This window comes from Lactuca saligna, chromosome 8 (genome assembly GCF_052625555.1).
Source record: "Lactuca saligna cultivar CGN05327 chromosome 8, ASM5262555v1, whole genome shotgun sequence".
NCBI lineage: Eukaryota > Viridiplantae > Streptophyta > Magnoliopsida > Asterales > Asteraceae > Lactuca > Lactuca saligna.
Genome location: NC_136424.1, coordinates 158,087,913 through 158,160,001, shown reverse-complemented (window position 1 = coordinate 158,160,001; position 72,089 = coordinate 158,087,913). Strand labels below are relative to the sequence as shown.

General features: G+C 34.7%; 1 long non-coding RNA gene and 1 pseudogene across 2 annotated transcripts; both read right to left on the bottom strand.

Moving 5' to 3' along the window:
• Positions 1-40,495: 40,495 nt before the first annotated feature.
• Positions 40,496-42,937, bottom strand: LOC145010229 (putative metal-nicotianamine transporter YSL7; annotated as a pseudogene).
• Positions 42,938-51,331: 8,394 nt separating this feature from the next.
• Positions 51,332-57,966, bottom strand: LOC145012933 (uncharacterized). 2 transcript variants are annotated; one of them, XR_013664728.1, is made up of 6 exons: positions 57,716-57,966; positions 56,753-57,046; positions 52,715-52,909; positions 52,544-52,641; positions 52,350-52,413; positions 51,332-51,864 (listed from the first exon to the last, which is right to left on the bottom strand). It is a non-coding gene; the product is annotated as an uncharacterized LOC145012933 (long non-coding RNA). The 2 variants fall into 2 exon arrangements; XR_013664727.1 differs by lacking the exon at positions 51,332-51,864 and adding an exon at positions 51,875-52,266 and having other exon boundaries at positions 57,716-57,959.
• Between the last annotated feature and the right edge of the window lie 14,123 nt (positions 57,967-72,089).

Here is a 72,089-nt window from a genome sequence, read left to right as displayed (position 1 = left end):
CCCAAACCATCAGTCCATGAAAAAGGGACCAAAAGTGAGCCAAATCAACCTATAAAGAAACTAGACACTGACAAGTCAAGGTTTGAACTTGATACCTTAGGAAGCTTGCAATGTGATGGTGGGTTCTAGATCTCAAGTCTCCCACCAAGTTATAAACTTCCCTCTCTTCTAGGTTCTTCAAAGATGGACCAAAACAACACAAATTTCTCTTCAAGGGCTCAAAAATGCAAGAATGGAGGCTAAGGGGATGTTTAGGATTTTCTGGAGGATTAGGGACAAGAAATGAGGCCAACCCCAAAGGTTAATGATGAATATACAGGGTGCAACACCCCACTTTAGGGTTTCTAGAAGTCACACGTACGCCTAACATACATAAGTGTATGTCCATCATACGCACTCGCTGTCCTAATCCAACTATAGTTAGTATACTAAGCATACTAAGTGGTACGCCCGACGTACCAGTTTCAAGGGATAAAATATGCAACTTTAATAAATGAAGGGGAAAAAGTAAGCATACCAAGATCGGGGTGTTACAACCTAGGTCAAAAGAGAATTGATCAAGAGATAGAAACTTGGATCCTTATAAATGGTTCAGAAGATGATAACCAAGATGGTAAGGTGTTGCTTGCTTGATCCTTGCACCAATTCTTCCTCACTTCCTTCCAAAAGAACCAAAACCACCAAAAATGAGCCAAAACCAGCAAGAGAGAAAGGATTAGGGTTTTTCTGAGGTTGAGGGGGATAGACGCTGAAAAATGAACCCTAGAACTGAGTTAGATAGGCTTAAATACGAAGGGAACCCGAAAAGAGTCATGGACTTGGGCCTGATCAGCTGTCACACCGTGTCTATCCTTGACCACGCTATGGTGGTCCAATATATGACACGATGCATTTAACCATTTCCATGTCTTGACCTTCCTTGACCACATCATGGCACAAGTTTTTCTTCAAAACTCTATTATAGGTCCTTGCTACAATTAAGTTTATCCAATCTGGAAACAGATGTTACAACTCTCCCCCACTTAAATTACATTTCATTCTTGAAATCACTCCTTACCACCTTCTAGACGCCCGAAAACCTAGACAATACTTCCACAACCCCGATACGGACTGAAAGTTTGATCCATAAATACAATAAACTTTCAAAACTATAGTCGAAACCATACTTAGCAGGGCTCGCATGCCTTGATGACGAACGGATACTTTCCCCACTAGCATTAATCATTGAACAATAACCCTTACTACTCTGCCTGAAAACCGAAATCCCAAAACCTTGTCTGACTTCTCGACAAAGAGCCATTCATAATCGTTGCCAAAAGCTTTTCACTTGATAACGTGGTGACTCCTAGCACGAGTCTCGAACATGAGTACCATCCCAAACTCACCTTGTCGTACCATAAGTATAATTCTGATGTAACTGAGACCTCCCAGATTTCGTACTTACCTACCAATTAACCGATATGTCCAACTGGTTTTTGAGGCTGATAGCCTCACGTAATTGCACCATGCGACTCCTGAACGTGGGTATATCAAGTACTTATGAGGATCGGGCCAAGGAGAAGGCGTAACTATGCACATCCTGTATTGGGTATTATGTTCCGAGAGATTTTAATGTTTTGATACTCTCTGATTTTATGTTATGATGTGAAACAATGATTTGGGTGACTTATGGTTTATGGAAAATGACTTTTACTTCCTTTAAAAATGAAAAAAAAGTACTATGGTTTTTGGGATGTTACACAAAAGGTCTTCAGAAATTTGAATTAGTATTATAGTGGAAAATCCAAATTCAAATGGGTGGTTATGGTAAGATTGGCAAATCTCATCAATTTTGGAGACCATTGATTATGCTATTAAATTTGTAATTGACCTAAATAATTTTGAAGACATAAACTCTAATTGTCATGTATAAATACGAATCTTCCATTGAGTCATATTACATACATTTCAGCTCTTCTTATTCTCAAAACAAACTCAAAATTCTCGAACAATTTGACTTATGTTTCTGTGACCAGATTCGTGAGTGTCCATTTGGATTATCCTAGATTGGATTTTATGTAACCCATAAAGAGGGTAGAAATATCAGTTTGGAAAGAGAGCTTATGCGATCCATTGGGTATCCGATTCTCCCCCACAACCCTTCTAAACCCTAACATAACATTCAATTCTTTTTTTTTTATGTAGAAGAAAATGGTTTTAGGAGTGAAACAAAGGCTCTTTCTAATAGGGGCGATTTTTCTACAAGAGTTTTTACCATCCACTGGATTTGTAATATAACGAAGTTTATATAATCATTTTATCAAAGAGGTTAATTATAGCGTGTTTATTATTAATATCCCATAAATTTCCATCCTATAATCTCTCTATCTCGCTCTTATCTCTCTATATCGAAGTCCACCGGTAGTGGCGCTGTAACTACTCTACCATCGACATGTTATTGCAAGATTAAACTCAAGAACAAACCTTCCACGTTCGTTAATATCATTTTTATTGCCAATGGTAACATGAATAGTGTGAAAGAACAAGTTCGATCTTTTATGTTTAAATTGAAGAAATCGGAGTTTGATACGCATGCTGATAAATTTAGTGTGCTGAAGAGGGGGAATTATTCAAGTATAATGATTAATCTGATTTGTTGGTTTCGAACTGGTACACATCTGGGAGTTGTGAAATTGTGTTTGGAATCATAGGTGGTTGTGTATGGTGGTTGTTATCCGGGATGTGTGGTAGTGCGAGAGAGCTGGGTTAGGATTGATGATTAGACTTTCAAAAACTTGGTTCAGTTTCATTTTAGTGTTTGTATTGAACACGAGTGTGATTTGTATTCCACTTCAATGGTGAACCTGAGTCTATCCCTTAAGTATTCCATGTGTACAAGAATATTCATCAAGTTGTTTTACCTGCAAGTTCATTTTTAGAAACAAAAGTACAAAACATAATTTGAGATCTGAGTAAGATCCCTATTATTGTAGTCAAGATGTTTGATGAAATAATAATCATGGAGTGTAGGAAGGGATTTAGAGTAAACCGATCTAACTTGTGGAGGAAAAATGATAGATATTTTTTTCAAGATCTTCATGGGACAAAGTCAATGAAGCAGCATTAAAATGGGTAGTTGTTAAAGGACTATTTATAAATCTTCTAAGAGAGAGAGAGAGAGAGAGAGAGAGAGAGAGAGAGAAATGCTAATAGAAAGATATTAATGTTAAGAATAATCTTAGACTCGTTGACAAAATGAATTTGTTAGAGAGGCTTGTTAAGACAAACACATAGGGAATTAACATAATCAAACTCATACATTGTAAATAGATACATCATTAAGATTATATTTAGAATTAATAGAATCATATATTTACACAAGATACTTACATAGGAAAAAAGAATCAGAGATCATTTACAGAAGGAGGAAGAAAGATGTTTAGTGAAGAAGGAAGATTGCAAAGCCTGATGATTAGCCATGATATCTTTCTCTCTTTTCAATATCCTTAATTTAAATGAAGGACATAATTGTCCATTTACTATAAAAATTTGTGGATGGATTAAAAATATCCTTGGAAAAATCATTTCCCTTTTCTAATGTATGCAAACCATGTGTCTTTGAATTGAACTTTTTAGGTTGACCTATTTTCCCTACATGGATTATTTTTCGGGTCAGGACGATACCCCCGGGACCCTGTGTTCTTGATCCATCTTAAGTTATTCGAGTGTGCCCTTCGCATCTCCTGTTTCAAAATATAACCAAAAAGTATTTTGCTTGATCCTGACTACACTAAAATATTGATCACTAACACAGACGACATTGAAGTAATAAACTGTGACCACACATGTTTGCCAATATGACATGAGTTACAAGAAAAAGAACTAGGGTTTTTATTACATGAAATAAGCTTATTTGATAACAAATATTGTAGGATACATTGATCGAGATGTCCAAGACACGGATACCATAAGGAAGGATTGCATAATATAAAAGCAGACCAAGTGAGAGGCTTAAAAAAACAAGATACATGTCACCCGAGCTATCACACCTTTGAAGAACCTAACAAGTTGGAAAATTTGTGAACATAAATAAGATTTTTGTTTGTATCAGGAGCAACAAGGACATTGTGAAGGTGTAAACAATGGTGATTAGTAGAAAAGTTGGTATGTCCAATGTGTGTTATAGATATAGGTGAACCATTTCCACCAAGAACTAAATTAATTTTGCTCTAAATCCAATTGTAAAGTTGAGCTAGTGTCCATGCCCGGAGTTGTTAGGTCTGAAATTGATATCGATATCATGTCATGGGCAATGTTATTGTGGTAGTTGTCGGATCCTCTTGCGTTATCATTTCAGGTTTGAAAGGTTTAATTAGAACCAGTGTATAGCATAGTCAGGGCAAAATCATGGTCGAAATGAGCTACTTGTAGTTGATCGAGTTCATTGTCTTGGTTAAAAATAAACCAACTAACCTAAGTAAATAGGGTAAGTCGGGTCGAATTCATAAGGAGTTCGTGGTTAAACTTTGTTTCAAAGTAATCAATAAAAATAAAAGTATTACTAGCAATTGTCACGAAAAAAGATTAAATAAAAAATCAAACAAAAGCTTGGAAATTTATTAATTAAAATGAAAATCTCAATGAGAAAACTCGAGTACTCCCGGTTCAGTTGTGGACAGTTCAGATTCACATACTTTCTTCCCTAGAATCCTAATTCAATCACTTAGATGCAATTGGGGTTTATTAACTTGTAACACATAGTTTTGGGTACGCTAGACGATCCGTCAACTAGTTGTCTTACTCCTTATGTCTAAATGGATTCGGAACAATTAGTGAACTAGCAATAAAATGTTTTACAACTACCTATTACCGCATTAAGATTCAATATCATAAGTTGGAATAATATATGTTGATTCAATCACTTGTCTTTGTTCCTAAACTAACTGAACTTGGAACAAATGATGAATTGACAATAGGCTATCTTAATTATGACATCAAACAAATTCATACAATGCAATTTCAATTATCATTACCAAATATCATCATATGAAGCATAAAACAACAATTGAAATTAACTAGAATCAAGTAATAATCAAGTGTGTTCATCCAAAAGTCATAAACTTCCTCGGAAGTAACCTGATGATTTAGCCTTACATTGAATTCTTAAAAACACAAACTTTGATGAAATAAATAAAATGCATAATAAAATTCATAAACAAACTTAAAATCATCCAACAATTGTAGCCTGATGGTTATCAAAATATGAAACAAATAAATCTTGGGGAAGGAGTAATCATTTCTGAAAATTACTAGAATTGATGAGAGTCACCAGTTAAATGTTGCTTGATGATGAATTGAATCGAATCTTGTCTTGAATCAGGATTGACATGGAGCGAATTTGTGTTTCCAAGCGTTTAGAAGCCTCAAAAACGCAGGAAAAAGGACTAAAAATCGGAGTTGGGAACCCTAAAAATGAATGTATAGGTCCATATTTATATTATTTGGCAAAAAATATTGAAACAGGGTGAAGTGGGACGTTGGACGTCCTAGGAGACGTATTAGACGTCATGTATAATGCCTAGGCGTTCCTTGTATGTCCTTGCATGCCTTTTGATGTCCTTGAATTACACTAAAAAATGGCAACAAAAACTAGACGTCTTAGGCGACGTCTTAGACGTGTTCTAGGACATCCTTCTTTCATTTCTAAACTTTCCGAAACATGTCGTTCCAACAATGGACGCCCTTAAAATGCCAAGACGTCCTAGGGGACGTCTTAGATTCCATGTAAGATGCCGACGAGGTCCTCCCGTTTTCCTTCTCTGAAAATTTTCCCACATGCTGACCGTTTGACTTGGACATCCTAAGGGGCGCCTTAGATGCCTGGAGGCGTCCTTCACCTTCCGTACAAGTTTTGGTGATCAAAATGATATAACTAGCAGAAATGAAAAACTTGAAAGTTGTAAAATCTTGTGTGTTTCCAGAACTTCTTTACTCATGTTAATCGGAGCTTCAGAACTTGAGGTATGACCAAAACATTGAAGCATGGTCAATTTTCCCATCAACGTTTCTTCATTCTTTTAGCAATTCGTTTTACTTGCAGGTTCCGCCCAATTTTAGTATGATATATTGAACTGCATATGAAGTTCGACAACTCATCAAAGTAGTGTCATTCTTGGACAATTATATATCAATTTAACAGATTTATGACAATTTAGTACATTCATAAAATAGACTTATCAGTATTGTTGAAAATATTTTCTCTTCGAGTAGGATATTTAATCGAGTTTGAATAAAGGTGGGAGAGATTCATGGTGACGAATGATCATGACAATATAATTCAACTTCGACGAAATCTTGTTGATTAGATATAGGACAAGGGTCTTTTTTTGGGTTTTATTCAAAAACTAGTTTCAAAAACACAATATTTAGCAACAATAGACTTGATGATTTGAATAATATAAAACAAGTTTATAGCCCACCAAGGATCTTCTTGCAAAGTTTGGAAAGAAAACAAACACAACCAAAAAAATAAGAAAAACAAATAACAAACTTTCTAGTTCTTTGGATCCTATTGGGAGGCTTGGAAGTTGATGAATAATGATGAACTTTGGAGACACTAACAAGTTGTGAACTTGATTTAAGATGCTAGGCTTGCAAGAAAACTCTTAATCTCTTAAGCTTGAAGTTCATAACCAATATGAACTTCAAGAGAGTATAAGATATGCAAGTAAACTCTTCATAAGATGAACAAATGGAGAGAGTCTCCAATCTCTCTCCATGATACTGCTTTTGACTCTCCCAAAAGCAATAAAGAAAGCCTTCTTTTCAAGCTTAATATTTACCCACAAGGTCTTATCACTTTAAGACAACCCATACCTCTGTATAATATTTAATTTCCACACTTATGAAGCATGTTCCCTACTATATTATATTCAAAAGATATATCTCCTATATCGCTCTCTATTTTCAGCCTATGCTTCCAAAAAAAGAAGATATGTTTAAATTTTATAAACTCTAAGTTTATAAAATATAAACTTTGTCTTTAGATAAAAGACAAAAGGATTCAACTAGTTTAAAAAGTTGTACATGACTTATTAATTCATACCACATGAAATAATTTGCTACTTGCTATTGAAAACTATTATTTCCTAGAAATAAATAATTTCCAATTAACTATAAGAGTTTATTGAATATTTATTAAGATCAATAATAATAAATAATCAATTATATCAAGTTGTTGTTAGTGTAAACCATTAGTGTCATATGTTAATTAGCAATATCACTTTAATATGATTCTTAAGCATACTAGATCTTTCAATCTCCCATTTGCGCAAGATTTATATTAGACTAATATAGACAGCCGTGAACATCTAGCAATATTTTACTGCCCTCATCAACATACGACTTTGTTCCATTCTATCAATGCCCAATTCCCTAAAAGCTCCAGGCTACAATTAGTGTATAATGTAAGTTTATCAGTTATCCCTTTGTCCTAGACATCATGTTGAACATGAGATACAGATCGCAATCAATCTCATTTGGTGTTCAACTTTTGGTAAGGCGCCTTAGATGTCTAACTCTGAGCACATAATAGGAACAAATCCTATCTTGACTACATAATCCTCTTGCATAGTTCACACCATACTTGAAAATTGCTTTTATAACTTCCCGGTCAAGGAGAAACATTTGATTATATCAAAGCATAGTACTCCCTACACTTAAGTCCCAATATGTATCTTAGGTGTTAAGGATACAAGGATAGTACCTTGTAATCAAGTATCATTCACGATAGTGATCCATGACATGATCTTGATGTGGGTCAGTTCAATACTAGTTCTTTGAAAAGTACCTATGAAACTTGGTTACAATCCATTTCCTACCTTCATTTAGTGAAAGTTAACCAATCCAATTTGTATTAGTCTTACTTCCTAATTGCTCCCAAAATTATAACCGACTATGAACTTGTAAAATAATAAGATTAATCATGGATTAAACATGTTAATATACAACACAACAAATATTGATGTTATGATCATATCTCAGTATATCAAAACATTATATAATAATTGTTGTCATAATGTTACAATATCCTAATACTAAATCCAAAGCAAAATCCCATTTCTAGAATAATAACGTATTATTGCTGATGTGTGACCATTCAAACTTAATTTAGAAGAAGGACTTTATTAATGGGTTCGACTAATCTTAATTTGTGTGAATTATACGAATACTATCATCTCCATATTTGACTTTACTCTAGGTATAGTTAAATATCTACGAGTATATAATTGGTGTTCTTGTAAGATTAGTGTCTAAGTCCATAACTATAATTGGTATGTACTTGACCCAATTGGCATGGTCCATTTGGGTTGCATGGCATCGGAACAATTTAGATAGACTTTTGTGAGAAAAGGATAATTATGATTTGTTAATATATTATAAGTTCTAATATATTAATATGGAATCATATTATTTAATTAGTATTGATCAAGAATTAAATTTGGAATTAATATTATGATCAAAAGGAGACTAATTAAATATATGGGGATTGATTGTGTAAATCATTCATTCGTATATATATGGGCTTATGATCCATAGTTCTTCATGTTGGGATGAACCCATGGAGTAACCCATGGATACTCCATGGAGGTTTTAACCCATGGAGCATGAAGAATATGGAAAGACATGAGTTACATGGTGTAACCCTAATAGCCACCATATATAAGGACCCCATGGCTCAAGAAATTGGTACTAGTGTGTGTATACATGAGGGCTAGCCGATTTCAGCATACGAACCTTTTCTCTCAAGTTATTCCAAGATGTTGATGATGTTGTGTGAACCATTTGACGTGTCACACATGAGGCACTAGGATCTTAATCTCCATGGAATCAAGCTACAACAAAGAGGTATGCAATTATACTAGAATTTATATTATATGTACTTCATATTATGCTAGTTAGAACAATACCTTTGAAAATTGATATTTGCATGTATAATAGAGAAAACATATATCCAAAGTATTTAGGGTTGCATGTACACCTTAGGAGTGTTAGAATGCTCAAAAACCTTCAGTGGTACCAGAGCGTAGGCTTGTTTTCAATTATACTTGATGCAAATTGCTGAAAATCGAAGTTTTTATTGTTTTGGGCTGGGGACGATTCCATGTGTAAAATCATCCAACACATCAATTTGGTTCATGCACTCGACGAGTTGGACCCCCAGACAACATATATTCGAGGTTTTTGGCTAGAATTGGACTAGGAACATTACCCTAAGTTGTTTTTGAACTTGTAAACCAGTTTTTGATGTGGTAATGTTCATGCTAATCCAATTTCATAGATAATTGTCAATAGATTCATGTTTTGTATTAGTTTAATGGTTAGGCTAATTACATGAAAAGTGTTTGATTTGAATTATATTGTTCTTATGAGTTGATTTAGATTAATAGAAAAGTTATGTGATAATATGTTTTCAATATAGATTAATCTAAAAGTTGTTCATAATATGTGTTTTTGTAACTTGTCCTCAAGTTATATGAAAAGTCACATTTCTGATTATTAAAACTCATAAGATTTCCATAAGTTATGAAAAACGGATAGTCTCATTTTTTAAATGTTTTAAAGTCTTCCATAACTTGTCCTCAAGTTATGGAACTTGAAGAGTTTTTCATTAAAACTATTTTAAGCACATAAGTTATGGAATTGAAAAGTTTTTGAATAGTTCAAAACTAGCCCTCAAGTTTTGGAATTTGTAAAGTTTCCCCTCATGAATACTTTAATTCCAAGTTAAACCCTTAGAATTTTAAAAGTTAAAATTCAACTCTTATACTTTATAGTATTATAAGTTAATAATATATATATATATATATATATATATATATATATATATATATATATATATATATATATATATATATGTATGTATAAGATCAAGTCAGTCATACCGTTAGTAGGCCTCATTCACGAAGCTGATTTATAAGGGGGTGTATAAGGTTACTGCCTATAAAAAGGCTGTTAATAGGTGTCCACTCTCACCCACCGCTTCCTTGACTGGTGGAGGGTCGTTAGCCGAACGGGTAGGACCAGGACTAGAATTCCCCCTTGATTAAAAGTATTAATGATAAATACTAAGTAAGTAAACTTTTATAAATTCCCAATCTTAGTTACTTTAGGAAAATGTGATTTTGGTGCTAACCCATGAAATTACATTTTGCACTTTGCTTAAGTCGGTTAGTGTAGCGCGTGTGGTTAACCGACACACTAGCTTGATTTAACAAGGTAGGCAAAGGGTAACTTAATGTTTATCATAGTATCGGTGGAGCGCGTGTGGTTAACCGCCATATCGATTGAGGGGAAAATTTTAAGGGTACCAAGTATATTTGCATGGTTATTCACACCTTGTTATGTGATCCTCGGCATCCCAGTCACAAAACTTGAGAGGGCACAATCGAGATTGAAACATGTCATTGAAAAGTTCAGTGAATCTCAAAAGATCTAGGAGTTTCAAATCCAATTTATAAAATATTGTGTTGGGTCCTAGCCTTAATATTTCATATTGGGTGTTATATTAAGGACTTTAAATCAACTATCTTGAATACCTCCCAAAAGATGTTTGGTTCAGACAATTATGATCTTCCCAAAAACTCTTGGAACAAGCTTTCCTAATGAAGATGATTTCCCATGATTGGTTCATGGAAATCATACTTCTCTTCCTCAACCTCCTCCAATTATTCTCCCTAACCCACAAGTTCAAGGTCACTCAAGCCTTATTGGCAAGCAAGGTCTATGTGTGCTCACATCTTGGAGATGAAGTCACATATTGACAAGCTGGGAGAGTTGGGTGTCAAAGTCTTGAGAAAATTGGTTGTTCAGTCACTTTCTAAGTCACATAGTGAGTTTCTTTGGGACTGCTATGTAACAGACTATAACATGAACCTTAATGATCTTATCTATTTGCTTGGTGCTGCTGAATCAATAATGATTTGGAGCTTTGGTAAAGCAAATTTGATTAGTATATCAACTTCCCAAACCACAATGGACATTAACAATTAGTAACATTACATATCCAGAAAAGCTTTCTCTTCCCAATGGAAAGGGATCGACCATAGTCAACACGGTTGACCAAATGGTAAAGAGAAAGGCAAGTTTGAGATAGTCCAGTGTACCATTCCCAAAGGGTCCATATGGTTCTATTTCCAAAGGAATGGGCATTGGCTGCGAAGCTGCCCTAACTACCTGAAAGATCTTAGAGAAGGTCTAGTCAAAAAGTTTGACTCTACTTCAGGTAAGTCCACTATCTAACTCAATTAAGTTCCCATTTAGTGATTCTTAATACATTTTGATGTATAGCGGGATCAAGAAAAGGGAAGGAAACTTAAAGAAAGAGTATGTTGAATCTGATCGCGAATATGGATTACAATCACATGGCTCAAAGATTGGACTCTTGAGTTGCTACTTAGGAGTTATGATAGATTGCTAGAAAATATGTAATAGCATAGTTTTCATTTATGTTGCATTGTAAGGAAAAATATTTCCGTAGTTTATAAATAAATAAAAATTTTATTTTATTTTAGTTTATATCTCCTTGCAAAGGCTTTTATTGAAAATTGACATTTGTATGTTTCTAAAAATAATGGAAATATGAATTTGATTCATTCATTTGTGGTAGTGTCTAAATTTACCAAATAAGGAAAGATTCTCATCACCCAAGTTCTCCATTGGACCAAAACTTTGGAAAAATTAAGACTAATTCTTTGTTCACATGTATATGTGAGTCAAGTGAAGGACTAAGGTATCGAGTACATATTCTTGTGCACTGGTCAAGTGCACCACAAAAGATCGATAAGACTACTCGTCATGATTTACTAAAGTTTAGTAAAGATGGTTATACTTAAAACTTTAAGTAGAATTCTGAAACATTGGAAAAGTTTCGATGTATGATCAAATTAGGCAGAAAGATAAAAGTTCCTCAAATCTAAAAAGATGGGAGAGTACTTTAGTATCATGTTTTGTGATCATCTTGATGATTAAGAAACCACAATTGATCCTCTAAGGACATCTTAGTGCATTCTTATGGCTAAGAAGACGAGTCAATAATTTTTAAAAAATGGTTAAATCAAGAAGATGAGTCATACTTCATTCCAAACAATTCTTAGAGTCATACTCCAAGATTGTAACTTGAGTGACATACCTTATAGAAAGGTTTATTAACACTAGTCAAATGTAAGAGTAAAGTGTTCCCTACTCTTGTACATTTTAAATTGGTAAGTTGTGATGTTTTGGATAAAACAAAGACCAACTAAGGCTAATTGTGTGAAGTGTTTGTCTTGATAAAGAATCCACACTATCTCTTGAATATTTGACAAGTGAGTCCTATATGTCAAGAGGACAGTGGGAGTCTTAAAGATCTTGAAAAAGAATTTCAAGATCTAATCAAGAATAAAACTTGTAGTTTATCACTAGCACACGACGTGAGGTTTATGTCACACCCCCAAACCAAGGATGGCGGAAACGTCTGGGGGTGGAGGACTTCATGTACAGTATCACAACAACGTGTATAATAGTGCTCAAAGTAAAAACAACCACCATAAATATAATTGCAAAAGTTACACCAAAGTATATGTTTACATGTTTCAAAAGCAATTACATTATGATGACAAAATAAATTTTTGACGGTTTAGCGTCCCATCCTCAAAGCGATGAAGTTTTCCTGTTTCACTGATTTCCTGAGAATACAAGTAGTTTTAAAGAGTGTCAACACAAAGGTTGGTGAGTTCATAAGAGTTTTGTTTGAAGTAGAAACCGTTTTTTTCCTTGAAAAATCGATTTAGTTTGATTTCCAGAAAATCCAATATTTTCTTAGTTAAGTATGAATAGAAATAATCCTACATGATGCTGTAATGAACCCTAGAGTAATCCGTAGAGTTCCTCTATAATCGTCCAACATATAAAGTTATATAAGGCTTAACTTAGATAAAACGTTGAATATAGTGGGTCTGCCCTAGGTCCACAACCCAACGAGGAACAGGAGATGAGGCGGGCACCACCAATTCTAGGCCAATCAAGACTAAATTCTTATATGACTCAACATATATGCTCAGCGACTATAGTTGAAGTCTAACAATTTTAGAGGATGTGTAGTTTTAATATCATAATAGCTTTGTATAGAGACCCGGCACTTTGTATTTGTACCCCTTTTTGTATAGAGACCCGGTACTTTGTATTTGTACCCCTTTTTGTATAGAGACCCGGTACTTTGTATTTGTACCCCTTTTTGTATAGAGACCCGGTACTTTGTATTTGTACCCCTTTTTTTGTATAGAGACCCGGTACTTTGTATTTGTACCCCTTTTTGTATAGAGACCCGGTACTTTGTATTTGTACCCCTTTTTGTATAGAGACCCGGTACTTTGTATTTGTACCCCTTTTTGTACGAGTGCGTTGAGTGATGTATCATAAACTATACCTATTATAGTTTATCTAAAATGTATGTAATATGTATGAATTCTTTTATGGAAATGTATTAGTATTGTGAATTTATCAAACTATACATTTTATAGTCTAATAATACGTGTTCCAAAATGAATGAATAATATTTAATATTTAATATGAATGTCTTAATTCCAGTTCATAATGATAAACTAACACGGAAACACATTCAAATATTAGAACTTATGATTATACACTTTGCTCAACATAATACAAAGTGTTACGATATTTACATGCTGTTGGTAAAATTTAGCAATTCTGCCCTGTTTTGGAAAAATCCTAGAAAAATCATACAAAGTCGAAAACTAGATCCGTAAATTCTGAGAGTTCACAAAATGTGTCTAGTTTGCTCATAATTTTTATCACAATTTATAATGACCTCTAACTTGGGTGAAAAAGTCCATAATCACAGACTGGTCCGGATTGTTGTTTGAAATGATAGGCAGTTTTGTAAAAATTACATAAATTGTAGAAAAATCGTATGGAGATGTGCAAGTAGTCATTTTAAAGCTAAAAACTTAAACTATTTGCACCTTGTACAGTTTTGAAAACAAAAATGTTTAAGATGCCCAAAACAGTCCGTGAATGGAGTTGAACTTTTCTGATGAAGGCTGTTAGAAAAATCTAGTTATGTTCTTAGTGTTTTAACTTGTATTCCCCCCCTGAAAACTTGAGAAAACATGAAAATGTAGGGGTATGAACTCACCTTGAGTGATTTCAGTAGATGATTGTTGAAGAATGGAAGTGTTTAATTCAAGAACACTTGGAGATGCCTTGAAGGTTTTCGAGAATTAAGTGTGGAAGAACACTTGAATCCAGCCTTGGATCTCGAAAATTTGTGTAGAAGAGTTTGAGAGAAAAAGTGATGTTTGTTACTTAGTGGAATGAGAGAAATGAGAGAAAATGAGGAGTGTGGTTGATTGTTCCAGCTCAAAAACGTGGGAGTGAGTGAAATTTGAGTGTAAGGGAACATTGAAGTGACATAGGTAAGGTGGGGAGGTATGGCTGGTCATAGAGTGGGTGTGGGGTGGTTGCTTGTGACTTTGATTTTTTTTTTTTTTTTTTTTTTTAACTAGCAAGGCACAATGGAATATATTACTCCTATAAAGGAAATTGACTCAATCAAGGACGATTTCACAATTAAAGTTCGGATCATACGTCTTTGGACTCAAAAGTCAAGAACAATGTCTTATAATTGTCTATATCCCATTTTTAGTAATTTATTCTCAAAGAACAATGCTATAATCTGTAATTTATCATCTTTTAGTTTAATTTTCTAAATATATGTGTGGTTGTCTATGTGTGTGTATCTCTTTAAAAATTCTGCAATTTCATCATTTTATGACCCCCATTTGCGAAGTTGAGTATTTATTTCCAAAAATGCGAAACTCCAGGGACAATATTTGAAATCTTCTGTTTTCTTCCCCAATTCGCATTCTACTGTGAAATACTTCGCATCTTCATTCTTACACCCTTCGCATCCCTTCGCATTAAATTCTGCAATTTCATCATTTTATGACCCCCATTTGCGAAGTTGAGTATTTATTTCCAAAAATGCGAAACTCCAGGGACAATATTTGAAATCTTCTGTTTTCTTCCCCAATTCGCATTCTACTGTGAAATACTTCGCATCTTCATTCTTACACCCTTCGCATCCCTTCGCATTAAATTCTGCAATTTCATCATTTTATGACCCCCATTTGCGAAGTTGAGTATTTATTTCCAAAAATGCGAAACTCCAGGGACAATATTTGAAATCTTCTGTTTTCTTCCCCAATTCGCATTCTACTGTGAAATACTTCGCATCTTCATTCTTACACCCTTCGCATCCCTTCGCATTAATCACCTTCGCATTTTAACCTAATTAATCAAATGTGGTTCACAAAATTTTTCATTCCAGATGCGAACACAGTTTAGTTCTTGAACTCTAAACTTGCGAAATCAAAAATTCATATGTTGAACCCATATGCGAATATTAACCCAATTGACTTCAAATTGATTCATAGATGCGAACACTCGATTGTTTTACTTTCGCAAAATGAGCATCAACAACTCCACAATCGAGTTTTTAAATTCTTGCAAACAACAATTTCATAGTCCTTGACTTCGCGTTTTTCTTCACGAATCATCCCTCAATCATCAATCCAATTGCGAATCAAAAACTCATATGTTCTTGCTTTATCGATTCATCGACTACACTCATACAAATGCGAACAATACTCAATTTCAAAATCGATTGAAACTTATAGCAAAGCTAAATCCAACTTCGCATTAATCACCTTCGCATTTTAACCTAATTAATCAAATGCGATTCACAAAATTTTTCATTCCAAATGCGAACACAGTTTAGTTCTTGATTAGTACGAAGGCTTAGGAAATTTTTAACACAAACTTTTCTCCTGTGATGTTTTCCCATTAACATAGCAAGTTATACAATACGAACATAACACTAACCCTAATACACAAGGTTAGTTGAGCTGACCGGTTTGACTCGTTGACTTTATTTGACTTTGAATTGACCAGAATTTGACGGTTGTCATATGGTTTTAGAATTGTCACTAACCTTGTCTTGAGATTATGGTTTTGACAAATTCACATGGAAAGGAACACATACACCATAAAATCTAAGTTTCATAAGGTTTCTCTCCGATTCATGAAAATGATGGTGAGGAAATGCTTTCACTAAGTAGATTTTAGGTAGATAGCAATTGTGATATTTGCATCCTCAAAGTCGTTAGTGGAGCTTGTGTGGTTAACTGGCATACTAACATGGACTTTTGAGGAATGGAAAAGTTCTAAATAATTGAGATTATGATTACGGCATCCCTTTTCATACTTTTGGAAATTGTTTAAACACACATGAGAGCTATCAAAGGAAAGGTGTATGATTTGGATAAAGTTTTATCAAAGCATCTCGTATCAGAAGTCTAAACTTTTGTAAGAAAGTCAATAAAGTATTGAGTTCTAGAAGTCCAACTGATTTCTAAGTACATGTCAAAGCTAGTGGGAGCATAAGTGTGATGATGATAATTCTCATGTTAGTCGGAGCATGATAATTATGATAAGTGTTGCAAGTTAGCAATGTTAATTATAGAAAAACAAAAGTTCAATTAGGAAAAGTTGTTTTGCTAAATTTAAGGGAGAGGAAACTATACTTCATTTCAATTTTAAAAGCATAGATTGAGGTTTTAAACATCTTTAGTCAAGGATATATATATATATATATATATATATATATATATATATATATATATATATATATATATATATATATGTATATATATATGAATTTTATGTTGGAATGGCTCAACATAAGGAAATTCTATATATGGGTCCAATATTTGCGTTCTAAAATTCGATTATGATTACGGCATCCCTTTTCATAATCTGAATTACGAGAACATGGCAAATAGAAATATAAATATTATAGCAAAAAGACAGGTCTAGTACTCCATCCCTCACATGGTTGCCTTAAGGACATTTATTATTGAGGAATCCCCTTAGCAGTAGTGTCCATCCCGATGATGATCCTTAGGCTAGGTCCCTTATGATAGGTGCTTAGGGACGTAATGAGAGGATAACGGGAATGGGTAATCAGGTTATTTTCGATGGATGAAATTAATAAATTATTTTTTATGGGTTGAAAACCCTATATGCTCACCAGGCTCCCAAGCCTGATCCACTCAGTTTCTTGCATTATAGGTAGTGGCGCATGAGAATAGATGTTTGGATGAGAGATAAGGGATTATAGGCCTGTAAATACGAAATAATGTAGTAAGGCTTATGTTGTACCATTTATGCTTTTGATCTGTATCGAACATGACATCCCGAATCTTTTAATGAAATACATTTCTTTGGAAATGCTTTTGATAAATCTTTATCATATTTTGTTTTGGGACAAATTCCGCAACACTTTTACTTAAAATGTTACTCTGATTTTTAAACAAAGCATAAACAAAATTGGTCTTTTCTGGCCATGAAAATGGGGATGTCACAGCATACTTGATGTATGGCATAACTAATGTTTGGAAAAACATAGTCAGCATACTTGGTGTATGGCATGACGTAGCGCCCGTCTCTCGAGGTATTAATTATTTAAATTTTTCTTAAATTATTGTTGGGCCTAATATGGAAGGAAAAGAATATTGTTTTGGGTTTATGCATTTGGGCCAAGTATTGGCCAGCCCATAAGACGTACGATGGGCGTAGCCTGGACGTACACGGGGCGTAATGGACTATAATGGAAGCGGGGACGCGCACACTTACGCGCAGCGTAAGTGAGCAGATAAGAAAACCCTAATTTAAGGGTTTAAGACCTATATAAACCCCATGATAGCCTCCCTTTGGATTCTTACCAGCCTCCTCACCCCCAAAGAAACCCTAATATGTCCTTACCTTCTCTTTTGTGTGATTTTGCTCCTTATGAGGGTTTTAGTGAGAAAGAAGTTGTGAAGAAGGGAAGCAAAGGTGGGAGAAGAAGCTTGAGCTCAGGGATCCAGTCTAGACTCACTCTTTTTCACCAAAAGAAGGTATAAAGTACTGAACTTTCTTTCTCATATGCTAGATCTAGATTTATTGAAGTTTTGTACCTTTTTAGGTCTAAAGGTTGGACCTTGATCATGGAGTTTTATTTTTGAGCTTGGGATTGCCATCCTTTAGGCTCAAAGAACTTCATTATCAATAAAGTTTCGATCTTGGAGGTGTGCATGAGGCCATGCAAGAGATCTAGTCATTTCTTTGGAGTTAGGATATTAATTTTTTAAGTTTGAGCTTTTATGAGTTACCCAAGCCATCAAGTAAGCAACTTTATGGCTTAGGACAGAGAATAAGTCATGGATCTGAATTTGTAGCTTCTGAATCGAATGATTACGCACTTAATAAGAAGGTGGCTTAACCAAGTTGTGTGTTGGGCATACAAGGAGGTACGCACGGCATACAAGCTAGCAGCCAGTACGCCTCGCGTATGTGATCAGTTTGGGCTTCGAGCTTTTGGGCCTCGGTGCGGGCTGTGCTTGGGACTTAGAATCTTTGGGCCTTAGGAGTCATCAGAAGTTAGTGAATATGGGCCTTGTTTAGGTGCTGGGCCTAGAGTAAGGCCCAATAAAGAGATTTGGCCCCACTATAGAAAATAGGTGCCATTAGTGGGCCTTTAGTGGGATATTGGAGGACTTAGAAGGAATTGATGGTTTGGGCCATGTTTGTGACCCACACCATAGCAGGGGTAAAATGGTCATTTTACCCCAAGAATTGTTATCAGTATTTTGCAATTAGATAGTTTCAGATTTAGCGTCTCAGCAGCCAGAGTTACGAGGTGAGTTTTCCTTCCAGTAGGAATGGTTCTACGGCCACAATGCCGACCCATTTAGTTAGTAGTAGTTCCGGACTGTAGTCCGATGTAGTAGTTAGAGTGCTTGATGTCTATGTGATTCAAGCCTGTTCTGTGTTATGTGTTCCGGACTCTGGTCCGATGTAGTATGCAGTATATGTAGTTGATATGTTTATACTATGTTATGTTCGGTCAGTTTCCGAACTTTGGTCCGATGCAGGGGACAAGGTCCAAGTCAGTTCCGGACTTCGGTCCGATGCAATTTTCGGACTTCGTTCCGATGCAGGGGACAAGGTCCCAGTCAGTTCCAGACTTCGGTCCAATGCAGTTTACGGATTTCGGTCCGATGAAGAGGGAAAGGCCCTGGTTAGTTCCAGACTTTGGTCCGATGCAGTGGGCAAGACCCAATAATTGTTTATATGTTATTGTATGATATGTGGTAGTTTGGGGGAGCTCACTAAGCTTCATGCTTACAGTTTCTGTTTGTGGTTTCAGGTATTTCCGCTAGCAAAAAGAAGAGCTTGGGTTAATGGCATTGCACACACCACCGCTTTAGTTTTATCTTGGGAATTTTATTAAGATATTTTGATATGATTGATACGGTATGGTTTTAAGACAATTACTATGAATTTTGAGTTACTTATTTATTATGTATGACATTCGATGATGTGAATTTTAGTAATATTAAAACAAAAAATTTTGGGTCGTATTTTGGGTCATTATAAGTTGGTATCAATGTCTTGGTTTGAGGGATTCGAGCACACTTTCGGGTTTATCTGAACTCAAACTAAGGAAATGGTATGAGATTTTCAAAAGAGAAACATTTTCAAAAAAAAAAAGTTTTTGAAAAAAGAACTTCGAAAGAAAAAAGAATTTTCTTAAAATGAGAAAAGGGTGTGGTGCATTCGATCAGTCGAGCTCAAGTAAATACTCCCAAATTACCCATACAATTTTATGTTATTATTATCAATTTCAGTTTTAGAAGAACATCATGGTAGAATAGGACTAAGGATCTAGGAATGATGCCTTATGTGCATGCTTTATGTGTTTCAGCTTTATGAGAATTGCATGCTAGTATTGAGTAGACAAAAGTAGGATAGCCTGTTTAGGTTATGCCCTGTAGTATGAGCTTAGCATTGTATGCTAGTACATTTTCTCATTATGAGAATAGATTTGCTGAGTAGTCCCTGTGTCCGAATGTTTTTTGCTTTGTACTTTGTGGGAATATGAGTGATGGGAGTTAGCCATTAGGTGAATACGTCACGTCAAATGTGATCAGGGTTGAATAATCTCAGAGTGTTGGGTTTGGCCTTATTGCGCAGCTCTCGTTTGAGTCTAACCATTGTGAGGATGAGTCAATTTCTCGAAGGATTATCTGAGCATTGTCCCATGTGATGGTATTCAGGTGATGACTAATTGGCATTACAAGGAAGCCTTCGGCAGCTGAGGACTGGTTTGGGTCAGAGATTTCCCCTAGGGTAAGCCTAGGATGAGAGTAGCAGAGATCTGTAGTAGTAAAAGTGACTTGGCGAGTCAAGGCAGTTCTTGAGGAAAGTACGGATAGATGTGGAAGGTAGTATAGGCACGTACTACTAAAAGCAGAGGATCCGTACTTGAATCAAGGAAGGCCGAGGGGAGACCAGGAAACTTGTAGTAGTAGCGATACCTTGAGATATATCTGTGTTTCTGACATTTGATGTTATGTGTTTTCAAAATGGAGGTTTTATGCCCTAGACCAGCAGGCAACAGTTCAGGTGCCGGTGAGGGATCAGGATCAGGCTCGGGGGCCGAGCACTTGGATGAGAAGACGAGGGAGTTTCTCTCCTCAGAGATTACTCGTATCATACTTGAGCAGACTCCTGTGATCTTTGGTTCGATCAAGGAGGGTATTTTGGAGTTGATGGATGAGAGGCTGAGCACATTTCAGGCTGAGGTGGAGACCATGATGGGGTCGCGCACACTCACTTTCAGGGAGTTCAGAGCTTGTGGAGTTCCTGACTACCATGGTGCGCGAGATCCTATTGCGAGTACTAGATGGTTGGCAGATGTCGCCAACGCATTCCACACCAGCAGATGTCCCGAGGGGGACAAGGTCATATTAGCATCTTGTCTTCTAAAGGACAGGGCACGCGATTGGTGGGAAGAGATTGGGCATGGAATCTGGGATGACGCATCACTTGATGCAATAACTTGGGCTGATTTTACTACCAGGTTCAGAGTCGAGTTTGCACCGGTTATTGAGGTGCAACAGTTAGCTAGGGAGTTTTAGGATCTTACTCAGACTACAAAGACATTGGCGAAGATTACCGCCAAGTTCAGGTGAGGGCTCTTCTTGTTCCTCAGTACGCAACTGATGAGGAAATGAAGAAGGCCCGTTATCATGAGATGTTGCAGAGTGATATCTGCCAGTTTGTGAGCCGGACCAGCTGTAAAACGTTGGATGACATGAATGCTAGGGCGAGAGAGAGAGAGAGAGAGAGAGAGAGAGAGAGAGATTGATTTAAAGATGGATAAGAAGAGGAAGCAAGAGGCGGCATCTGGTACTGTTAGTTCAGGCAAAAAGCCCAAGGTATCCGATCATAGATCCATAGGACAGCAGAGCCACAGTCGGTGTGGCAAGTGTGGGAGATTGCATGATGAGGCGTGCAAGGCGGGTAGTGTCGGTTGCTACAAGTGCGGCCGGACCGGGCATATGAGTTGAGATTGTACAGCTACTACTACCACCACAACATGTGATCTGATTTGCTTCCATTGCAATCATAGGGGACATAAAAAGTCCCAGTGTCCGAGTTTGACAGCTGCAGGGGAGGTGGTAGCACCCGCCCCTGCAACACTGAGGATTACAGACGGCCGTCAGGGCCGGAGTAAGGCGCCAGTGGCGAAGAGTAGAGCTTTTCAGATGACAGCAGAGGAGGTGCGAGCGACTCCTGATGTGGTGACGGGTATGTATCTTCCTTTCATCTCTTTATTTTTTATGAATTGTTTCTTATGGTTCTATGTTTTATATAGGGTCGTTCTTAGTGAACGACATTTCAACTACAGTCTTGTTTGATTCGAGGGCTACCTGATCATTTGTTTCGCTTGGGCTTAGAAAGAGGTTTAGCAGAGCTTCGGGGGAGCTAGATTGCCCACTTAAGGTTAAGATAGTTGATGACAGGGCCGTCAGGGTCGCAAGAGTGCATAAGGGGTGTTCGCTTCGGTTATTCGATGAGCAGTTTTCGGTAGACCTGGTTCCTATTCCTCTGCGAGGGAACAAGGTTATAGTAGGTATGGATTGGCTGAGCCCCAATGGGCTAGTGATTGATTGTGAACTGCAGTTAGTGAGGGTTCACACTCCCAATAGAAAAAATTTAGTGATTCAGGGCGAGAGGCCACATCGCGGACCGATTCTTTGTTCAACAGCGAGAGCGAGGCGCTACTTTCAGTAGGGTTGCGCGGAGTTCGTCGTGTATGTTTTAGATGCCCGAGAGAAGGGTAAAATGTCATTCGAAGATGTTTCGGTAGTGCGAGACTAACCGTATGTATTCCCGGAGGATTTTCCTGGGATACCTCCAGACAGACAGGTTGAGTTCAGGATTGATCTGGTTCCTAATGCGGCTCCGATAGCCAGGGCACCATATCGGTTGGCTCCTCCAGAGAGGCAGGAGTTGTCTACGCAGCTGCAGGAGCTGCTAAACGAAGATTTTATCAGGCCGAGCAATTCACCTTGGGGAGCCCTGATCCTGTTTGTGAAGAAGAAGGATGGGTCGCACCGTATGTGCACAGACTGCCGGGAGTTGAATAAGGTGACGGTGAAGAATCATTAGACGACCTATTTGATCAGCTTCAGGGAGCGTCTTGGTTCTCAAAGATTGATTTGCGCTCCAGGTATCATCAGATACGAGTAAGAGGTGAAGATGTGCAGAAGACTGCATTTAGGACCCGCAATGGTCATTATGAATTGGTGGTGATGCCGTTTGGGGTCACCAATGCTCCAACCGTGTTCATGAATCTCATGAACCGCGTATGCAGACCAATGTTGGATCGGTCTGTGATAGTGTTTATCAACGGAATCTTAGTCTATTCCAAGACTCATGAGCAGCATGAGGAGCACCTGAGGGAGGTGCTATAGACTTTGAGGAAGGAGAGGCTTTTCGCAAAGTTTTCCAAGTGCGAGTTATGGTTGCGCGAAGTGCATTTCCTTGAGCACCACATCAACCAGAAGGGTATTCTAGTAGATCCGGCCAAGATAGAGGCCGTGATGCAGTGGGAGGTTTCAATCTAAGATTTGGAGCTTCCTAGGTTTAGTAGGGTACTACGGGAGATTCATTCAGGATTTCTCCAAGATAGTAGTTCCGCTCACCCGACTGACTAGGAATTCGGTAGGGTTTTGTTGGGGGCCTGGGCAGCAGGAAATATTTGAGACCTTCAGACAGCGATTGTGTGAGGCCCCTATTCTTACCCTGCCATAGGGAGCGGATGATTTTGTAGTCTATTGTGATGCTTCTATCACAGGAATGGGAGCAGTGTTGATGCAATGGTGGCATGTGATAGTGTATGCCTCCAGACAGTTAAAGCCTCACAAGGCAAACAATCCGATGCACAATCTAGAGTTGCGGGCAGTGGTGTTTGCCCTCAAGATTTGGAGACATTGCCTCTATGGGGTCCGTTTTACCATTTACACAGATCACAAAAGTTTGAGGTACCTCATGGATCAACTGAATTTAAACATGAGGCAGCGTAGATGGTTAGACGTGGTAAAGGATTATGATTGTGAGATCCTCTATCACCCAGGTAAGGCCAATGTGGTGGCCGACGCCCTGAGCCGCAAGGCGGTAGCAGCCCCGATCAGAGATATTTTTTTCAGGATGATAGTGATTACTCCCTTGTTGGAGCGGATTAGAGAGGCACAGTTTAAGGGCCTGAAGGAGGAGAGGCAGAAGTGAGAGAGGATTATGGACCTAGTGGCTTCCTTTGACTATGATAGTTGAGGATTGTTGACCCTTTATAGGAGAGTATGGGTACCGTACTGGGGTGGAGTACGGAAGGTGTTGATGGATGAAGCTCATAAGTCTCGTTTCTCCATCCACCCACGGGCAACGAAGATGTATAGAGATCTTCGACCTGATTATTGGTGGCCCTGCATGAAGCGGGACGTAGCTTGGTATGTGGAGAGATGCCTAACCTGCAGGATGGTCAAGGTGGAGCACCAGAGGCCCCATGGCAAGATGCAGCTGTCAGACATTCCCGTGTGGAAATGGGAGGATATCACTATGGACTTCATCACTAAGCTACCCAGGATCGCGCGTGGAACGGATTTAATTTGGGTTGTAGTGGATCGGCTGACCAAGAGCGCGCATTTCATACCGATCCAGGAGAGTATATCGGCTGAGAAGCTAGTCGATATTTATGTGCGCGAGGTAGTGGCACGACATGGAGTGCCTGTATCAGTAGTATCAGATCGAGACGTCCGGTTCACTTCCAGGTTCTGGAAGTGGTTTCATGACGAGATGGGGACTCGTCTTCATTTTAGCACCGCTTTCCACCCTCATACGTATGGGCAAAGTGAGAGGACGATTCAAACTCTCGAGGACATGCTTCGGGCATGTGTCCTAGATTTTGGTGGCAGTTGGGATACGTATCTTGCATTAGCGAAATTTTCATATAACAACAGCTACCACACTAGCATTGACCGCCCTCCTTTCAAGATGCTCTATGGAAGGATGTGTAGGACCTTGATTTGTTGGGGCGAGGTCGGTCAATGAGTCATCGGGATCACTGAGGTGGTACTCAAGACCACAGAGTTGATCCAACAAGTCCATAGTAGACTGCAGACTACGCGGAGTCAGTAGAAGAGTTACACCCACAGGAGGCGTTCGGACCTGGAATTTCAGGTGGGCGATATGTTCCTCCTTAAGGTATCACCATGGAAGGGTGTCATCAGATTCCGGAAGCGGGGCAAGTTGGCTCTAGATTCATTGGTCTGTTTAGGGTTTTGGCCTGGGTGGGCCGGGTTGCTTACCGTTAGGATCTTCCAGCAAAGCTCAGCCAGATCCATAACACTTTTCATGTTTCTCAGTTGTGAAATTGTTTGGTGGACGAGTCAGCAGGTGTGTCATTGGTGGATATTCAAGTTGATAGTAGCCTGAATTACATCGAGAGACCCATTGCGATTTTGGATCGGAAGATGAAGGCCTTGAGGAACAAGGTGGTTCAGCTAGTGAAGGTGCAGTGGCAGCACCGAAAGGGTTCAGAGTGGACGTGGGAGTCCAAGGAGGAAATGCGGGAGCATTATCCAAAGTTTTTTTTTTCAGATTCAGTAGCAGCAGACTTCGAGGACGAAGTCTGATTCAAGTGGGGGTGAATTGTAGCGCCCATCTCTCCAGGAATTAATTATTTAAATTTTTCTTAAATTATTGTTGGGCCGAATATGGAAGGAAAAGAATATTGTTTTGGGTTTATGCATTTAGGCCAAGTATTGGGCAGCCCATAAGACATATGTTGGGTGTAGCCTGGACGTACGTGGGGCGTAATGGACTATGATGGAAGCGGGGACGCATACACTTACGCGCAGCATACCACTAGGTACGCGAACATAAGTGAGCAGATAAGAAAAACCTAATTTAAGGGTTTAAGACCTATATAAACCCCATGATAGCCTCCCTTTGGATTCTTACCAGCCTCCTCACCTCCAAAGAAACCCTAATACGTCCTTACCTTCTCTTTTGTGTGATTTTTCTCCTTGTGAGAGTTTTAGTGAGAGAGAAGTTGTGAAGAAGGAAAACAAAGGTTGGAGAAGAAGCTTGAGCTTAGGGATCCGGTCTAGACTTATTCTTTGTCACCAAAAGAAGGTATAAAGTACTGAACTTTGTTCCTCATATGCTAGACCTAGAGTTATTGAAGTTTTGGATGTTTTTAGGTCCAAAGGTTGGACCTTGATCATGGAGTTTCGTTTTTGAGCTTGGGATTACCATCCTTTGGGCTCAAATCACCTCATTAGCAATAAATTTTCGATCTTGGTCGTTTGCATGAGGACATGCAAGAGATCTAGACATTTCTTTTAAGTTACGATATTGCTTTTTAAAGTTTGAGCTTTTATAAGTTACCTAAGCCACCAAGTAAGAAACTTTACGGCTTAGGACAGAGAATAAATCATGGATTTGAATTTGTAGCTTCTGAATCGAAGGATTAAGCACTTAATAAGAAGGTGGCTTAACTGGGTTGTACGCTGGGCATACAAGGAGGTACGCACGGCATACAAGCCAGCAGCCAGTTCGCCCAACGTACCTTGGAATACGCCCCGCGTATGCGATCAGTTTGGGATTCGAGCTTTTGGGCCTCGGTGTGGGCTATGCTTTGGATTTAGAATCTTTGGGCCTTAGGAGTCATCAGAAGTCAGTGAATATGGGCCCTGTTTAGGTGTTGGGCCTAGAGTAAGACCCAATAAAGAGATTTGGACCCACTATAGAAAATGGGTGCCATTAGTGGGCCTTTAGTGGGACATTGGATGAATTAGAAGGAATTGAGGGTTTGGGCCATCTTTGTGACCCACACCATAGCAAGGGTAAAATGGTCATTTTACCCCAAGAATTGTTATCAGTATTTGATTTTGTATTTATGGGATTTGTAGCCGAGGAATTTCGGAGCAGCAGTCAGATAGTTTCAGATTTAGCATCTCAGCAACCAGCATTATGAGGTGAGTTTTCCTTCCAGTAGGAACGGGTCTACGGCCACAATGCCGACCCGTTTAGTTAGTAGTAGTTCCGGACTGCGGTCCAATGCAGTAGTTAGAGTGCTTGATGTGATTCAAGCCTATTTTGTGTTATGTGTTCCGGACTCTAGTCTGATGCAGTATGCAGTATATGTGTTCATGCTAGTTTATATGTTTATGCTATGCTATGTTCAGTCAGTTTCCGAACTTCGGTCCGATGCAGGGGACAAGGTCCCAATCAGTTTCGGACTTTGGTCTGATGCAGTTTCCGAACTTCGATCCGATGCAAGGGACAAGGTCCCAGTCAGTTCCGGACTTCAATCCGATGCAGTTTCCAGATTTTGGTCTGATGCAGAGGGCAAGGCCCTGGTTAATTTCGGACTATGGTCTGATGCAGTTTTCGTACTTTGGTCCGATGCAGTGGGCAAGGCCCAATAGTTGTTTATATGTTACTGTATGGTATGTGGTAGTTTGGGAGAGGTCACTAAGCTTCGTGCTTACAGTTTCAGTTTGTGGTTTTAGGTATTTCCGCTAGCAAAGGGAAGAGCTTGGGTTGATGGCATTGCACACACCACCGCTTCAGTTTTATCATGGGAGATTTATTCATATATTTTGATATGATTGATACAATATTGTTTTGACATAGTTACTATGACTTTTGAGTTACTTATTCCATGGTTCTTATTATGTATGACATTCGATGATGTGATTTTTAGTAATATTAAAACAAAAATTTTTTGGGTCATATTTTGGGTCGTTATACATGACTAGTGTTTAGAAAACATAGTGTACATACTCGGAGCATGTGATAGCTATTATTTTAATTCAAGTATAAAGTTGATAGTTTGAAATAGTATGCAATGAATAATGTGTAATCAATATGGTGATAAATAAAAGGTGTTCTAATTATATTCATAAGTTCTGGGACCATATTGGATTTGATTATTCTTATGTTTCACTTTGCATGTTTTAACTTCCAGAATAATTAGGTCGTTCTTCCTGAATGACTAAGTTATTCAAACTATCCACAGTCGGTCATATGTTGAAAGTAGATATGAATCAATATTGTCATGAAGTTGGTTTGCAGATGTCCAAGGTAGTGGACATTGAAAGAGTTGTTGCAACATTCATGAGTGCTCATAAGTTCTGAGTATTGGATTAAACCCATGCTCATTTGACTCACTTCATGGATTTTATCACGAGTGATCATGAGATGATAATATCTTATATTCTTCCAACCTAGAGATATGAGTTGTTGCCTATGAGTTGGTTATACATTGATTGTACGAAAACGCATTGGTAACTCGATGTTATAAAACGTGCCTTTGTGTATGATTCAACAAGTAGTAGAACAAGCATATGAGTCGAAGTTTATCTATTCATTTTACCAAGGGATTGATGTGAATATTTAATGCATTATTTTTTATTTATAAGTCCTAATTTATCGCATCTAAACCACACCTTACAGGCAGTGAACCCGATCAAGTATAGTATATAGCTTTGATAAGCAAGGGAGTCGAACACAAGGGGAACGGTAGTGAATTAATTTAAAATATTTGATTATAGGTTACAAAACATACGAAAGGAATAAATAAATGTTTAATTAAATCTCAAACGAATTACTAAATAGCAAATCTCGATAAACTAGCAGGAAGACAAATCTCTTTAGGTACTTTGGTTTAGACAGATTACACCTTAAAATCATAGACAATTGCACACACAGATTTATTTATTCATGTTCACCGATTTATAAAATGATTAGGTTCATGTTCGTTATTACTAATCCTTTAGCAAACAAGTCAATTCAAGCAGTGCTCAATTGATTAAATTAACATGTTTCATAGTATTCAGTTCGTATCAAGCAAGACTTGTGATAATAGTTAATCGAATTGGTTAATTCAATTAGCTCATATGTGGTTGTTCGTCACATATGCTCACACATTAATTTACTTATTTCCTAGTTAACCCTAGTTTCATGTTCACTATTCCTAGTCATATAATCTTGATGGTCATCAAAATCATATGAGGCAAGCAATCAAGCAGATGTTCATACAACTCGATATACTTAATAATTAAAAGAAAATAATTGTCATTAACACACGAGGATCTTTTAACAAGCTTAAAAAGATAAATTAAACACAAATAAAGCAATCCAATATAGCAATTAATCCACAAATCAAGGTTTTATCTAAACATAAACTCAAAGCAAATGGTTTTGATACCAAAATCAGAAAGTAAAAACATAGTAGTATCACAGTGGAATGCTAAACATGGTCACGATTACAAACCACATGCTTACCGACACGAATCCACTCTCTAATCCTTTAGATCTTCGCTCCTGTCAGCTTAACGGCCTTCCGGCCGCCTTCTAGACCCTCAAAATGGCAACTATGAAGTTTTCTTGTTGCACAAGTCGAAGTGGAATATCATAGATTATGAAAATGGTGGAATGATATGGGGTATTTATAGTTGATGGAGATGGAATTTATATGGAATATTAGATTTGGATTGGAATAAGGAAACTAATGGTGGCTTAGGGATTAAGCAAGTAAAAATAAGATAAGTGATGCTTGGGGAATAAGTAACTTGGAGGGAATTTCCGTCCAACTTTTATGCTTCATCTTCAAGTCCGATTTTGGATAAGATAAGTGTCGAATTAGCCAAAAGTCCCTCTCACATAAGTCGTAGGAAATTTCGTCTAGTTTTCAGAACATTTTGAATCTCGCCACTTGGGCTTATGAGTCATCAGGTATACCCAAAACACTGAAGAGGGGTCAATCTGCTAACAATATCCTTTTTGCATCTTTTCAACTCTATTTTCTTTCTTTTGCATTCTAGCTCCCATTTTAACTGTAATTTAATATTTCAAAGCATATTAAGTATCTTTTAGTTCTAAATAACATAAAAACATGGTATAAGATAATACGAAAACATCATAAATATATGCATAAAATAGACGTTATTAGGGATAAAAGCGATATTTGTGGGCCCCTCGATGATTTAGTGATGACACCCCGAAGTGCTTGACCAAGCCATGACTGATTTGATTTGTTCAATTAGTCGGTCATCAAAAACCAGAAATCGGGAAACAACAAATGGACAGAGGGAATGATTATAATCCACGTCTCGTTCCATATGATATCTAGAATGGAGGAATATATGATCCCTTATCTAATGGACGCGTCATTGATCTGTTCAGAATTCGACATCGGCTTAAAGAGCTACGATTGCTAGTCGGGTTTTGGAGTCATACACAATAATAGTTTTAGACTTATCCAAGCGGGAGAATGTTGGATTAGTTTCTAAGTCCATAACTATAATTGGTATGTACTTGACCCGATTAGCATGGTTCATTTGGGTTGCTTGGCATCGGAACAATTTGGATAGACTTTTGTGAGAAAAGGATAATTATGATTTGTTAATATATTATAAGTTCTAATATATTAATATGGAATCGTATTATTTAATTAGTATTGATCAAGAATTAATTTGGAACTAATATTGTGATCAAAAGGAGACTAATTAAATATATGGGGATTGATTGTGTAAATAATTTATTCTTATATATATGGGCTTATGATCCATAGTTCTTCATGTTGGGCTAAACCCATGGAGTAACCCATGGATACTCCATGGATGTTTTAACCCATGGAGCATGAAGAATATGGAAAGACATGAGTTACATGGTGTAACTCTAATAGCCACCATATATAAGGACCCCATGGCTCAAGAAATTGGCACTAGTGTGTGTACACATGAGGGCTAGCCGATTTCAGCATACGAACCTTTTCTCTCAAGTTCTTCCAAGATGTTGGTGATGTTGTGTGAACCATTTGAGGTGTCACACTTGAGGCACTAGGCTCTTAATCTCCATGTAATCAAGCTACAACAAAGAGGTATGTAATTCTACTAGAACTTATATTATATGTACTTCATATTATGCTAGTTAGAACGATACCTTTGAAAATTGATATTTTCATGTATAATAGAGAAAACATATATCCAATGTATTTAGGGTTACATGTACACCTTAGGAGTGTTAGAATGCTCAAAACCCTTCAGTGGTATCAGAGCCTAGGCTTGTTTTCAATTATACTTGATGCAAATAGTTGAAAATCGAAGTTTTTGTTGTTCTGGGCTAAGTACTCGCCGACTCCACTGATGGACTCGACGATTCCATGTGTAAAGTCATCCAACTCATTGATTTGGTTCATACACTCGACGAGTTGGACCCCCAGACAACATATATTCGAGGTTTTTGAAAAAACATGTGTAATCGGCCTATAACTTGATTATAGAAATCGTGAATATACCCCGGGCATCAAAAGATAACACTAAGCAGTTAGGTATCCTTTACCCCACTAGTACATACAAGAGATGTGCGAGTGCTCTTTAAAAAGGATTGCATAGATTTGAGGTTTGTAAAAAGGGTCTTTTATATGTTTTATAATTGAAGTTTTAAAAACATATGATATCATGGTTATTAGATGCATATAAAAAACCATGGTACCAATTTTTAAAAGAAAATCACCTTTAAAGGTTCTATATAAAAAAACTAGTTTTTATATAATTTGATGTAATTCAATTTTAATAACCGGTATTAAGTTTGAGTGCATTTGAACCTTTTATATCTTTAATAAAACTTCATTTTATTACTTGTATATTTGAAGTTTGTACAAGTTAAAAAAATCACCATTTTAAACTTTTATTTGAGTATTTCAAAATTTGATGTTATTAACGCTTTTATAAAACTCGATTTTTTTTAAAACAATAACTTGTTACATCTTATGTTCACATTATAAATTTTGAAAACCAAACTCCATGTGATGTTTATTATCCAAAAATTATTTTAGCTTGTGAAAAACTAATTTATCAACCACACATAATAATTGCATAAAATAAACAACACAAACATGTATATAATTATATGTGCATAAACATAACCAACTAATTACCTTTTTTTTTTTAGCCAACACAAAAAAATGCCAAGCCCATTCCTAAAGAGACATTTTATGGGACCAAAAAAACTTTTTGTAATATTGTTGTAGAAGCTCTCACTTGATTAAACACCATTTGTTTGCAAAAGATTGGAAAGGCTTCTTGAAAGCAATATTTCAGCAACTGTCACTAAAAGTCCAATAACCTTTGCAAACAACATTAGTGACACTTTTCAAAAACTGTCACTAACTTCCAGCATGTTATTAAACTCGAAAATTGCTCTTTGGTCTTCAAAAAATGCCTCCAACTTTATTTCTTGTTACATTTTTGTACAGATAAATTATTTCTACCAACTAATGTATTACTTACAAAAATAAACCAAGAAAAACTAACCTATTTAATTTATATCATACCATATGAATAAAATAAATTATTACAACCATTTTATAAAACAACCAACACAATGGTCCTTAGCTAGTTTATGCACATCATATATATCAACATACACATTAAACAACCTTTGTTTTTCTAAGACAACTTTAAATGACAAAAGATGCATGAAAACTTTTGTCATATAAAATACCAATTATAAAGTTGTCAAGGAAAATATGTATGAACTTGTTTTTATACAAAACCAAGTTATCCATATTCTCGAAAAACGAAGATTTCCAAAAATCAAAAAATCTAACCAAACTTACAAGGTGGCTCTTGATACCAATTGTATGGTTTTTATTCAAAAACTAGTTTCAAAAACATAATATTTAGCAACAGAATACTTGATGATTTGAATAACATAAAACAAGTTTATAACCCTCCAAGGATCTTCTTGAAATTTTTGGAAAGAAAACAAACACAACCAAAGAAGAAGAAGAACAAATAACAATCTTTGTAGTTCTTTGGATCCTTTTGGGGGATTTGGAAGTTGACAACAAGTTGTCAACTTGATTTAAGATGCTAGTCTTGTAAGAAAACTCTTAATATCTTAAGCTTGAAGTTCATAACCAATATGAACTTCAAGAGAGTATAAGATACGCAAGTAAACTTTTCATAAGATGAACAAATGGAGAGAGCCACCAATCTCTCTCAATGTTATGGTTTTTTACTCTCCCAAAAGCAAGAAAGAAAGCATTCTTTTAAAGCATAATCTTTAATCACAAGGTCTTAACACTTTAAGACAACCCATGCCTCTTTATAATATTTAATTCCCACACTTATGAAGCATGTCCCCAACAATATTATATTCAAAAGACATGTCTCATATATCCATCTTTATTTTCAGCCCATGCTATTAAAAAAGAAGAAGATATGTTTAAATTTTATAAACTCAAAGTTTATAAAATATAAACTTTGTCTTTAGGTAAAAGACAAAAGGATTCAACTAGTTGAAAAGGTTGTACATGATTTGTTAATTCATACCATATGAAATAATATACTACTTGCTACTGAAAATAATTATTTCCTAGAAATAAATAATTTCAAATTAATTATAAGAGTTTATTGAATATTTATTAGAATCAATTTCTAAAAAATAATTAATTATATCAAGTTGTTGTTAGTGTGACCCATTAGTATCATATGTTAGCTAGCATTATCACTTTAATATGATTCTTGAGCATACTAGATCTTTCACTTTTTTGGTATCGTGACCAGATGTTTGCCAATAGGTCCACCTTTACTTTCATTTTCTAGAAATAATTGGTGATTGAACGATCGCCAGTAAACATCGCTCAGATTTCATTATCAATCTCTATTAATCTAACGTCCTTATTATCCCCAAACAAATCTTAAAGCACTTGTACAAGCGGTAGACCCAGTTTAAGTGTCATAGTGAGGTGAGGTTGAGTTAAGGTGTCATATATCCAGAATCTTACAAGCGAATCAAGCGTGGATCACTCTTCATCATTATTCCCGGATGGTGTGATTTTTCGTTCAAGTGTTCCAACACTCCATACCCGGTACAATGAGTCTCGAATAATTCTCCTCATGCATTGTAATTGAGTTTATTCAAATCAAGCGTAAGTAGTAAGAAGGATTTGATGTTGGTTATGGCGTCGGGTTTCCTGTTGGTGGTAGGAGGATTGGCAGCATCACCCCTTGGTGAGGAGAAGAAGGAAGGAAGTCAGGGATGAGAAGGAGAGATGAAGATAGTGGGTTGTGTCAATGAGGCAAAATCCGTTAGTGATGGTAGGTCAAGGAAGGAGTGGATCGGTAGTAGGAGCCCTTTACAACTCTCATATTATATTAGGTTTAGAATATTTTCCAGTCTTTTCAATAACGATTGAATAAATACGTAATATAGATTAGAATGGGTCAAAGCATCAAACTAGGCTATATACAAACAATGTAAGTGGAATACAACATGAATGGGCGTGTTTGTCTGACAACTGTCAATTTTGGTTAACAAACGTCAACCAGGCCAACTCAACTCGTATTAGAATTTTAGGAGAAATGTGATATTCCCTAATGTTTCTAATATTGGCAAGTTGTAATTCAAAGTACCTCTCTTTTTACCAATTATTGAATATAAACCCTAATTAGGGTTAGTAACATAAAAACTCGATAAGTCGATCATATATTACTTGGATATAAATAATATTCATAACACAATGTAGTTGAGTTCATAAACTTTATAATACATAAAAAATTCATAACAAATGTTACATATTCAGATTTTTGGTGAATTCGTCACCAAATGCGACAAATTTTTTACCTGGCTTAAACACTCAAACGTTAACGAAAAAAATTATTAATCATCCTATCTTTCGTGTAATGTGTTATTATTTTTTATAATAATAATTTTTATAATAGGGTTTAGGTCATTTTTGGTCACTTAACTTTTGGTTTTGTGCTCATTTGGTCACTTAACTTTTGGTTTTGTGCTCATTTGGTCACTTAACTCTTTTTAAGTTTTAAAAGGTTATCAAACTTTTGACTTTGTGCTCATTTAGTCACTTAACTTTTGGTTTGGTCACTTAACTTTTAGATTTGTGCTCATTTAATCACTTAACTTTTTAAATTGTGCTCATGTAGTCACTAAACTTTTGAAAAAATTTAAAAGTTTAGTGACTAAATGAGCATAATTTTAAAAGTTAGGTGACTAAATGTGACCAAATCACAAGTTAAGTGACTAAATGAGCAAAAACCAAAAGTTTGATGACCTTTTAAAACTTAAAAAGAGTTAAGTGACCAAATGAGCACAAAACCAAAAGTTAAGTGACCAAAAATGATCTAAACCCTTTATAATAACTTGACCTTATATGATTCAAATTAAGTAATAATACATCATTTTACCACACTTTTTATAAAAATCACCAACTTTATAAAAATTACCCATTTTTTTATAAAAATAAACTAAAGACACATTTTGTCCCATATGATTATTACCTCTTTTTAAAAGTAGTATTATTTAATTAAAATGGTCATGCTTGAATAATAATTTCAAGAACCATTCCCAACTCCCCCCCCCCCCCCCTATCCTATCTTCTTCATTTGTTCATCTTCTTCCTCAAGAACAAGTTTTCTCTCTCAAGATTAATTTCCATAAGTTGGTTCTTGATTTATTGGTAAGTTTTTCCTTACTAATCTAGTGATTCTATACTTATATATACTAGTTTTGTTACAATTACACATATTGATATTTGTTAATATCCATAGGATCTTTCAATATTCAATTGTTCCTCAAGTGTTTTTAACTTGAAATCTTTCATCTCCACCTCTTTATCGACCAAGAAAAACACTCAAGGTGTTTTCATACCCCTCATTTTCATCTTTATCCAAGTTTTAGGGGGGAGAATACAAGTAAACTTGTATAATTGTACAAGTTGTTATACATGCTTACTTTCATGTTGTGTAAAAATGTTATCTACATGAAATAATGTTATTACCTAGTATTATGAACATTTATGTGTGGTGTGTTGTTTAAGATCCAAATCTATGAAAAATGAGTATAAACATGCTATATGTTCTTAAGAAAAAGTCATAAAAACAAAACAATAAAAACTAGGGTTTTTATGAACAAAATATGACTTTTCTAGCAAAAATGGTTATAACCAAGTTATTACACCATTTTTATGGGATATAAATAAAAATATATTATTTTGGACATATGATATGAAACTAGTTATAAATACCAATGATTTGGGTTTACAAAAATAAAACCAAAAAATCTATCATTTTTTGTAAAAATTAGGGTTTTCTAACAAAAATGATAAAAATGGTCATAACCAGGTTATGGTATCATTTTTGTGAGATTTGATCTAAAATATATTGTTTTAAACATATAAGGTTAGCTTGAATTAAACTTCACAAAAACATTAAAAAAAATCACAAAGTTTATATTTCAATATTTAACGTTTGATGATGTAAAAAGTCAAAAATTAGAAAACTGATTTTATCATACTAATAGTTCATATAGTTGTGTTAGATGTATAATATGTGTTATTTATGAAAATATAAACATGTTAACTTATACATATGTGTATATATAGGTACAACGAAATATTTATAATAAACTATAACAGGTGTAGTTTATGAGTCATTAACACTATTGTAACATTTTGGAACAAAAGGAATAATTATATAAAAGTATATAATTATTATACACTATATTAATACTATGGAAAAGTGATATTTACACTTACAAGGGTTTTCATTACGCAAAACGTAAACTTGTTGAAACAATTATGTAGGACAAAATCTTCACCGTACCTACCAGAATACACACTAAAGTCCTGAATTATCATCAGAATCTTTGTAAGGGAGCGTGATACTTGTGTATAGATCTATACGGGACTAACAATCCCGCACCTAAGTTGCTATCTACAGCTAGACCGACAGGTCAGGGTGACAAATGTCTAACATTCCGACGCTTGAAGAATATCAGAGCAAGCCAACTTCGGTTTTAGCATGGTTGTAATAACTCACATGGGAAATCAACGATACATTAAATTTACGGGGTAACATGCATTCAAATGGTTTTATATAAGAATAAAACTACGTGATACTATTTTAAGTATAGAAATACTGACACATTTTTGGTCCTAGGGATTTTAAGACTACAACTCATTTTTAAGAAAATATTGGATTTTCTGGGGCAAACACTATCATTTTACAAGGAAAGAATTACAGATTTTTCTCATACAAAAGTCTTATGAACTCACCAACTTAATTGTTGATACTTTTCAAAACTAATTGTATTCTCAAGAAACCGTTAAACAGATAGTCACAAGGCTTTTGAAGATTGGACGTTACGACGTCGTACTATTCATTTTGTCATCATAATGTAATTGGTTTTGAAACATACAATACTTGGAAACAATGTCACATTCTCAATTATATTTATGATGGTTGTGTTTTGTTTGAATCACTATTGTACATTATGATCAATTATATTTATGATGGTTGTGTATGCTTTGAATCACCATTGTACATTATGTTGTAATATTGTTTATAAAGTCATCCACCCTCCGACGTTTTCGCCATTTTGATTTGGGGGTGTGATAGTTCGCTAAAAGTAACTAAACGCTCCTTTCACCGAATGAAGTTTTTTCTTTTTCGCGAGCTAGTAGCGAGAAGCTCTCAAACACTGCATGTCACGCCCAATATACTTTTATCGCGGATTACCTTGTTATAATATAGAACATAAATATAATTCGGCATTCCAACAAAAAGTTATTTAACTTTTGTTTAAAAATATATATTTTAAAGATCCACGTTATGAGATTTATATTCTTTGTAAAAACATTTACTTCGGCAAGTCATCGGGTACTAAAATGTGTGCTCTTGAATATATAGACCGGCCCGAAAACAATCAAAGAATATTGAAACTTGCGTTTTGGAAAATAAGGACCATGAAAATTTGATTTTAAATATCTACTCACTACAAGAAATATGGGTATTAGCGGCGACAACCGTCGCCGCAAAAGAGTAGGTTTGTCGTCGCTAAAAGTATTAGCGGCGACGCGTCGTCGCAAATACGTCGTCGCTAACGTTTCGTCGCTAATACCCTTCTTGTCGCTGTTAATACTTACTTGTCGCTACTAAAAACCTATCGCTGCTAATACTTATCTGTCGCTGCTAAAAACTCGTCGCTGCTAATACATATATGTCGCTGCTAAAAGCATCGCTACAAAAGACTTTTCATTTTTTTTTTTTTGTTACAATTTTATGGAATATAAATCTACAATTTTATAAAATCAGCTATATTTAACCCATACACAACCAAAAACAATATAACAATTATAAAATATTAATCCACAATCAAAAATATTAGTCCATACAACCTAATTAAAGTATTCTTCTAAACAAACATTTCATAAAATCCTAAAATTCCTACTCCTCGCCGTCACTCTTATCATTTTCTTCATTATTTGGTGATGACAATGAACGAAACCATTCTTCTAATGCCGCAGAACATGCCGGGTCCTTCAGTATCGTTTGCAGCATTTCCATCTATAAAGAAATCAAAATATATTACCAATATATCATAATAGTATTATATTTTTCAAAAACTACCAACATATCATTATAGCATTATAGCATTATACTTTTCAACTTAAACAAACAATTACCTGTGATTGTGGTGGTTCTTGTGTCATCGGTTCTTCTTGATCATACATAGACACAATGGTATGGGGTTTACGCCCAATGCCTCTAATATGTCCGCGTCGAACACCCAATATTTTTTCAAAACATTTTCTTGTATCACTTGGCGTTAGACCGCTTGCTGAAGAAGAAGCTTGGGTTTGATGATTGATCTCCTGAAGTAAAGCATTCTGTATTTTCAAAAAATGATAAACATCATAAAGATATATTATTAAATACCCATGACGATATAAACACGTATATGAAATAAAAATTAACCACTTACGTATTGTTGCTCGACTGCACGACTATAAAACACCCCTTGGCGATTGGAATTAGCCTTACGGAATGCTTCGATTCGAGTGATATCATATTTAACAAAAAAAAAAATAGATTTATTATACTTTACATAAACATTTAAATATATCATAACTTAATTCTTTGAAGCATGCATTACTGTACGAGTTCGACCCCCCTCTGTTTTCAACTAGTTGTTTTGCACGAACTTCTTTGTTTGACGCTGAACGACTTAAAAATTCGGGCGATTGAAAATGTTCGACTGCCTTCGCCCAATTTTCTAGTGACATACCATTGGGGGGTTGTTTAGTGCCATTGGGATATCTGCAGGCCCCCCGATATCCTTAAAATAAGAATGAGCTTTACTTTTTCGGCCTCTGTAAACTTTTGCAAGACTCGAATCAATGCTCCGCAACAACTGTGCACACTCCGGATCCAAGTTAACCTTATCCAAATCAAACTTATTCTACAAATACAAAAAAGTTTGTTAATTAAATAACAATCACAACAAAACTTAAAATATTATTCAAGTTACCTTTAGATGCATAACTGTCGCATTCCTTAATGCGGGGGAAACATTGTCCCAACCAGATACGTTTAAAGGGACGTTGTTCCACAAATACCTCCCAATTTCATGTGTGAACCAATTAGCAGGCTTCCCGACAGGGGAATATGTGATCTCCCTGTCAAAATTCAAATCCACAGTCTTGCCCTTGTTTTCCCTTATCCACTTCCTAGCTCTATATTCTTTGACAAGCCCCTTCTTTTCTTTGGAAGCTCGACTGAAAAAATACAATTAAAAATATTCATGATAACTTATAATAAATTAATTAAAATAGCTATTAAATATATCATAATAAAACTTATCATCATGTTCATGTTGCCCGCGACCAAAGCGTTCTAGAGATGGTGGATCCCCAGCTCCATCACCACCGTGACCAAGGCCCATAATATCGGCCATCACCTCCGTTACAAAACAATTTATGATTATAAATAACTATATTTCTTATAACTATATTTAATATCTAAATTAATAATAGAAAATTTAATTTAATAGTTTTACAAAGCAATTTATGATTATGAATAATTTTAAAACTAAAATACCACATAAATATTAAATTTGATTTGGAAATTACTCTTTTGTAATATACACACTTTGTTTTTCACACATTACATATATAGATACACACACTATACATACAAATACATATAAACATTTTCTTACACATATTCATTATAGCATCATACTTCTTTTTCTATTATAGCAACCTAATTCCAAATAATAATCATACAAAAAACACACAAAAACATAAAAATACCACATAAATATTAAATTTGATTTGAAAATTACTCTTTGTAATATACACACTTTGTTATTCACACATTACATACATAGATACACACACTATACATACAAATACATATAAACATTTTCCTACACATATTCATTATAGAATTATACTTATTTTTCTATTATAGCAAACCTAATTCCAAATAATAACTATACAAAAAACATACAAAAACATACAAATAACACACAAACAGAATTCCGGCGACAATTCATTCCAAATTCCAAATAATAACCATACAAATAACATACAAAAACATACAAATCAAATATATAATTTCAAAATTCATGAAAAGGAACCTGTGGTAGTGTAATTTAGCGATTTTCCGGTAAGCAGTTTTCCGACAACAATTCTGGCAACAGATTCGGCAAAATTAGATTTTCCGACAAGGGTTCAAAAAACATTAAATTAAACACTTAAACCAGTAAAGAAAACTTCAAAACAGAAGTTGAATAGAAAATAGGGAAGAAATCGAACCTTAAATTGAACTTTTTTTGCCGGAAATGAGTGTGGTCGCCGGTAATAATGGAGCTCCACTAGTGGCCGGCGATAATGGTTGCCGGAGACAAGTCCTGTGGCGCAAACGAGGTCGTCGTGGGAGGTGCAGTCGCCGATTATCGTTGGAAAGATGAAAGGAAACAGAACGAACAGGAAAGTGACGCAGTGGGGGGTTATCTGCGACGAGTATTAGCGGCGACGCTAGGGTTTTAGCGGCGACAATAGGGTATTAGCGGCGACACCCCTGGAGGGAAAACAAAGCGTCATTTTTCCTCATTTCCCACCGTTGGATGAAAAGCAGATTGAACGGACATGGTTGATTTGACGCGGATCGACACTCTTGCATCATTAGCGGCGACACCAACTATTAGCGGCGACATGTAACGCGTCATGTAACACATTTCCATATTCAATAACATCGAGATCACGAATCCAAATCGGAAAACATTTAAAGCTAAAAAAAAATAAAAATTAAAAATAAAAATTTAAAAAAATTTAGAAAAAAAAAAAAAAAAAAAACGACACACGACCATTTTCCCAACAGCATTTTTACAATTGTATAACCTAAAATATTTGTAAAAACAATCTACGGATTTAAAAACATATCAACTTTAATGTTACACGATCTCGAAAGAAATTTCATGCAAATAGGAGGATTAACACCTGCCAAAGCAAGAATCGAACTCAGCAGTGTCCAAACTCCAAATCCCATTGCCACAAATCAACCCCCGAAGCCACTGTAGGCCGAACGCCACCTCCTTCGCCTTATTAAACCTCGACCAAATATACAAAATCAAACTCCCAACACACATATCAATCGCCAAATGCCCACGGATATAAAACGGAATCGCCATCGCCATTGGAATCCGTATAAACCTCGCCCAGTTATTCCCGAGGGAATCACAGATTCCGTTAACGAAATCGCCATCGCCATTGGAATCGGTATAAACCTCGCCCAGTTATTCCCAAGGGAATTACGGATTCCGTTAACGAAAATCACAAACGCAAAGAAGATATAACAAAGCATAAGGCACCGAGAGGGTTACGCCGAAAACCCTTCGACTCTCAGGATCGACATGTTTCGGTAAACCAAGGCATACGGAGCAGGGTACTCGGAACCGGGGATTCAAAGGTTGTCAAACGCTTTATAGAAGACCCAAAATACACGCAGGGAAATGACACATTCCATCGCGGTCCCAACCACCTGGGATACGAACATGGACCGGGGTGACGCTAGTGTCATGTACCCGGTCTTGAAATCCTGCATTAAATCCGACGCGGTGACGAAAATATTCATCATGACACCGCAAGCGGCTAACCCTGCTAGAACCCTACCGTTCTTGTTGCCGACCCATGCTCCGATTTCGAAAATCGTGAGCTTTCTGTAGGTTGAAGCTAACGACCAATCGGTGAGGCCGCATCCGTAGGCAATGCAAAAGGTTAATGCGGGAGAGAAAATGTAAATTGTTGCGATGTACTACCATTTGAGGGGGTGGAACATGTGGAGGGGAGTGGCGGCGGAGACGATGGAGCTGGTGAGGTAGCCGGTGATGGCAATCCATACTGGGATTTGGTCTTTGAGGAATAATTGAGCGCATTTATGATAGGGAGAGGAGGTCGGGGAGAGTTGCCGGTTATAGGGGTGTCGCGGTTGAATCTCTGGTCTTTGAATCGGTGGTATAAGCCGAATAGACTTTCATGAAGTTGTAGAGCCCGTCTCCGAGTAACATGGCTATACCTGATGAATACCTGCAATTACGTAATGCAATTACGTAATGCAATTACGTAATGCAATTACGTAATGCAATTACGTAATACAATTACGTAACAGAAGAAACAAGTTATACTGTGTTTGACGTGCATGAAATTGACATTGACACAACAGGACAAAATTGTACTTTTTTAACCTACCAAAAAAAGGTGGGTAGACAAAATAGGGTTAGAAAGCTTTTTTTGATAAATTTTGGACTGGTTGTGTCATGACAAATGCAGTGTAAAATCTTGAAGTTGAGAAGTTTACCCAGTAACTTTACAAGTCGTGGAGACTGCTTGACTTGAGATTTACAGGATACCAATCGCCTTTTTTTCATTTATGAGTGGCCACATTATACCCCATGAAAGGATTGATCTGACTAGTAAAGATACGTTGATCAAATAAGGGCCAATCATGCCTACACCAATGTAAGTTGCTGAAAAGTCGAAAAAAAAAACCTGGTTTTGATAGAAAAAGAAACTTGTTGACAAGAATATTGCACATAATAAAAGCTAATAACTAAGATTATAATAACAACCATTTTCTAGACTTTTAAAAAATAAAAGTGTCATTCAGTTAAAATCATGAATTTTTTTTAAAAAAAGTCACTAAATCGTATGTTTATTTGTAAGTCCAAGCATCAAGAAAGGAACAACAAAAATATGGCCTAATTGCAAGACATAGCATCCTACTTTCTAAAATCTCTTAATTCCAATCTTTTTATTATAAATGCATAATTATACTATTATGTTTTCAATACTTTTCTTATTTAAACATTTTTTAACAATTCACCCTTGCTAACAATGTTATTATAGAAACAAACAAAAAATGGATACTATAATAAACAAATGAATGAAAATACGTTGCGATTTCATGCATTTAACGATAAAAAAACACATACTTATTTTCATATGCTTAAGACCAAATGTTGGGAAGCTTGAAAATCCACATCCATCTCCACCCGTGAAGAACCACTGAAAGAAGCCCCATAAGAAATTAAAGGAAAAGAATTTACCTAAAGCTCTCACTTGTTTCATGTAGTAATTAATTAAAATCATTGGAGTTAAAAAAAAAAATTACACATGTGTAATTTTTGACTCGATTGACTTTCTCAAGCGACAAGGGATTGATTTTCAGATGGATCACCCCCGTGGGATAAACTACTTCAAGGATTGTTTATCGCGCATGTGTATTGTATGTATCGGGACAACTAGAAGAAGCAAAAGAAATGACACGGCGACTTCTGTGACCCAGTTATGTATATTAGCATTTGATTTTTTTTTTTTTTTTGACATAAAATGCCATCTTTTTGCCTTTGTTCTGTCAATTTCTTTTGATATTGAATTAGGAGACAACTATTCACGTAACTGGGGTGATTTTTAGGAAACTTTCATGATGCATCCTGACTGCTCAATAGAATGCTTCAACCAGGTTTCCAAATTTTCTGTCTAAATCTTTTTATTCAAGTTTAGATTTTTTTTTTTTAATTGACAAGTCACTCTACAAAAATCAGATAACCAATCACCAGTCTATTGGATTAAAACCATGAGCCCATGTGAAGAAAGAATCATTTCATGTAGGTTTCCCTAAACCTGACCTAAAATCATTTCATGTAGGTTTCCCTACGAGTACACTTTCTAGAACCCAAACGAAAACGGATTTCATAAATGGTTATGACTGAAGCATACATTTATGTTGTTGTTGTTGCATGCTGCCAACAAATGGAAGTAAGTTGATATTATTAGCCTTTAATTTTGGTTAAATACTACAATTAGCAACTTTGCGTCCTCTTAATTTTAATATCTTCAATATCATTTGCAAATGTCATTATTTCAAGATAGCAGTCGACAGATTGCATCATTAATGCTACATAATTCATTTTTGTTGCTATATATATGCTTGGCTCTGGGAAAGTAAGCATGGAACAACATTAAGGCCTATAACTAACGCTTTGTTGGATTTTGTTTCATTTGACAAAAAAAAAATTTAACATGATCTGGTGGGTGTATTTTTTATTACAAATGCTACAACCATTTGTTGCAGAGGAGTGAAGGTAATCCATATTATTATATTTTAGGTTTAAATGTAGGTTAATTATTATTATATTGCCTAAAAGTAATGTCGAACTCTTTACCCATAACTTCACTCACCTGATTCTGCGTGGAGGCAAAATGCACATTGGAATTCTTTAATTTATTGTGATTTGAAAATTTGCAAATGGGAGAAAGTGAAAAAAAAAAATGTTCAGATTTGAGACAAAATATGTACTTTTTTAAGAAACTTATTAGAGCTAATTATATTTTTCCTTTTCCACTATTTTAACATTTGGATTCATAATAGTGATGGTTTTCTAACTTGTACGTTTTTAATAAAATGATGTATTTTATATATACTTTATTAACAGATTTAGAGTGAAAAAGGCCATTGGAAACTGAAATTCCAAGGCAACCTACTATCGGCTATGGTAAATAGATCTACTTACTTTTTAATATATAAAATTATATATAAAATAAAACTACTTTTTACTTAATTTAGAGTAGAAAAATAATATATTTTTAAATTTTGTAAACAAATATAATTTTACCATGTTATAAAATACTCATATATCTAAAATGAAATTTCCCTTTTCGGTTGGGCATTGTACAGCCAGAAGCCAATGAGAAGCAACAAACAGAGAAGCAAACTTAAAAAGAAAATCACATCCATCTATCTGTATTGGATTATGATATGATATCCTGCCTACAACTCCTAGTAACCACCTCAAGGGCAAGATATGAATCTTTTGATACTGAAAAATTGTTACTTTTCAATTGGTTTATGTTGATTGTAATTGATGATTTGTTGTTTTTGTTATTTTGAGATGGTTCCGAGGCTATGGAAGTTCATGGGCAAATCAGTCACACACAGCATAACAATATACTTTCTTATGAAAAAATGTTAAAAATAAAAATCTATAAACTACAATGCTATATTTTGCATATTTTCTACAGTTTCATTGTTTAATTTAATAATTCTATAAAATATGTAGAAAAAAAAAAGTTAACACGGCAGAAATGTGACTTATTATAAATTAGTTTTTAAGTCGTGGCAAAATAGTCAAATTTGTTGGCAATTTTGTATTTGTGTTTTATACATTTTTATACATTTCTATACGGCTGGTTAACAATGTAAAACAACATAGAGACTATAAAAATCACAATCAATAATCATACATTCACAAAAAGTTATTTTATACATAATTTGATGTTTTGTACGTAAGTCAATCATCGTTATTTTTAATTTATTAGTATTTAAAATGGTTTCAAAATATTAAAATCATGTTCTATTAAGTCAATATCAATGATAAAAATATAATTTTGCACAATAAATATAAATTTCAAGAGAATGAAAGTAAATAAATAACAATGTACTTTGTATTTTTGATTTTTGATTTTTATGTTTCATTGATAATTTTTATGAAAAAAACACAATAAAAGCCAACGATTACCATTGTTATAACTCCTTAAAATTTTTAAGTTAAATACCCTATTAACAAAAATTTTGAAAGCACCATATTGTAATAAAAAAAAAACACAGTGTTCAAGTTAAATAACATAGAATGAACAAATTAAATAAAATGTCATTTTGACTAGAAATTCCTTTACTATATGTTTTGAGTGTTTCCTCAGGGCCGGCCCGTGGGCATGGGCAAGCTGGGCGACCGCCCCGGGCCCCCAAATGCTACAGGACCCCAATTTTTAACTTGTTATTTTGGTTATATATTAACAGCCCATTACTTTTTAGCCTATTGGACTACTTCAAACCCTAATACTCTGATCAGGAACTAATCCAAAAGATGGAGCATGGGAGAGAACGAGACTTACCTAGTGTGCGTCCTAATTGCAAGGCGTCGTAACTCTTCAACAGTCAGATTTCTATAGAAAATCCAAACATTGCCATGGGAAATCCAAACGACGTCTTCTCCAAAAGCAAGAGTTAACGATCATTCTTCTATTTCTTATTCAAGATTTTAAGTTAATCGATTTCTTTCATTCTTTTCTGATTTTCTGAATTCGTCCACAACAACCATCATTGAGTCAAATGTTATTTTAGAATTGAGAGACTGATTGTGTCTCGTTCTTTTCACGATTTCAGAAAATGGAAAACTCTATTGTTTCCCTTCTTGTTGTCGATTTCCTTTTTCTGATATAGCACCAACGGGAAGTTAATCAGGTTATTTGATTTATTTTAGGAATCTGGCCTAGAGATTTGAATTGGGAGTTCCAGTCACCGCCTCAATTGGATTTCTTTCTCAATTGCTAGAAATTTGAAGGTTCAGTTTTCAGAATCGATTGTTAGAGGTGAAATTGATTTATGATAATATGAATGTGAATCTCTATATGTTCTATCGCTCTTGAAATTTCTTATCTTTTTTTGAAATTCGATTTTTATAAGGATGTTCAAGTTAGAGACATAATCAAATGTTAATATTTTTGAGTTAGAGACAGTTCTTGAATTTCATTGCTTAATTTCGATTTGTAATGTTAATATTTTTGATTAATGAATGGTACTCTTTTTTATTTTTTATTTCTATGTTTTTGATATGTATAGAATTTTCTTGTTGTATTGTTTTTTCAACTACTTCCAGATTATTAATAACAACAAGTATTCTGGATTTAAGCAATTCACCTAACAACTGTTTGTCGATGATAAATCTACTTTAGTTGGAGGTCAACAACTTATGTATAGAAACAAACAGAATTGAACAAGTTAATGAAGAAACAAAGGGGATGTGGCTTTAGTATTTTTGTACTTCTAATAGCATTGTATTTTTAGTTTTCGCGATTCTATGTTGTACAAATTTAAATGTATTGTTATGTATGTATAAAATAGTGTAATATAAGAATACGCAAAATTTTTGAAAAGGCCCCATTTTTTATTTTGCCCTGGGCCTCCAATCGCCTTGGCCCGGCCCTGTGTTTCCTATTAAGTTTTTTATTCATTTTTAAGTTATCCAAATAACAAAAGAAACAAAAATGGTAAAAATAATCAAATTTACTAAAAAAATAAAATTTTTCATTATTAAAAAAAAAAAGATATATTTCAATATTACAAAATTACATTGTTATAAACACTTTGGCACGCTTAAAATTTACAAAAAATGAGCATTTATTTTACCATCTTCACAAAAGTATATTGTTGTAAACAATATAACCATTGGAATATTTTTACTGTCAAAAGCTGACTAAAAATAAAATAACCATTTTAATTTTTACCATTTTCACCGAAGTGAATTGAAAAAAAGCACCCCAAGATTGATTTCCACTCAAAATTTACAAAACGGTCATCTCGTCTAGATGAGAATATTTGTTATTAAAAATGCCTATTGTGACCTTTTTAAACTTGACAAAAGGCCTGAAAAAATATCCTTTTAGCTGCACAACTTGCCTGCAAAGTAATGGTGTCAAAAATACCCGATTTACATCCATTTTTACCTCCATGCAAGCAAAATCACATTTTGAAAAGGAGCATTTACATAACTTTGATAAAAATCTTACTTTTCCTGTTAAAAAAATAATAAAAATGAGCACTATTTTAACATTTTCACCAAAGTAAAATTTCATTTTGTCATTCGCACCAAAGTACATTGCTATAAACTGAATATTATTCCATTTGGATCTATTATATTTTGATTTATGGCAGGTTGAAAACAAAGAGCATCTCTAAAATAGACATGATGATTTATGATCAATATTATATAGTTTTCTTTCCAGGGCATTTTGGACATTTAAGTAATAGTGAATCCTTACTACCATGAAGAATGATGCATAATAAAGACCCTTAGCCTCAAAGATGCCACGATCACCGAACAGGGTGCCATCATCCATGCAAATTACAAGGCATTTTGGATGTTAGTAAATTTGGAAATAAAAAGAAAAAATGTTAAATTATGAAAATGACGATCAATATATACCTAACCACCTGATGCTCAAGCTTCTCAAATTGGTCTTCGTTTATTTGATTTCCATCAACTCCAAATTTGAATTGGGTTTATGAGTTCACTCTTTGAAGTTGAAAAACACGTACCTTTGCTATGATTAAACTAATATATACGAAAATCCGGCATCATTGAAATGACAGTAATTGTTAGAACCATCTTAATTAATATTGTAAAGTTGTATGGTTGCTGATTTTAAAAGTGAGAACATTATGTAAACACATTGAATTTTATTCATGAATGTGTTTTCATTATGTTTAATCCTTTGATGCATTCAATGTGTTTACATAATGTTTACATAATGTTCTCAAAGGATTTATGTTCTCAAAGGATTTCAGTGAAAGCATATGCCTCAAAGGATTCAACTTATGTCTGTAGGTTCCGTTCAATCATCGACTGCCTATGAAGACATATATACAAGAGAAAAATTCATATTAGTGGTACAAAAAAGGTATCCCAATAATCAACGCTAATAAATGCGAGAAAATTCATATTAGTGATACAAAAAGGCATCCCAATAATCAACACTAATGAGAGCATATTGTTTTAAAGAACATTTATGTTAGGAAACGTAACCTATAATCTTGTCATTAAAAATTTGATCTTATAATATCATTTATATATTTTTCTTACCTAATTAGGGTCGAAAAATAGAATCCTTCCTTCCAGATCAGCCAATCCATGAATTTTCGGTTTCATACCTTGTTTTAATTGGTTTTATATTTAATACAAAAAAACCCACAAAATTCCATGTGGAATTAAGTTTATTCAGAAAAACCACAAATTTACATGTGGCAAAAAGCTTAAGAATAGGACAAGTGGCAAAAGTATCTTCATTTATTAGGGAGGATTTATTATTTATGTGGTCCATATGAAAACACCTTCCACCCTACTTTAACTAGGGTCATATCCATCCGGTTGACATGTTGACAAATGTATATTGTTTATACCTTGTTTTATAACATATTTCTTTCATTTTTTCCAATATTAACATTGTACAATAAATAAGGAGTTTACACACACACCCCCACTCTCCATTTTGAGAAATAACATTTAACACAAGTCTTATACTTCTAGATAAATGCATAAACGGAAACATGGTTTATTTGTTCATGTATAATAGCTACGCACCTTTTTTTGTTTCATTATTACAACATTTCAATTTTAAAACTTTTTCCTTATTAAGACATTTAAATAGTTTTTTAACCCATACCAACATTGTGCTTTCAAATTTTGTCTAATTCAGTAAATATACTTTCAAATGTCGAAAAAATGGCATTTGTGGAATTAAAAACAAAGACACTATATTGATTGCTCAATTGGTGAGGATTATATTTAATTGCAAACTTGAGGGTTGTTTTGATGTTAGAAAATAACATGATTCAAACACTTAAGAAATTAGAGATACGAAATAACGGTTGATAAACCAATATCTTCATAATAAAAACAAACCAGTTATTAACGAACAAACGAAAAATGCAAAATGTCTTATTCTCTACCTCGGAAAGTAACTGGCAAAAAATTCAATCGAAACATAAAAACTTCATGAGAACGATGAGCCGAAATAACATGTTCAACTGCAATACCTATATAGAAATAAAGATTATGATTTCGAAAAACCCACCATTTATTTGACGAAGCCTGTCATTAATGATCATTGTACCCTTGACAATTTTTTTTGTATGAACCAAATTAATTCTAAGATAATATTAAATGTGAAACAGTCTTAACATGAATTCATAAAAATAAACAGAATACTCGAAAATGAATTGAAAATTCAAAAGAATTTCATAAAACACATTAGAACTAAGATAAACACTCTCATCATGCAATAGGAGAACTCGCTTGCATCGAATCTTTATGTGTGGTGTTGTAAAGGATGCGGTGTCCGAATTGTTTGAATGATTAGCTTCTATATTAGCACAAGCATCCTAATTGTTTGTATAATGGCATCGTCTATACAATTGATGATACATTATGTGGTGCAATAGTAGTGACTTGAATAAGTACATTGTTATTGTCGACTAAAAAGATAAGTATGTTGCTATCATGGGCTAAAAAGATATGTATGTTGCTATTATTGGTGAAAGAGCTAAGTACGTGGCTATTATTGGTTAAAAAGATAAATGTTGGTATTAATTGTTAATAAAATAAGTATGTTGCTATTACCGCTTAGATAGATAAGTGTGTCTTTATTATTGGTTACAAAAAATTACGTTGCTACTATCAATTAAAAATATATTATGTCGCCTCTACGGGTAAAATGTGTAAAATAAGTTGAAAAGAACATCACAATGTCTTTAAGTATCAAGGTTGCTTAATGGAGTCTCTCGAAAAGATGTTAGTCAAATACTCAAATATGGCATGACACATGTTCCAACGAAAGTGTAAATAAGTTTGTTTCAATTTGGTGATAAAGACAATATACTTGATATTTATAAGTTGTATTTTGGAAATATAAATAATAAAGAATCACATAATTGGCCTTGATTAACTTTTGTTCGTATATTTTAATGTTATATAACAAAACCTATAACTACTTTGGGTAAATGAATAAATAATATACTCATAGATAAATAAAAAATTGTTCCCGAAAAATATATATGTGAAAAATATAATTTTAGACAATATATTGCATAATGTAGTGATACTAAAAAAGAAACCAACATACTTATTGTTAATTTAACCACACTAAACCAGATTTATTGTTGTTGAAGCAGTTATTTTATAGTTTTAAGTGAAGTACAACAAAACTAACAAAAGTTAGGAATAGATATGTAATTTACATTTACCCTCAACAACCAATATTGTGGCACCAACGTCTTGCCTTATTATTATTATTTTTTTAAATGTACTTATTTTAGCTCTAAAAATTATAAAAAGAACTAGAATCAAAATCATATTTGTCTAACCAAAACTAATTATTTTCTAAATATTTCCATTTCACATTTTAAGCCAGATTGAGACTTATAAAAACCTACTTTACCATAAATAATAAAATAGGAACTGTACTCTAAGTTTTCCCACTACATATTGAAAACAAATGATGAAAAATAAAAATAAAACATGAAAAATATCACTTGAAGGCAACAAAATAAATCAAATGCATAACCATCATATATATAGCATAGCAACTAAAAAAGAATTTAAGGTTCAAAATCTCAAACAAGTAATAAAAGTCTTTATTCTTTTCTTATGGTTGCAATGTACTTTGAAAAATCAACCCAAATGAGAAAAAATTTCAAAGTACAATGCTAACTAGAAGAAAAGAATATGAGTAAAATTTTCAAAGTACAATGTCAATTAGAAGAAAAGAATATTGATGCTAAAATAAACAAATTAACAGAATTACAATACTATAATTAGAAGATATTCCACGTACTTTAATTTATTTGTTTATTATATCTCACACACACACTTTATCCAAAAAGCATAGAAAAAAAAAACATGTGTGTTTGAACTAAAAATGAAGTCGCACCAGGAAGGCATGATCAAGCTTATTTTTTTTCCTATGAAAATGACCATTTTGCCCTTGGAAATTTTAAAAAAGGTATACCACATGAACCCATTTTATAAAATGACAATTTTTAATTGATTGAAATGTTGTCTATATGAACTTAGGGCTGTTGCATTCGAAGCTATTCAGTTTTTATTTTCAGTTTTAAAAACCAAAAACCAAACAGACTTTATGTGACTCGAAACAATCACCTTTATCGCGCAACATCACACAATTTAAGTCTTAAAAACCTTTTTTAGAAACCCAAATGTTTATACAATCAATATTCCTTTTGGGTGTTAGCCACACATTTAAGCAACAAATTAGATCAAACTTATCAAACATTACCTCCGCAATGTCACATAAGATGACTTTCATAAATCAATTTCTTGATGGCAACAGTACGCCCAACATAATTTGAGTACGCCCAGCATACTCAGTACGCTATGTCCTGATGGGTTTGATCGATTTCATAAAACCTGCAACGAAAGCTTTAAAAATAATAATATTATTTTCGAGTTAATAACAAAACCAAACCATCTACAGTCCAATGATAGAGGTAAGAATGATATTACAACAACCATAGGATGTTTTAAAGATAACATTTGAAGCCTTTGAACCCATTTGGTTTTCGGGTGTTGATGAAGATAAAAAAAAATCAAAGAACATGACTTTCTTTACAAGTATCCACCATCAAGATAAAAGCACGTGGAATGCTAGTTCCTTCTTGTATTATTAATTGTCTTAAACCTTTAAGTGCTTAACTCAAATAAGCACTATAAGAGATAACTTAAGAGGTCTTCTAATCACCAAACTAGCTTCAAAAGAGAGAAAGGTGGAGAGCAGAAGAGAGGTTTGAAGCATAAATCAAGGGAAAATAATCCATCTTACACCTAACACAACAAAGAAACTAACTTACAAATTATACAGATATATATATTTCTGGTTTGTTAAAACTATTGAAATGATTTGTAACCTGAAACCAATTTCCTGCCGCTTTAGCCCACACGCACATCTTGTATCCACCACCACTCCCCAACCTAATAACGAAATAATAAAAAAAAAAAAAAAAAAAAAAAAACTTCATATAATCAACGCAATAGCACTTGAAATATTCTCCTGATTTTTTCACATCATAAATATGGATATATAAAAAAGTAGACATAATACCATATGGATCCATAACTGTACTGAGATACCAAGATTTTTTTTCAGAACAATGTATGATGATCACCATTTGGATCCATGGATGCTTGTTCCTTTGAGAACTACAAATTAAGTAGAATTTTTTCAAAAATTGAAACCAGAAAAGAAATAAACAAACAGAGGATAGAAGATTACTTGTACAATTGAAGCATTTACAGAGAAATCGAACTCAATTGTGATGATTGATGATTGCCATGAAAATCATCCGAATCCAGAGAAACCGATTGTTGGAACTGTCCTTGTAACCGTAAATAGGGAGTTTAAATGGCTGAGATTAAAAGTTGGAGGAGTTTGAACGGCTGTGATCTTCAAAGCAGTTTTCCACTCACCCTCAACAATAACATAAAGAATTATACATAACTTTTTTATTTGTATAGATTACGACCCAAAACCACAAAGAAAAAAGATAACCTTTATTTCAAGTTTTTTTTTTATAAAAGATAAATCTTCATCAGATGGTAAGATGGTTTCCAATTGTTATTTAAAATTAGCATATTTAGATTTTTTCTACTTATTTTTCTAACAATTTATAAACTATTGGCTAAACCCCTTCTTATGTGTTTGTTTTTTGTCTGCAATTCATAAAATTAGCATATTTACATCATTATTGACCGCATATTGTTTGTTTTTTAGATAATTGCAGACCTAAATAGGTTTGCATGTCCTCTTCTTGAAACAGACATGTGGACTAAAGTCTTCTTAGCATTTTTCACATCTTGTAACTTTAAAAAGGAAACCTATGTGTTGATTTTTTTCATACATAATTTTAGTTTTGTTAACAATATATTTTAAAAGGATTTCCAAAAACAAAAAACTTATACATTATGTTTATGAAAAAGAAACATGTGTTCCTAAAAAAACTGTTACTATCATAAGAGAGAAAATTCATTAATCATTATACACTACGTTTATGAAATATAAATTACATAGTGATTCAAATTGGAAGAGTTATATATCTTGACAACTTTAAAATTGTTACAAAAGAAAATTTTGTGAAATTTCATAGGTTTTTAGTAGAATATCTAGAATTAAGTTTTTTTTACTAAATCCATTACATTTTGATAAAATACCATAGTGTAACACTTTAATCTATTATAACAATTATATCAGGTGCAAGATATTAACATATGAAAAATGACAAAACTTGGGTTATTGTCGTCGACAAAATTAGAATATAGTAGTTAAATCACAAGAATAACCCAAATATTATATTTTTTATATATACATTTTACTATTATTTGAAAAACTATGATAATCAAATTAAGTTCAAGCTCGTTGATTTCTTTGTAGTTAATAATTAATAATTTTTACCATCACATCTATAAAATGAAGTAAATTATGATGTTATTAGTTATTACATAGTTTCATATTAAAATAAGGGTTATTTCCAATAAAGATCTCACATTTGAGGTTTTTTGGTTTTAAACCAAAAGGTTCTATTTTTTCCTAAAAAAACAAATGTTTTGCAATAACTTGTTTTTTACTTCTAAACCGGTTTAGTGGGTACCACATTAACTTTATCCCTCAATATGTACAATTGATTTCTTCCCATTGATTAAACTTTCGACCTCATTTTTACTTTTATGAGTGTTGACCATGAAAAAAAATCGAGAACTGAAAATCGATCGAGGCCTTCAGAAATCGTCGTTCCCAAATAATCTTACAACCTAAATAAATTCTCACGGTTGTATCTTCCATTCTGTTAATCAATTGAGAATTGAAAATCGCAAATGTCATTCGTGGCCAGAAATCACAAAAACGAAGTCGATTATGAAGATCCTGAAGGTCGGTAGCTAAGATGCCTCTTGTCATGACACATTGAATTTCTTTACCAACACGTATGAATGTCTCGTTGTATATGTACGCATTTACGATACACATTTAGTAAGGATGTCTTGATGTGAAGGTCGGTAGCTAAGATGCATCTCGTCATGGCGCAGTGAATTTCTTTACCAACACTTATGAATGCTAGAATTGAGCATGCTTTCAATAACTGTGGCACATTAATCTATTGATATCTAAAACATATATCTGAAAGCAATTCAATGGTTTCAATCATGAAATTGTTTTCAACGTAACCTTTAATCAATACGCTCCAAACAATTAGATTGATATGGTCATCACTTACATTTCTGAGCAAGTTCTCCACATCAGAGAGCTTTTTGCAACATGTATAAGCTTTCATCAATGTGATGATCATGTGACAGTTCACCATGAATCCACATTATATAGCTAGTCCGTGAATCCCTGGCACGACTGTCGTATGCAAGACTGCATCAAAGGCACAAAGGGCAATTGCGTAGTTTTCTATCCCCGATTGATGTAAGTTTGGATATCATAAGCTCCTTCCTCCCCTTAAGAAATTTTAGGTTTATAAAGATTGAAAATCTTGTCCTTCCACACAATGACAAGATATTTTTTCCTTTGGTATACATTTGTTTAATAATAGGATTAGGAGGAAAAAGGAATGTGAGGGAAAAAAAAATAGGGGCTCGCCAAGAATGTTGTGAAGAATCGATTAAAGATTCTCTCTCTCTCTCTCTCATCCTTGTTTCATTCTTTCCCTGGTATAATCGCTCACGTAGCATTGTTGTTCATCGCTCAAGAAATCACGATATTCATCGCCATATTTTCCATATCTACATTATTTCAAAAGGTTAGCATAACTCCCTCCACCCAAAACTCTTAGATCGATTCTTCCCTGTTTTTCATTTTTCCTCACATTCTTTTTCCTTCTATCCATTAAAGAAATGTATAGCAAAAGCAAAAATATTTTGTCATTATGTAAGAGGATAAGATTTTCAACCTTTATAAACTCAGAATTTCTTAAGGGGAGGAAGGAGCTTATGATATCCAAACTTGCATCAACTGGGGATAGAAAATTACGCAATTTCCCTTTGTACCTCTTATGCAAATACTACAGTAGTGACAGGAATTCACGGACAAACTATAAATGTGGATTCATGGTGAACTGTCACATAATCAACACATTTTGAAAGCTTATACAGATTGCAAAAGACTCTCCGATGTGGAGAACTTGCTCAGAAATGTAAGTGATGACCATATCAATCTAATTGTTTAGAGCGTGTTGATCAAAGGTTACGTTGAAAACAATTTCATGATCGAAGCCATTGAATTGCTTTCAAATATATGCTTTAGATATCAATAGATTAATGTGCCACAGTTATTGAAAGCATGCTCAATTTAGCATTCATACGTGTTGGTAAAAAAAATTCAATGCGCCATGACAAAAGGCATCTTAGCTACCAACATTCATAGCGAGACATCCTTACTAAATGTGTATCGTAATAACGGACATATACAATGAGACATTCATACGTGTTGGTAAAGAAATTCAATGTGTCATAACAAAAGGCATCTTAGCTACTGACCTTTAGGGTCTTCATAATTGACTTCGATTTTGCGATTTCTGGCCACCGATGACATTTGCGTTTTTTAGTTCTCGATCGATTAACAGAATGGAAGAAACGACCATGGGAATTTATGGGGGTTGTAAGATCATTTGGGAACTACGAATTCTAGAGATCTCGATCGATTTTTAGTTCTCGATTTTTGGAGTGTCGATTTTTTTTTCATGGTCTGACACTCATAAAAGTAAAAATCAAGTAAAAAATTTGCTCAGTGGGAAGAAATTGATTGCAGATATTGAAGGATAAAGCTAATTGTAGTACCACTAAACCAGTTTAGACGTAAAAATAAAAATAAAAAAATAAAAAAAAATAAAAAATAAAAAAAACCCCTCAAATGTGAGGTTTTTATTGGAAATAACCTTTAAATAGAATATGTAACCATACGATGTATGTCAGGTAAGATCAAAATAATATTACTATTGGAGTTTGTTGACTTTTGAAGTGAAATTAATTGAATACTTATTTGTAAAATAATAATATACTTTTATCAAAGTAAAATAAATGACACTAATTATACAGCTATATTTCAACCTACAAAGTACGTCTTTTAATATATTCGCAACCAACAAAAGTAGATATTAATTCTTTGTTTAAGTATTTTATGATATAGTCATCGATGTTGTTCAGACTTTTTGCAAATTTAAGATTTTTGTAATGCAAATTCGAGAATAACACAGAAGTGTAAAGAACTAATTCAACTGTGTGTGTGATGGAGTAATAGCGACCAATCAATTCAACTTACCGGAGAAGGCAATGTGTGAATCACAGTATTCTCTTGCCTCGTGAATGGTTGCTTCAACAAACCAGATTTATCAAGGAATTTCGTCCAAGTCTTCGGGGTTAATTAATGGTTTTAGGGCTACGATTGTTGAGTGTTGACTGGGAAAGGTCTAACTAGGTAAGAAATCCTGACTGAGTAACAAAATCATGTTGTTTGATTGTACATCTGACTAACGTGCTTCTGATGAAAAATAACTATTTTACCCTTATCTCCATATCAGCCTCCAAAATCATAGCCTTCATCTCCATTTAACACCTGATATGTATGTATGTGTGTATGAGCAAAGATCACCAACATCGCACATGAATTCAAGTATCATAAGTTCATAACAATAAATTTGATTCTTGATTACAACATTCAAAATTTAGATTTAATAAAGTATTTATAAATTAGAATGAAATAAGATTGTATAAATACAAACTCAAGCAATTACAATAAAGCTATACCAAAAATAACCACATAATATCATTATACAAAATCCATTCCATTCATCATCAGCCACCATTTCATATATTTTGTTAGAAGCTTAATCGTCATCAACATGATAAGGATCTTCAATAATAGAACTCACGATTAATCCCAGTTAATATACCCAAAGCACAAGAAAACCAGCTATATGCATCTCATAAGAAAGTGGGAAAAGTTTCAAGTGCATTAACCCTTTGTAGTGAGAATGCAGTTCTGAGTTTAGGAAAGTCAAAACAGAGGATAAATTGGAACTAAAACTGAAATGATGTAAACAGTTAAGATTGATGTATTACAATAACCTTTTCAACCAATTCCTCAAACCTTGACAAATGCAATACGTTTTGATTTCATACATACCAAACTACCAACAAGAATTCTGATTCAGATTTTCATAACCCATAAAAGCAACAAATTCTGATTTCTTACATTATAAACAAAAACGTAAGAATTGCTTACCTTTGTTGACGCAGCTCTGGCTGGAGAAGGCGGAGGTCGGAGTGAAGGAAAAACGACGGCGCCGATGGCATGGGCTTAGAGGGGCAAAGTGGGCAGCTGCACAATTTTTTTCATTATATATTTTTGTTTAAAAATACAAAATTATAATAAAGATAAGAGCCTTGTTTTCTTGTTCGTCCTGAACCTTTAAAAATATTTCATTTTTCAAGACCGACCCTAGATCTTGAGAAGAGGTGGAGGAGGCCTCGGTGGCTATGGAGAAGAAGAAAGAAGAGGGCAGGAGATTTTGTTCCAGTCATCCCACGTCGCTGACCCAGCAGGTATTACCCTTCGGATTTTTTTTTTGTTTTCTTTTAAATATAATGTCCAAATGTCTTTTGATAAGACCGGAGACTATGAGGTATGAAGTAGGCTTTGTTTTTTTACTTTTAATTTTTAACTATTTTTGATGTGTAAACATAATTGTGATGCCGAGCATATCTTGTTGCAGATTTTGTTTAAATAGCAGAAAATCATGGGTTGACATGTGTAAATTGACCTTACAATGAAATGAAGTGGCAATTTTTTTTAACCCTTGGTCATGTTGTTGATTTTACGTAAAAGTTTGTAAGGGATAATTTAAGTTTTGATTTTACGTAAAAGTTTGTAAGAGTCTTTCACATTAAATAGTTCCAACTTAATTTTCATGATAATTTAAGTTTTGATAAAGGGTTGTAACTTAAGTGGTTTAAATTTTATTATTAGACTCACATAGAGTTAGGGTTGTCAAATCGGGCAGTTGTGTCGTGTTTTTGTCTGATACGACACGACACGATAAGGTTTTGGATAACACGAACACGACACGACACGATGTCGTGTTTTTTTTCATCAACACGAAAACGAACCAATTAAAACACGACAACACGACACGACACGACAAAGATAATATTACATAACTATTAGTGTACTTCATTCATAGTTAAAGATATATAACACGAGAAAAATGAAAAACACGAAAAACACGACAACCATATGCTTAATCGTGTCAATTTCGTGTCGATTTATGAACACGAACACGACACGACACGACATCGTGTTTTTTAATCTTGACACGAACACGACACAAACACGAATTCAAATTTTGATTTCGTCCCGATTTCGTTTCGTTTCGTGTATTTTTGTCGTGTTGTGTCATAAATTGACACCCCTACATAGAGTAATTATAAAGATTATTAAAGTTATATTTTTTGTTTTTTTGGAAGTAATCTCCTATTAAAAAAATATCAATTTTTACAAGCTTTCGTAAATTTTATTATTTGGGAAACGTATTATTAATGCACTACCTATGTTTTATATATGGTGTAAATATGTTGATGCTCTTTATTCCACATAATTGTTTTGATTAATACTAATCCGAATTAACTATAATTCGAATGGATTGAAATTTGTTTAATATTTAATATTAAAAAATCAAGTATTAATTATGAGAAAGTTGCCAAAATTTCATAGTAATCGAGCTTGTGTGCTGGTATTAGCAAATTTGGTTCTTAAATTTATTTACACCGGTATGACATAAAAATGTTGTTAACTTAGTTTATTTTTAAAACTAATAATGTATTATTGTATTGTACATTTAGATAGCGTGATATTTGTATTTAGCCCAGCAGTTACCTAGCACATGGGACCCATGTAATCTTGTATTTAATCATTGTTATCATAATTTTTTTTCATTGAGCAAAGATATCGTCCAATATAGGATCAGAGAAAAAGTCATCTACCCTAATTTCCTCTTCACGATCCTCCTGTTGACGTGCACCAACTCTATCGTCGATAAACCTTCTGCTCTCCCATGTTTTCTTTTCTTCTTTCTTCTTCACCCCTCTCTCCATCTACACTCTCTATAATCAGCCATCGATGGTGATGAATCCTCAGGTTCCAAAACCTCCACCAATCAGAAGCCATATGGTGTTGTTAAAAACAAAACTCATGTTCCTATTATTCTCGACCTCAATGAATTAAACGATGATGCCTGGCGCAAATTGCTTGAAACTCACTGCAGGGGATATCGGGTGCTTGGATTTCTCGACGGGACTTCACGTCCAACGTCTGATAAGGATGAAGAATGGTATACCCTTGACTCCATTGTCAAGTCATGGATCTATGTCACTCTCACTCAGCCTCTCCTCACATCCATAGTCAAGAAAAACTCCACCGCTCATTCCATATGGCAGAGCCTTGAAGACTTGTTTCGTGAAAATAAAGATACCCAGGCCATTGAACTTGAAAACGAACTACGATTCATGACACAAGGTGAACTTTCAATTGCCCAGTATTGTCAAAAAATGAAGGCCATCAATGATCTCTTGGCCAATATCGAGAACCCTATCCCTGAAAAGTCGTTTATTCAACATCTGCTGAATGGCTTATCCCCAAAGTTCGAAAACATATCCATGCTTCTTCGCCACAGGGACTCGTTTGCAACCTATAATTTGGACCGCTCCAAGCTTCTGGTTGAAGAAAGCAGACTAAAATCGAACCGCCCAACACCACCTTCACACTCGGATCACTCCTCTGCACCTTCGGTCTTGTATGCCTCCAACAGTAGTCATGCACCGTCTTCCTCTAACCGCAGTGGTCGTCATCCTAATCAGAACCGCCGTGGAGGCGGCAACTCTGACTCGCGTCACCGAATAATTATGGGTCTAGTCATATGCAGCATCCCCAACTAGTTCCTTGGAATCCATTCACCTTACCGTGGCAGACTTTTCCTTAGGGGTATCCACCTTCTTGGCCCAACTACAGAACCAATTCAGCAACCCAACAACACAGGCCCAACTCACCAGCCCAATCAGTTCAATTCAACAGGGCATTCTTGGTGCCCCGTCTTCCGCTACTGTACCTGCGTATTACACCACCACCACTCCGACTCTTCGGCCTCCATGGCAGTGGTTCCCTTCAATATCTCAAGATCAGCCTAACGACCTCGCTCAAGCCTTCCACTCCTTGAATGTTACTGACGGTGCGGATGCTAATTGGTATATGGACACCGGAGCCACATCACACCTTGCCTCCGATACAGGTATACTCACATATTTTAGCAGTAAGAGAGACCTTAAATCTATTCTTGTTGACAATGGTTTATCTATTCCCGTTACTCATACCGGTCACTCTAAACTTTTTTCTGTTAATCGTCCTTTACATCTTCATAACATTCTTGTCACCCCTAATACTATCAAAAATCTTATATGTGTGCGTCGTTTTACAACTGAAAATCAAGTGTCTATTGAATTTGACCCCTTTGGTTTTACTGTGAAGGATTTGGAAACTCCTCAGGTCCTGCTTAGGTGTGACAGCTCGGGTGATCTCTATCCCGCACCATTCTCATTCCACTCATTTGTTGCTCTTGTTTTCGGTAGCTCTGGCTTGTGGCATCAACGCCTCGGACATCCCGGCGCTCGTGTTTTTAATCATTTAATTTCTCGTCGATTTATTTCTTTTAATAAAACTTCTAGTTCGGATAATTGCCAAGCATGTCAACTTGGAAAACATGTGAAACTTCCTTTTTATAGTTCTAATTCCATTGTTTCTAGTTGCTTTGATATCGTTCATTCGGATTTGTAGGAATCCCCTATTACTATCTATAGTGGTATTAAGTACTAAATTATTTTCCTTGACCATTTCTCTCACTTTCTTTGGGTCTACCCGTTACGAAAAAAGGCTGATGTTTTTTTCCAAGTTTCTTCACTTTCGTGCTTTTGTCAATAATCAATTTCAAACCAAAATTAAACAATTCCAATGTGATCATGGTGGCGAATTTGACAACAAAAAATTTCACAATCTTTTTGACCAACACGGTATCCAATTCTGTTTCTCGTGTCCCCGCACTTCCCAACAAAATGGAAAGTCTGAACGTATGATCCGCTCTATAAATAAAGTTATTCACACTCTTCTTTTTCAATCCCATCTTCCGCCCACCTTTTGGGTTGAAGATCTTCATATGGCAGCCCATCTCATTAACATCACACCCTCATCATCAATAAACAACGACATACCTTTCTCCAAACTATATAACAAACCACCATCCTTCCTCCATCTTCGTGTCTTTGGATGCCTATGTTATCCTCACCTTCACACCCCTCACAAACTTGCCCCAAGATCTAGACCATGTATCTTTCTTGGTTATCCTAACCAACATCGAGGCTTTCGTTGTTTTGACCTTGAAACCGGAAAAATAATCATCTCACGTCACGTTGTTTTTCAAGAAAACATCTTTCCATATAAAGCCATGACAACCAACAAAGCACCTTCTTATTCTTTTCTTGACGAACAATGTGACATAAATCCCACATCCAGGGATTTTCGATTGTCTGAATTTCCCACTACAACCACCACCGAAACTGGGAATGAGTCTGGCAGCCATATTTCTGCCAAAGACAACCACTAGGCTGACTCGGCTGTTAATAGCCCTCTCACACCACCCTCTTCTTTTTCTCACAACCATTTAACACCACCCACTAAATCTCCACCATCTCCTCAACCAACTCACCCTATGGTCACCCATGGTCGTGCAGGTATATTCAAACCTATCTCTCGTCTCAACCTACACACAAACACTGAGTCTCCTCTTGCTGAGTCTTACCTTCAAGCACTTCGGGACCCCAATTGGACCATTGCCATGAAGGACGAATATCGTGCTCTTATTTTTAACAGTATGTGGATCCTTGTTCTGAGACCTACATATGCTAACATTGGGCACTCTATGTGGTTATTTAGAAAGAAATATAATGCAGATGGTACACTTGAGCGATACAAAAGCTCGCTTGGTAGCGAATGGCAAAAGCCAACGCCTCGGTATCGACTGTCATTAGACATTTAGTCCGGTTGTCAAACAGACTACAATTCGTACGATTCTCATTCTTGTCACCTCTCAAAAATGGCCGATTCATCAGTTAGACGTAAAAAATGCATTATTACATGGTCAAATGAATGAAACGGTTTACATGCACCAACCACCCGGGTTTAGAGACATCACACATCCTGACCATGTCTGCGTATTTTAGAAATCTCTATATGGGCTGAAACAAGCTCCACGCGCTTGGTTTCAGCGATTTGCATCATATATCACCAGGATCGGTTTTACACATAGTCGTTGTGATTCTTCAATGTTTATATTTTGCAGGGATATGGAGATGGCTTATTTATTGTTATACGTTGATGACATTATTTTGACAGCCTCCTCTACGGATTTCCTACAGCGTATCATCTCACTTCTAGCATCAGAATTTGCTATGAAGGATCTTGGTGATCTATCTTACTTCTTGGGCATTGTTGTTACATGGGATTCTAATGGTATATTCCTTTCCCAATGCTACTATGCGTTGGAAATCTTGGAGTGTGCCAACATGTTAACCTGTAACCCGTGTCAAACCCCTGCTGATACTCAGTCCAAACTAGATTCTTTATGCGATCCTGTCACTGATCCGACCCTATATCGAAGCCTCACAGGTGGTCTCTAGTATCTCACCTTTACTCGCACAGACTTATCATATACCGTGCAACAAATTTGTCTATTCATGCACGATCCCCACGAACCTCACTTTCATGCTCTTAAACGTATCTTATGATATGTTCATGGGATGTTAGACTATGGGCTTCAACTTCATCACTCTCCCACCACAAATCTCATAGCCTATTCTGATGATGATTGGGGGGGGGGGGGTTGCCCTGACACATGTCAATCCACTAGCGGCTACTGTGTATTTTTGGGAGATAATCTTTTATCTTGTTCCTCTAAACGCCAACAAACCGTTTCACGTTCAAGTGCAGAAACCGAATATTGTGGCGTGGCTAATGAAGTAGCCGAAACCTGCTGGTGACGAAATCTTCTTCGTGAGCTACACACTCCTCTTTCTAAGGCAACCGTTGTTTACTATGATAATGTCAGTGCTGTTTATTTGTCTACAAATCCTGTTCAACATCAACACACTAAACACATAGAGATGGATATTCATTTTGTGTGTGACAAGGTTGCAACTGGTCAAGTCAGAGTTCTACATGTTCCTTCCAGCCTTCAGTATGCAGCTATCTTCACCAAAGGACTTCCATCTTCTTTGTTTACAGATTTTTGGACCAGTTTGAGTGTTTGCTCTAGATCTCCCGCTCAAACTGCGGGGGCGTATTAATGTATTATTGTACTGTACATTTAGATAGTGTGTATTTGTATTTAGCCTAGCAGTTACCTAGCCTATGGGGCCCATGTAATCTTGTATTTAATCATTGTTATTATAATTCTTCTTCATTGAGCAAAGATATCATCCAATAAAAACAAGTATATATTATTTTGTTAAAATAAAACACGTATATATTATTTTGTTAAAATAAAACAAGTATATTTTTTGTTAAAATAAAACAAGTATATATTATTTTGTTAAAATATTATCAATGAAAGCTTTTATGATTTTTGGTTGTCAATAATTTTTCGGTTATGACATGTTATTTGTTTTCAAGAGTAAATTAATTAACACAATATATTGTCAAAGCGATCTTTTTTGTGAAAATTAATTTATAAGAAAATTTAAATGTAATGATTTGTGTGTTTATTAATGTGGATATTAATCGACCCAAAGGTAGGTGGATATTTAGCCGGATAAACATATATATGATAGTAAACATTCGACAAATTTTTTAGGTTATATGTTATTAATAAGTCAATCAAAAATGGGGTCTTTTAATTGACATGATTTATTGGCGATGTTGATTATTATATTTTATGGTTTTGTGTTAATTAATGTGGATAATAATCGATCCAAAGGTAGATCGAATGTTTAGGTTACATGTCCTTAACAGATTCATAATATGCATTCTATCGACTTCGTTAGAATTTATGTAACTAACCCTATCACTGGTCACATATACATATATAACTAACGACATGGATTAAACATGATATGTGGTTTTAAAAGCTAAATATATTTCAAACGAGTTCTTCTTTAGATTGAAGTGAGATCAAACTTCAAATAAGTTCAACTAATATTGGAGTTAACTGCATTCTTAATTCTATACAAAAAAACATAATTGTTCTAAATTAAAACAAAAATCACCATAAAACTTCCACTAAACCCCAATATCACACTAACATGTGTAGTATGGTCATGAAAGACTTACGGAGGTAATCCCTTTATGAGCGGATCCGCTTTCATAGAGCTTGTTTATATGTGCTATATATTTCCATTTCACACTTTTTTGTTAACAGAAAAAAACTTGATGTCAATATACTTTGACTTAATAGATCTTCTGTTGTTGGAATATAACATTGTTGACTTATTATCACTACTTTAGTGGCCTTTCAATACCAAGATTGTGTAGCCTCGTGATAAATTTCTGCAACCATATTCCATGCTAAAAATTATTCTGCCATAATGGAAGAAGTTATCAATGTCTATTCCATGAAATGGCACATCATGCTAAAATGTAAAAATATCTCTATATGGATCAGTAACCATTTTGGCATCTAATAAAATCAGATTTTTTAATAAAAATGATATCCAAAACAGCTAATTTCCTATAGCTGAGCATATAGCCTATTGGTATATATAGATATCTCAAAATCCATTTGATTGCTTTCTTATGATCCAAACTTGAGTTACGTAGATATCTGCCCAAAACCAGAAAGATAAATTTACTCCCACTTAATCTGTGATACACAAAATCATTTACTGTATTTACCTCAAAACTAAAAGAGATAACAAATTGATGAAAAATATGGTACCGTGCATAGGATATCCAAAGTTGAGGTTGTTGAGTTTGTGTATTCATAATAGGAGATTGAATAACATTGTCGATCACTGATTCATAATCTGCATACTATCAAAAGCAATAATAGGAATCAAGATTGATTCCTCTTTAAGGATAATGTTTTGACATTGCTTCTCCCCCAAACTCAAAATCCTCAAAGAATGTTGCTCTATCCAGAATGCAAGGTTAATATCCATGTAATTGATAACTAACATAATGCCCTCATTCCATTCCCTAAAGTTAATCTCATTGAGTATAGTACATGAATCATAAATGTGATCAATGTTAGCAGATATAATACCATAATTTAAATATGTTGTTTTGAGAATATAAGCAAATCTATTTTTTTAATACTCATTAATCCAGTAACCATAATCAATAAGTTCATTTATGACATCTTTACAAGGTATCGACACAACATTAATATCAAGTCTTTAGACAGTAATACTAACTTGCAAGAGATATCCTTGTCTTGGTGATAAAACATTAGTAATAAAATATGTCAATTACTAAGCCCCTCTTTGGATTGACTTATTAATCACATAGAACCAAATAATTGTCACATGTTTACCACCACATATGTGTTTGTCTAACCATGTCAATTAAAAAGCCCTTTTTGGATTGACTTATTAATAACGTATAACCTAAAAAAAGTATTGCATGTTTACTATCATATGTGTTTATCTTACCAAATATCAACCTACCTTTGGGTGGGCTAATATCAGTATTAATAAACAAGTTAACTAAAATATTAAGTTCTTTATAAATTAATTTTCACAAAAAAAACCATTTGATGATATATTGTATCAATTAATTTACCAAGATAATAAATTACATGTCATAATAGTGAGTTACTGATAACCAAAAAATAAAAGACAAACGAGTGTCAAATTAATATAACAATAGATATTGTCAAAGTAGTTATCACATAATTTCCTTAAATGCCCTCACAACACTTTAGGCCAATTAAATTATCAAGATAATGATGTGAACATAGTTGTATTCGGAAAACACAACAATAATAAAATCAAATCTAAATCTATCATAATTTGCCATATAATCGAGTGCGCAAAAAATGGAGCTATGAGAACTGAAATTTGCAAATTTAAAAAACAGTAATATTGACAATATAGTGAAAAGCCAAAAGTATTTTACACAAAATTCAAAACTGAATAGGTATTTCACACAACTTTCAGAAAAATTAACTTAATTTGTTGCATAAATCATTGTGTAAAATTTTCGATTAATCTATGGCTCCAATCAAATTTATGAGATTCCCTCATCCCCTTAATGTTTAAAGACATCACATTCATGAGAAAATTTTCTTTCTACCATCAAAGTCAACAAGTCAAACCGGACGACTCAATTAGCCCTTGTATATTAGGGTTTTCATTATGTAAGTACTAAACAACTCACTATTTTGATGAGAAAACATCAATTGGAAAATTCGCGTGTTTAATTTTTCTTAGTCGTGATAGTGCTAAACAATGAACCGAAGTGATAAAACACTACTACACACTCATCGGGAGTGTGTAGGACACTAAAACATGGCTTAATGGGGTTTACGGACTTTGCATTGCGAAGTTGGACACTCAAAAATGTCACAAACGAAACCTCTCTCAATCGTATTCACTCTATCTCTCTCTATTTTAAATCTCTCCCAAATCTCTCTCAAAAGTTCACGTAACTTTTGGTAGTCCTTCGGGTCATCCCGACCCTTAACCGAGTCAAAAACCGCTTAAAACGGGGTTAGAACGAGTAAAATACCCTAAAAAGACCCGAAACCCCTTTACAGGGCCGAACCCTCTTAGGAGCCGAAACCCCTAGGATCGAAACCTCTGAAGCAGCTAAAACCCTAGGACCAAAACCTCTGAAGCAGCCAAACCGAACCTGTCATAAGCGAAACCTGCCAGAGCTGAACCTCGCTCTCGGTTCTAACCGCCCAGCCGAGACCGAACCTCGCACCTTCGGCTCCCTCCTACTACTTTCAGTTCTCTCTTTCCTTCTCTTGGTCCCTCTTCTACTCTCGGTCCCCATGTGCAACCGAGCCTCCCTTTGGTTCTAAGCTCCTAAGGAGTCGAACCTTCTAATCTTCGGCCAGAATTTCAGATTTTTACCATTTTTTCCCGATTTTCAATATTTTTAGCATTTTAAGCCCGTTTTTCATCATTTTAAAGAGGGATTTTCACCCAAAACTTTATTTTAACATATTAAGACCCATGTGTCTTAATTAATCACATTTTTAATGCAAATTTTATCCAAGATTTAGTGGTTGGAGTAATAAAGGTGGAGTGTTGACTTTCCTTTAGCTTATGATACAAACAACCACTCACACCCACTCCTTGACCAACCACACTCTTTCTACCATGCCTAGGTCATGTCAATGTACTTTTTCATCATTTCCAACCTTTTCCCACATTATTAGAGCTGGAACATCACTCCACACCCTTCACTTCACTCATTTCTCTCATTTTACCAAAGATCAAACACAACTTTCCTCTTACTTTCTCTCTCTAAAAATTCGAGATCCCAAGGCTGATCATCAAGCTTTATTACACTCTTGGTAAGTATAATTCATCCTCCTTGTGATTATTACACTCCATTTTACTCAAATCATGGGTTACTTACACAAACTTCATCATATTTGTGTTAGATTCTCGAATCTTTAAGAAATATTCTAAGTGTTCTTTAGTTGAACACTTCCTTTCTCCAACATCCATCCACCAAAATCACTCAATGTGATTTCATACCCCTACATTTTCATATTTTCTTAAGTTTTAAGGGGGGAATACAAGTTAAATCACCAAGAACACAACTAAATGCTTCTAACAGCTTTCATCAGAAAAGTTGGACTCCATTCACGGACTGTTTTGGTCAATTAAAACATTTTAGTTTTCAAAACTGTACAAGGTGCAAGTATTTCAAGTTATTATCTTTAAAATGGTTACTTGCATATTTCCATACGATTTTTCTACAATTTATGGTGATTTTTACAAAACAGCCTATCATTTCAAGAACCAATCTGGACCAGTCTGTGTTTATGGACGTTTTCACCTAAGTTGGAGGTCACTAAAAATCATGGGAAAATTTATGAACAAACTAGACTCATTCTCCAAACTCCCAGAATTTACGGATTCTGATTTGGATCTATTATGAATTTTCTATAAATTTTCTAAGAACAATAATGGAATCTGTTAATAACAGAAAAATACTTACAATTTCATTTCACCTTGTAACATGTCGAGCAAGGTGTGCATCTTTATGTGAATATATGTTATTGCAAATAAATAACATTTTGTCTGGTTATATAGACATGCATCAGTTAATAAATGGATTTTGATAAATATATAAAAGATAACAAATTGTTATAATCAAAGTACATCCATTTCACACAAACACTCGAATAAACTATGTTAAAATGTAGTTTACGTACATTACCACTACTACCATTGTTTTGATACACTATAATAGGTATAGTTTATGATACATTACACAACACACTCATACAAAAAGGGTACATTTATACAAAAAGGGATTTTCATCACATTACACGTAAATTCGTTAATGACTTTTTGAGACATTCACTTCACATTTACCAATAAGTCCTGTATTGTAACCAGAGTCTCCTGGAGGGAGAGCGTGATAGTTGTATATAGATCTATATTGGGATTGACAAACCCACACCTTAACTACATGCAACAGTTAGACCGGCAAGTCTGGGGTGACAAATGTCATAACATTTCCGACGCCTGAAGAACATCATTTCAGGCCAACTAGGTCATAGCATGGTTATAATAACTCATAGAAAGTATCAACAAACATAAGAATTTAGGGGAATTTCATTGAATTCAAACGCATTTATGTCGATTTAAATTTACATTATTTTCTATAAGTAAGAAAGGTTACTTGTACATTTCAGTCTTTGGATATAAGACTACATTACACATTTTAAGGAAAATATTGGATTTTTCTGGAACAAATATGACATTTACAAGAGAAAGGATTTTATCAAGTTTAAAACAAAAGCTTATGAACTCACCAACCTTTGTGTTGACACTTTTTCAAACAACTTGTATTCTCAGGAAATCACTAAACAGGTGACCAAGTGCATTTTGAGGATGAGATGTTCAGGTGTCAACTTTTCATATTTTGTCAACATATTGTAATTGATTTGGAAACATGTAATTCATACAATGATGTAACTCTTTCAATTATATATATGCTGGTTGTGTTTGCTTGAATTACTATTGTCATTGTGGTTATGATACTATACATGAAGTCCTCCACCCCCGGATTGGGGGTGTGACAATCACCCAATAGATGATTGGCTAAAGAACGGGACTTTGGCAGTGAAATTCCCTTCTTTATATGCGTTAGACAAGAGGAAAACTTGCCTTTTAGCTGACAGATGGGTGAATAGTGCTTTCTCGTGGGCTTGGAAGCGGAAACCCAACAATTCTTAGGAGCTGATGGAATTGAAATCTATTTTGGATGTTACAAGGATGGTTGTGAGATCCAATGGGCCTGACACTTGGAGATCAAGGTTAACTGTCGATGGTTTTTTCCGTGTATGCGATCTTAGGGACCTCATTGACAGTAAATTGACTATCCCGATAAATAACCCCACGGTTTGGCTTCACTTAGTTCCTGTCAAGTGCATTAGTTTTGTTTGGAGGGCTTGTATGAGGCGTATTCCTACTGCAGTAGTTCTTTCCAAGAGAGGTATCAACATGTCTTCTATTTCCTATCAAATATGCTTTAGTGGTGTGGACACTGCGAATCATATTCTCTTGGACTGTCCGATTGCTTTTGATTCCCTACGCTAGATTTCCAATTGTTGTGGCATTTCTATTCAAAGGTTCCTTTCAATTTCAGATTTTGTTAATTTTGCTGCCCCATGGGGAACTGTCGAAAAAAGAAAAAAATATTTCTTGCTATTTGCTATGAGTTTCTATGGTGTATGTTGAAAGCAATGAACGACGTTTGGTTTAACAGAATCTAAGTGAACTCTTCAAAGTTAGCGGATAATGTGATTTCTATGGTTTTTAGTTCGTTGAAATATATGGATAATTTTGGAAATTATAGATGGGAATGTTAGGTTTGTTCCCCTTTTGACATTTTGTAAGTTTTGTTTTGTTTTTTCTTTTGTGCCCTGCCTTTTTTCTTTAGGCTGTGGTTTTAATAATATCCGTCGATTCAAAAAAAAAAAAATCTATGGCTCCAAATAATAGATTTGCAAATTACATAAAGAATTTCTCACATATATAATTATTTAGACTTTAAAACTTGAGAAAATACCGTAAATAGTCAAAAAAATAGGGGGTGTTTTCAAAAAATAGACATAAAAATGGACTTTTCCGGATATAGACATGCATTCCGCGGAGGTAGCTCCGCGGAATCCACTGTAGCTTCGCGGAATGGCAAAACCGAAAATAAATCAATGTATTACAAAAAAAAAACATTAAAGATCCATTCCGCGGAGTTACCTCCGAGGAATGAACTCATTCCGCGGAGGTAGCTCCGAGGAATGGATCTCTAGTTTTTTTTTTTCACATCGATTCTTCGGGGTTTATATTCATTTCCCAAACTAATTATTTTTAAGAAAAAATTATCATACTATTATAATCTTTACTTGAAAATAACCAGTTGAAGAATTAATATAAACCCCAAAGAATCGATGTGAAAAAAACAAAAAAAAAAAAAAACAAAAAAAAAAAAAAACCTCAAGATCCATTCCGTAGAGCTCCGCGGAATGCATATCTATAACTGGAAAAGTTCATTTTTATATCTATTTTTTGAAAACATCAACCGTTTTTTGATTATTTACGGTATTTTCTCTTAAAACATACAACCAAATGGATAGACAGAATAGATTGGCCTAAAGGAATTAAGACCATGCTTTTATACTTATTAATTAAATTCCCAAATTCTATAAAAAAAATAAAACGAGTAGTAAAAAATCCGGAAACACAAGAGCACAAGGATACCAAGACCATGTGATGTAGACAAGTCAGAAAAACAATAAAATAATAATAGTTTGGTCCTTTGTGTAATACTTGTCTAGAGGATTTCGATGTGTGTCTTCTTTCAAGAAAATATAAAAGACTACACGTCAATGTTGTCAAGCCTTTTGACAACAACTGAAAGCAGATCAAAGTTGTTTCTGGTACATAAATAAAGAAAAACATATATGCATACAGTCTCACCAACTCTAATCGTAACTCACAAAAATCGCTACAATCTTTTAACTAGAAGGAGTTTTAGAAGAGTCGGTTTAGTTCTTCAAGATTCAAAAAAATGGTCCAGGGTTTAGTTACGTAAATTGTAACAAAAAAGATCGCTTTAATCCTATACTATTATAATTAGTGGACGAGATTGTTTAAGGGTATCTATATTATGATAACATTCATTAAAACGCTAATACGGTTATACGTACATTTATATATTCGTGGTTCAGTAGAAGATTGTTAGATAATTATGGGACCACTTCATATATATGTAATGTTATCATTAAATCCAATTATTATGGTAAAAATATAAATTGTTGATAGACTGATTTATAGAATATTACTTATCTTATGAGTTGAGTTCCCGGTTTAAC